The sequence below is a fragment of the Bradysia coprophila genome, unplaced genomic scaffold (genome assembly GCF_014529535.1).
Source record: "Bradysia coprophila strain Holo2 unplaced genomic scaffold, BU_Bcop_v1 contig_561, whole genome shotgun sequence".
Classification (NCBI taxonomy): Eukaryota; Metazoa; Arthropoda; class Insecta; order Diptera; family Sciaridae; genus Bradysia; species Bradysia coprophila.
This window is the reverse complement of record NW_023503807.1, coordinates 14423-84021: the sequence shown is the minus strand read 5'-3', so window position 1 is coordinate 84021 and position 69599 is coordinate 14423. Positions and strand designations below refer to the sequence as shown.

Sequence of the window (69599 nt, the reverse complement as noted above, 5' to 3'; positions counted from 1 at the left end):
CTATATTGCCTCCGGCAATTTATTTGTATATGATAACAAGGCAAAGAGTGGATAATGTAAGTGATTTTAAAGGCTTTTGACACGAATAGGTGTTTCGTACGGGTCGGCGTTAGCTATGTTTTTTTTTACAAAGCTAATTAACTTTAAAAATCTGTCGTCTCTCTATTTCGTATGCATGCACCACATCATACATTTTTTGTCGATGAATTGTCGGTGGTCTGAACTTTTGTGTGTGTGAATTTAAATTAATTTCAAAAGAAAAAATAATTCACTTTAAGCTATTAAAACTCATAAAACAGTTGTTGGTTTCGTGGGTGAACCGAACGCGGTTCAACACAGTGTATGTTTCTCAGTACATTAACTTTGAATAAAAAAAAACGCGTCGTGTCACATGGGATTTGTCAGGATACTTTCATTTAAATATTCATGTTTATATCAAAAATTACATTGTGAATGATATGCTTAAGCGGACTACAATGTTATACACAGTATACTATAATATCTAGCAGATTTATGAGATGGTTTGTATTTTCATTTTAAATAAATTTTTTGCCGTGCACACAGCGAAATTTTATATTTTAGGCCTGCAAATAATGCCCGAAAGAAATGTGTTTTCTTCCATCTGGCTTCGATAAGATGAACAATTACTAACTTTTTGGCTACTGTTTATACATCTTCAAGAATTCAGTAGGAAAACATTTTGCAGCGAACGTTTTTCTAGAGTCGCACATTTTCAATACTTTACTCAATTCTTAATTAAATCAATATCTTCATGATAAGTAGAACCACAGCCCTGCTACTAGCATGAACACTGAATTGACAAATGTCAAATTTGTAAGCTTTAGTGATACGAGCTACCGCTTAGGATTGTTTGTAGTCTAGGATTTAACTCATACAACGAAAACAAGTCATCTGTCTGTACAACAGAAACGCAGTGCCTACTATGATTTCATCAGCCCATGAATATTTTCTAGAACGCTTTTCAAAGAAAATAGCGAACACTGGATGTGTTTCGTAGATGTGGAATCGTCTAATACAATAACACGTACAATGTACAATAAACCGATTCATACAACTTTAAATAAATCAACTGAACTTATAGTCCAAATTGACAAACATGCATAAAAATCGAAATAAATTTATTTTATTTGTGAGGTCTTCCGTATTCTTAGTTGAGTCAAATTCAAATGTATGTCTTGAAGATTTTATTTAATTTAACAACTACCGGCGAAAGGAACTTTAAAACTATAAACTGGAAAAGTATTACCATCAAAGTTGGATTACTATAACGATATGAATAGGTATGCAAATAAAAGTTTAACAGGTAAGTCATTCACTTTGCTTTCAAAAGAAATTGTGCTTTCAGGTACAGATCGTCGTTTCAATTTAAACGTTTCCAACTGTATACGTACACGCTAGAAAGAAGTTAAAACTTATTGCGGGATAATTGTTAACGATTTCGTTGAAGTGACTGAAATGTTCAAACATTTTATTTTTATTATAATAACACACTAGGCCCCACCTAATGGAATGGTCAGGTCCCTTGACTGATAAAGTTATCAAAAGACATTCTTTTATTTTTTCTGCCTAGAACAATAATTTCCCATTTCCCTCTAGAGCATTTTCGTTTATCTCGGTATATATGTTCTCGGAAGATAAAAAAGTGTATGTCAAAATTACTGCTTCGCCATGCAAAAACAAATGCGTCTGATTCAAAAAATTGTTTATTAAAAATAAGTTACCATTTCTTACAAGGAGGGTGCGTCACAAGTGGCAGATGTTGAGGAAACCACTGTAAAGAAAATTAAAGAAGACAAAAAATCCTGGAAGTAACACATTTATAAAGTGGAGCCATCTGCCACTTGTGACACACCTTCCTCATAACGAAAGAACGTAAAAATATATAAAGTGAGCAAACTAATCGCCAAAAATAGTCGGCATTTATACCAACATCTTGTAAAAAATAAATCATGGCCCTACGTTAGTGAAGAACCGTGACACTAAAAAATTTAAAAAAAACATAGCTAACGCCGACCCGTACGAAACACCTATTCGTATCAAAAGCCTTTAATGTGAAACTCTTCATTTCTCTTACTTCATTTTCTTCTCTGCTGAAAAACTATTCTTCCTTTTAAATCACTTACATTATCCACTATTTGCCTTGTTATCATATACAATTAAATTGCCGGAGGCAATATAGACAGCCCCGTACGAAGTCAAATTTCACAAATTCCTATTTAAACAGCTATATATCGCTATATTTACCTATATTTCACTGTAAATAAACATTTCGCAGAGGAATATGCTATTATATAGCTCTATATGCCTGTATATAGCTCAATATAGCTGTATATAGGTATATATAGATGTCCATTTTTGGAATCCCTGAAACACCTCACACTTAACACATTATTTCCATGTTAACAGAAACTCTCTAAGCATCATTTTTCGCACTTTATATCGTTTTACTAAAATCCAATATGGCCGCCGGCAGCCATTTTGTTAGGAGACCGGAAATAGTACCGACGCTTTACATTCGTTAATACCTTTCAAACAAAAAAAAAATTCATGAAATTCGGTCAAAATTTACTCGAGATATTGTCAAAATACACCACGTTCACTGTACTTCCGAGTAGCCAGATAAGAGCTCACTCCAAGAGACCTAGCTCACGCTCCGGAGAACATAATTTCATAAAAAAATTTTTCCCTGATTGGTCAATACCTATCTAATAAAGCTAAAACAGACGAAATATGTTCAAATGTGGCCGACCTACAAGCAAAAACTGCTTGCCGCCCTTTGCCTGTTCCACACCAAGGGGTCTAACTCACGAGTCGGTCATCCGATTTCCATAAACTTTTTTTTTGTCGATCGGTATTGTAAATACCTTTTATTTGACGTATCACTTACAAGTTTAACGTTTAAATGTCCGGAGATATCTTCGAAAAACCGTAAAGCACTTATTGGGCCACAGCTCGGGAGGGGTCGATCCAAAATCACTCATCTTCGAACTTAGCCTGTCTTTTGACATTAGCAAACGGGTAAAAAAGAAATTTCCAAATTCGGATGCGTTTTACTCAAGTTATCGTGCAGACAGACAGACGGACAGACGGACAGACGGACATTTTTTTTTCGCGGATTTGGCATCTCTAGACAACCACAATAGGTTTCCCCTTACTCAGGGAGTCCAATTCGACGTGTTACAAACGTATGCGTAAACCTATAAGACCCCAGTACTTCGTACGGGTCTAAAAATCCATAGGACTGAGGAATATATTATATACACACAACTTTTTTGACTTTTCTCCCTCCGCTCCTACTACTATCAAAGTATTTTATTCGCAATCTGGGCGAAGAAATGGATTTCACCAACCTTTGTTACTTTACTTTGTCCTTCTGTTACAAAGAAACTTTTAAATTTACCGGTGAAATTAGGAATGTTCGATAATTCATTCAATTGATAAAATATCGATTATTTCCCTGGAATCGATTATCGATATTTTCAAAAAATCAATATCAATCGAATGTTTTATCGATTAATATCGACTGAAAATCGATACAAAACGACTGATAATCGATACATAACGACTGATAATCGGCAAATATAGACTGCTAATTCGATTTTCAGTGGATATTTGTTGATTATCAGTCGATACTTATCGATTATCGATAAAACATTCGATTGATATAGTATCGATTATTTGGAAGTTCTATCATCGATTGATGATATTTTTCAGTGAACATGCCTAGGTGAAATTTTCAGTGTATGTCAACGACGTAATTCTAAGAATTTGTATAAAAGCTTATAATTTCGGAGCTATGAGCGTGTTAAGCTATTGAGCTATGGTACCTATAACTCAGAAAATATGGCAGATTGAAATTTCGTTTCTAAGACAAATTTCTAGAGTTTCAGACTTTAGTCGACATGTGTTTCATGGTTTTCCCCAAAAATCACCCATTTTGGAGCTATGAGCGTTTTAAGTGCGAGCTATGTCAGCCATAACTCGCAAAATATGGCAGATAGAAAAAAGAACTGATATAGGTGTAGGTGACGCTTTTAGATTCGACACGCAAAACAATACGCGTCACAAATGGTAGCTGACATGAATGTTAGCCGAAAAATTTTAGTTAGAAAATACTAACAAAAAAATTTGCGTCAAAAAGTGGCAGATGTTGACGAAGGAAACTTTTTAAAATTGTGAAATATATTGCTTTGAAGAATGGAATTCAAACGGAAAGCCGAATCATCTGCAACTTTTTGAGGCAATTTTTTTTTTGTTATAATTTTCTTTCTAAAATTTTGCGGGTAAAATTTTTGTTGATTAAACTTTCGAGTGCTTTCCTCATCAGCTGCCATTTGTCGAATCTGTAAGATGCACCTACACCGATTTCAGTTCTTTTGTAAGTGGATAACAGGACTTGCGTCACACCTCCACTGTAAGTGGGTTTGGGCGATTGTACCTACTGAAGTTGGCTTAAACTGAATAAGTTGCAAATGCAGTCGGAGAAATATAGATTTCGGGGTTTTAAGAGGCATCATGGTTTTTCTGTATTCTCTCATTTAGCATGCTATTTCAAATGGCAATAGACCATGTGCGATTTTGAGAAAAAAGTTTCATATTTCAATAAAAAGAAGATTTACTATGAAAACCACTGAAAAAAATATTTAATTTTTTTATAGAAATTCCACTGCCATCCCACTTATTAGAATCTTAGTAAGAATCCAATTAGAATGAATTAGTATGGTTCGGATATCCTTTCAGTTTCATTCAAATTACAGCTTTTAAAATGAGATATAAAATCAAGCAGACATTTTTCAGATATTCTGTTTACACTTTTGTTCTACATAATAATAATCTAGATCAATTAAAAATAAATTTTTTATACTGCACACGGAGAGAATTAGAGAAATGATGATATATCTAAAAAAAAACCGAAATCTATATTTCCCCGACTGTATTTGAAAATAATTTCTGGAATACCAAAGTTATCATCCCATCTAGAAAATAGGCAAGGATGTTTTTGGGAATAACTCATCATTGTCCATCTTGAACCCCAAAAATGGGATGTATTCCTCGTTGATTAAAACCTACATGAATAATTCCAATCTAATTAGTCTGACATTCCTCGTCGATTCAGATGTACTCGAGTTATCGTGCAATCAAGCGTTAAAGACATTTTCGTATTGCCCTACACTTCTTATATTTCTTAAAACCGATCAAAGTGACCTCGGTATGTATTTTCTGACGTAAGACCCTTACCTGTAAATCAGCACGGTGGAGATAAACAAATTTATTTTATGAAGTTCATGAACATGGGATTTCTCAACGAAAAATCGTTTTTAGGGCCAAAACAAAACTTTTTTACACACTTTTGTTTTTCCTAGAGTCGAAAGTGGAGAATTACATCACTAGGGAAAACAAGAGAATCTGTTTAGGAGTTCACATAATGTAAAATCTATTACAAAATTCGGGATAAAAATGAAAAATCACGTTTTCAGCGTCGCCTGAGATCAACAAACTTCCAACGAAAACGGGCCCGTGTCGTTCATACTATTTTTCTTTATGTACTTCGTACTGCGGGACGAAAGAAAAAAATGTAAACCCCTTTGGGGGTTCGCTTTCGCCCCTTTGGCTTACTTTTTTCTGTCACTTTCGACCCTTGGGCTTACATTTTTCAACTTTCGTCCCCAGTAGGTAGCATATAATAGTACATTGAATGACAAGCGGCGAAAGTAAAAAAATGCAGCCCTGTGCGAAAGTTGCGGCCCGCGCCGAAGGCAAGAGCTGCATCGCCCCTCAAAATGCGGAATGCATTTTTTACTTTCGCACCTCATAACTTTCGATGCTGGTATAAAAGAAAATACATATTTTTTGGTCCCAAAATCGAGGTCAATTTTGAAAAAAGTTTAGTTTTATCCCTAAAAGCGGTTTTCCGTTGAGAAATCCCATGTTCACAAAATAAAGTTGTTCAGCCGTGTCAGAGGAATAACTTTCGGAATTTTACTGAGAATAGCCGTCACTCTCTTGTAGTTTTGATTTGTTTTCATACTTTAAATTTTGTGTATAGTTAGTGTGTTACAGCGCGTTTCATTTTATTGTTATTAGTTATTTCCAACAAAGGCTGCGGCGCGTAGCGGAGACAAATCGAACATACCTATGTGTGATATTCAAATTTTTTCAACATGTAGTGTCATCTGTTGACCGTGAAAACAGCGAATAAATTATATGTATAAATATTGTGCACATACGCGTATGTAAGTATCCTTATTTAGAACGAGTGCAAGAAAAGTTAAATACAAAACACGGCAAGTTGATGATTTTCTTAATATAGTGAAACTGAAACAAATTCAGAGGCTTTTATACAATTCAGTGAGCGAATTCGATACTTACGCCTGTTTTCAATGTCGTATGAACCACACGAAAAAAAAAAAGAAATATTCAATACCAATTTAATGTAAAAAATTGGTATCGAATATATAAATATTTGTGGCGAATATATTAGATAAACATTTGTAGCAAATAATTAACTATATTCGTTACAAATATATAAATATTTGTCCGAAATATATTTAATTATTTGCCACAAATATTTTTTTAATAATTCGTCATAAATAATTAAATATATTTGTAACAAATATTTACATATTTGCTACAAATATTTATATATTTGTAACGAATATATTTTGAAATAATTTGTCACAAATAATTAAATATAATTGTGACAAGCAAATTACCTGAAATTTTGTGACAAATATAAATATATTTGTCACAACTATAAATATATTTCTAGCAAACAATTCTTTCCAAATCTTTTTTTTCCGTGCAGTTTTCTTTCATAAAATAAGTGCGAAAAAAAAATCGCACCCAAGGAGGTGCGGGAATTCAGTAAAAACCCAACTTTTAGCAAAATGGAAGCGGGTAATCAATGTTGGGAATGGGTCTTTTATCATTTAAAGAAACATTGACATCTTGCAACGCTCAAACATTATAGTTATTAGTGAAGTTGCCCGAAGTTTCCCTGTCGTCGTCAAAATGGGATTCGTATGATAACAAGCTTCAAATTGAAGATAAACATTCAAACAATATAATGATTTCATTCTATCGAAAGGAAATCTAACGTTTCGATGTTTTGACCACTTACATTTTTATGTCAGTCAATACCAAAGAAGAAAAAACATTTTTCGAAATCTACGTATTCTCGTATAATTTGACCAAAAAAAGATTAAACTAGAAGAGAAATCTGCTTCAGATTTTAAGAGTCAATTCGCCAAAACTTCGAACAGCTTATATGGAATCGGGATTCAAGCCGACGGCGATCCAAACGAGCTGTGGCTCAATAGAATCGTCGGTCAATTCTGATAATATCGTGGAACAACTTTTTTCCCGAAAATTTTTTCGGTGTGTTTTGTGTATTTTTGAACAACGTGCTTCGTACCAGTTAATTTCGACACGTGCAGTTGTATACCTCGCCTTCGGCTCATATATACAGACTCTGCAATAGTCGAAATTAACTGTTACAAAGCAACGTTGCTTATAAACACACGTGTGAGTATGCGAGTTTCACAAAATTGTGTTCGAGTCAATGAATTACGTCGCAGCATCCAACGTATTGTAGTATTTAATGGAAATTTTGATTTTTATGTTTTGTATGCTGGTTTTCATCACACACGATGTCTTGTCAATTTCGGCTTCGTCTCGGGTTGACAATCGACATCTAGTGCGACACACGGAAAATCCCAATATACGTGTGAGATCTATAATTGGACTTAGCACCCCCATTTTTTCGATTTATATTTATATTGCGAAGATTGTAGTTAAAATAGCTGTGTAATTTTTATGATAGCTGTGAGACACATTTCAAATCTATCACGAGAAATAATTTTTAGTTAGTTATGAATAATTTAGCGAAGGATAGGACATCACGTTAGGGAAATTTGTCACCCTTCGATGTGTAACAGCTAATTTTGCAAAGAAATTCGATTCTAATGTGAACTTTCCACTGGTAAGATAGGTGTCCTTACTTGATCCATTTGCATAGCACAAACATGTGTAGCGAATGTGTCTTGTTTTACCACTCATTGCCGCCGGTATACGTTGTAGTATATACTTCGCATTCTGTATCCGTTATAAGCAAACTCTCCTTGAAATTGCCACATTAGGTTGGGGGTAGATGCGACGCCACGTTAGGGAAATTGTCAACCTTCGATGTGTAATAGCTAATTTTGCAAAGATTCTAATGTGAATTTTCCACTGGTAAGATAGGTGTCCTTACTTGATCCATTTGCATAGCACATTAGCGCAAACATGTGTAGCGAATGTGTCTTGTTTTACCACTCATTGCCGCCGGTATACGTTGTAGTATATAGTTCGCATTAGTTTTGAATTTCTTTCGGGTTAGCGATCATTTGATAGGTGATCAATTGACCTAACTCCTTGTAAGGCAATGAGAAACCGTTTATACGATCATTGTGTATCCGTTATAAGCAAATTCTCCTTGAAATTGCCACATTTCGGACCTAACTCCTCGCCGATTCCTACGGGAAGAAAAGAGGGCACAGGCAGGCCTTGGGGGGCAGTTCCCAAGTGCGCTCAACTGTGGACAACCTTTTCCAACATCAGTACATGAAATATTTATCTCATAAAAAATATCGTCATAATTGTCAATATTATATAAAATCAGGGTGAAGGTGACGCACCTCTTTGTGTTATAACTTACAAAGTAACTGATATCTCTTGTGGTGACGCATTCTGCGTGTGAAATAAATAATTTGAGCGATGTAAAGCTTTAAGCTTAACCATTTCTTTTGTTCTAAAATAACACTTTTAACTAACAATACGTGAAGTAATACGGGAAGGAAAGGACAATTGAGGACATATTTTATGTATAATTAAAAAATATTTATTCTTTTTTTATTGAATTTTTTTTTAACAAAATTTAGCTTACAAATAACTTTGAATCATTTAAATATTATGGACGGATGACTTAACTTAACTTAACGAACTTTATTATTAAAAAAAATTCAAATTTCAAATATAATATAATTGAGGACGCCAGCTTTTTTTAATAACAGATGAACAGATTTTTTCCAGCTTAATGCCGTTAGCTTCCTACCTTCCTTCCTTTCTTTTGAAGAATTGTTCACACATAGTTCATCGTCGAACTTGACCTTCCAAATGTCAAATCGATAATTTTGGGAACCTAAATTTTTCACTATTTTCTCCAGTTACTGGAGAATAACACATTAAATTATGAATTATCAACAGAGTAAAATCCTGTTTTTCTGGAATAATTTCGAGAACCTTATCCCTAGATGGCCCATCTTCGAACTTAACCTCAGGAATCCCATTCCTCGTCGAATAAAAAAAATCATCAAAATCGGTCAAGAATTACTCAAGTTATCGTGATGACAAAAAAAATGGTAACAAACAATTACGTTTTTGATAACATTTCATACATTGTGTGGTAACAAACATTTTAGGGTATTTTCTGGCGTAAGACCCTTGACTTTGAGTCAAGGGAATAACATTCTAAATTAAATTGGCTGTCGGAACAGACATGTTGTTCTAGATTATTATTTTGATCACTCTTGGAAGCTTCCCGGATCCTGGAAAACTAACACGGAGTTTAACGCGAGTCGTGATATTTTGCTTATCAGTCAAAAAACCCTTAAAGGGTAAATGTGACGCAAGTCCTATATCTTACTTACAAAATAACTGATATCGCTGAGGGTGACGCATTGTGCGTCGTACGCAAAAGTTTTATCAACAAAAAATTGACTCAAAAAGTTTGTGAAAAAAATTTTACAAAAATAAATTTGCGTCAAAAGTGGCAGATGACTCGGTTTTCTTCCGTGTAAATTCTTTCAGTACATTTTTTAACCATTTTTCTAACAATAGTTTCCTCAACATCTGCACACAATCCACAATTTCAGAACTCGAACAGCTGTGAATAAGACAAAATAAGACAAAACGGTTAACAACTAATTCCTTTCAAAAGACATGAAAACTGAAAAATGACTTTCACAGATAGTGTCGTATATGATTACATTTTTATTCTATAGATTCATAGTGTCCAAGAAAAACAGCTCGCAGGCAGTGCAAATAAAGGCCAGACTATTTGCAAGCATTGCCAATAACTACAAAACATAGTTTTAAATGCAACTTCTCTTTTCATTCTTGTTCGTAAAACACTTCGCTGTACTATTATGTGGATTCATGATGATACATAAAATGTAGTAAACTTTACAATATTCCTTTTCATACGTTTATTATTGCTTGCATTAACTTTTAAGTTCTATTTTCTATTTACTTTCCAACGCATACAACATCTAGCTACGGAACACACTGTGTTTGCCTTTATATTAAATGCTCATTTATCCAAAGATTAAGATAGAAGTGGCTTATTTCGGGATTTACCTTGTCCCATATATATTTATTATGCAATTCCGGGACGGAATTGAACTATTTCTTGCCTCTTTTCCATTACGTAATATAGAAGATTATTGCACGTAGTTTTAGAGTGCGAAAAAAACTTTATATTTTTTTTCGCACTCTAAAATAATGAGAGTAGAAACCCTAATGTATTTAGACTGAACTTATGCTAATAACACAATAACTAATTTTTCTTCAGCCAGCAATCGTGATTATTAACATGATTATTAACGATAGAACACATTTTATCTACACTATGTGGGACGTTCATTGAAATACACAACAAAACCACTCTCACAAAACGAACGCTGTCAAGAATCGTTGTCGTGTTGTTGCAATATTTTTGTGTGTTATTGAAGTGATCGAAGTGTTTGTTTGGTGCTTAGTTTCGGAATAAATTGATAATTTTTGGTGTTTTTCGTGATTTTCGAAGAAAGGCGAATGTAAAAGCCATTAAATGACTCGAGTCGAAAAAGGTTTTTAAAAATTCTCGGTTGTTTTAAAAATTCGAATGCGATTGTGAACCTCGGTTCACAAACATGCATTCTCATGTTACAATACCCTCTCAGCTCACACATACACCTCGAATTTTTAAAAACCGTTTTTCGCCTCTTGTAATTTAAAATACTATGCCTGTTGAGACATAGCAGATGTTAACTGACTTTGTTGTTGTTAACATTTGCATTGCACTAAAGTCTCTCAGTGTTGAATTCAGAGGCAAAAGGCTACCAGCCAATTGCATAAATTCTGCTCCGATCACTCTACTAGTTCTACTATTATACTGGTGGGATATTCTCCCCAGCTCGAAAGCGACAGTAGGACTTCCATTGAGAAACAAACACATCATTTAGGGCATGTTGCCCGTTCAAGCTCTGTATTTGTTCTGTGTTTATTCGGCGCAACTACATCGTATTTATACCTATTTCTAGGGTATCTCGATCTGTTTTAATTCAATTGCACCCTTTGATCCTTTTCATTTTGTAGAGTGAAAACACTCTACATTCAGGATTTAACACTCTGGATTGCAACAGTGGCCAGGCAATATGGTGTTTGTATGATAATATATGTTTCCGTGTTTTGGCATAGAAACAGTTCATTCCGTCCCGAAATTGCATAAAACGTTGTATGCAACACGAATCGTATGCTGGTATATTATCGCACTAGATGTTGATTGTCAACCCGAGGCAAAGTCCATCATACGATTCTTGTTGCATAAATAACTATTTCAAATCGACGATCCAACACACACACTTGTTGAATTTTGTGTAGAGGGTTTATAGAGTATAAAATGAGAGGTATAATCAACTGTTTAAAGGTTAATTTTATGATACAGATGAAAGTTTCTAAACTTTAATCTGTTATGAGGCACATTTCATAGCAATGAGTGAGAATGTAAAACCATAACAGAAGTCTGAATCTCTATTGCGTCCCAATGTTTGTTGTAGAAGTAATAAAAAATGTTGTTACACTAAATGGTGGACCGTTAAACCACTGATATAAAGAAAACCCTATGTGCCACTCGGATACATAAATAAATAACAATGGTAAACATGGTGATGTCAACAAAGAACGATTTCATGGTGGATGCCAATTAGCAGGAATATTTTTACTTTTCTTATTGTTTGCAAAGGTACACGCCTGTGTGACTATCTTTTATTTTACATCCGCAACTAATGAGTCATTAGAGACTGTATCTCATATATATATATACTACACATCTCAATTCGACATGTAAATGTTGTCTATTTTTGGAAATGAATTTGCTACGACAATTAATCTTATACTAAAAACATCAACTTTAAGATCTTGACTATACATACAAGCTATTTTTATAAACGTTTAATATCGTTGGTGATTTGAGACAGAGAGCACGTAAAATTAAATGATTCCTAGATTAGTTTGATCCACCAGCCAGCGAATCCATGAAAATTATTCGTACATACGCGGTTAGAAAACAATCAGAATCCCACACTTACAATTTTTTTTAAACAATTCAATCGAACAGAACACCTAAATCGGTTCGCTTTTGATCACTTTTGTTCATTTTTTACTTTTTATTATTAAAAGCGAACCGATTACAGATGTCAGCTGTCAATTTATCCCTCCAGACCCTCTACAGTTTTTTTTTTCGAACTTTAGAGGTCTATTCTGTAAGGGCTAAGCGTAATACTTCTACCCTACTATTCGTAAAAGTAGTTTCCTGGGTTAGAACAGAATACTTTAATGTTGTTTTTCATAAAGAATAAATTCTGTTAGGTTAGGGATGAGCAAAACACCTCTACGTTCATCTTCGTAAAAGCATAAATTCTCTAGGGTCGAACAAATCACCTCCTGGAGGACACGAAAATAATTTTTGGGATATCAACATGACATTTGAGAGAAATAACATTTATATTTTGGGACACCACTTGCCAGGATAAAAAAAAAACAGTTCAAGGATCTAAATCATATGCAAATAGAGGTAAAATTGATTTTATTATGATCTGTATGGAATGCTGATTCCAGAATCATCGGGGGCAACTCCGGCACCTTACTCGTTCCGCCGGAGCCACCGTTATGTCACTTTGGATTCACTTAATTTTCATGCCAATTCCCAAACAGATCCAGAAACCTTTCTTCGGGAAGTTTGTAGCCAATTCAAAATCCTATAACGCTTTTAAAAAATTTAAATCGGTCAAAAACTTCAAGATATATCCCGCCTAGAGTGCACTTTTTCACAGAGGCGCCGACTTTAGATTTGTTCATGGGGGGCTCATGGGGGGCAAAGAGTACAAATTGATAAAAAATGTTAAAAAACCCTAGGAATTTAAAGAGTTTTTGAATTGCCATGGGGGGCAAGCGCCCCCCTCGCCCCCGTATACTCGGCGCCACTGCTTTTTCATAGGGTATAAGAAAAAATTGTCAATGTTTTTTGGTTATTCCGATTTTAAATAACGTGTACTGGTAAAATAAGTAAATTCTGCACATTTTATTTTCATTTTCGAAAAAGTTTTAGGTACTAAGAATACGAAAAAAATCGAAACATCTCGGCGAGCTTTGAACGCTTTGAACCACCAAGAATTGGATTTTTGCCTGAACCTGAATCCAGAGTCGAACTACTCGAAAGGAGAAAGCATCTCAATAGTAATCCTCGCTGAAGACGCAATTACTGTTGAAAAATGTGCAGTTTTGTATTGTTTTGAAGGAAGTAGATTGGGCTGTAAGGAACAAGAAAAAAAAGTTGTTAAGTGATCAATTCAGGGCCCTCAAAAGGGAAGGACCAAGGTATAATTTTGACTTCATGAATCCTCAGAAAGAATGATTTTTCGAAATTTCCAAATGTGGTATAGGATTTTTTGAGTTCTTGTGTAATCTAAAAACCAGACAAAAATGTTTTTGTTAATTACTTCCAGATCATGAATCCAACATTGACCATCTACGAACTTGACCTCAAAAAAGTCATTCTTCGTCGATTAAAATCAATAGTATTTTGCATAACAAGGGGCGAAAGTAAAAAAATTCAAACGTGTGAAGTTTGCAGCCCGCGCCGCAGGCAAGGGCGGCAATCACACGATTTGAATTTTTTTACTTTTGCCCCGAGTGATGCATACTATTTTTTATGCCAAATACTGCGGAAGATTTGTATTTTCGGTCCGAAACAAAACATAATTTTAATTAAACTGTTGAGTTATCAACAAAATTTGCTGTAGAAACACCAAAATGCCGAAAAGCGCGGGGGTCCAGGGGGCGGCAGCCCCCTGTTGTAAAAATAAAAACAATTTAACAAATGAAATTACTGTAAACATACATTCACTTGCTCACAAAACATTTGGCTATCGTCAACACAACACTACACTCAATGCGTACTTTCAACCAAGTGAACATGTGTTTTCGAGACATATGAGGACCGAAAGTAAAATGATGACAGTGACATTTACTTTCGGCCCGCAAATACGCAAGCCCACGGGGAAAAAGTAAAATGATGACAGTGACATTTACTTTCGGCCCAAGGCCTGAATTTTTTTACTTTCGGTCACCATTTGAGGACCGAAAATACAAACTTTCGCAGTATTTGGCATAAAAAAGTTTTAAATGTGGTCAGTGCAACACAAAAGCCAGTCAAAAGTGCTTTTGGGAATTACTTCCAGATCATTAGTCCAACATTGGCCATTTACGAACTTGACCTCAGGAATTTGTTCTTCGTCTTTTAAAGTCAAAATTTCCAAAATCGGTTTAGAAAATCCAGAAAAAAACTCTTTTGTGAAGATTAGGTCGATATTGCCCATCCACGAACTCGACCTCAGGAATTTTATTGCTCGTCATTTGAAACCAAATTTTTGAAAATCGATTTAGAATAACTCAAGTTATCGTGCAGGCCATCAAGTGTTACATACATTTCAGTATTTTCTGTTTTTTGCTAACATTTTTTACATTTCACAAAATCGATTAAAGTGAACTTCAAGACGTATTTTCTGATATAAGAAGTCAGGGGAATTATTTGAGAATACCAATATTTGGCTAAATGGAAAAGTTCCCTATTCTAATAACGTTTAACGTAAATTAGTCTGATTTTTTTACTCTGCATGTATATGTTGTCGGCGTATCTTGTCTGTGGCCATCCAAATCCCCAAACAAAATATTCGCTCTCTTGTTCAACTCTTCAAGCATGAAAAAGAAGTATAAAAAGCGATTTAATTAGCAAACGGCAGTAAATTTAGCTTAATGTACCGTAGCTCCTAATTATCCATTAAAAAAAATGTGAACTAAATAATATACTCGGGAAATAAAGGATTGTTGCTGAAGAGTTTCGGTTGTATTCTTTGTCGGTTTTAATGTTTACTTTTAACGTTGAGATAAAAGTTTAAATCCAATTTTTAATGTTTCACTTCAGACAACGTACTGAAAACCAAGCACTAGAGCACAGATTCTTGCATAGCAATGAACCAAGCACTAGAATATTTGGCCTCTCTTTGAACCGCCGCGCCACAAGTCTAATTTTAATCAGAGCCTTTAAAGTAGCCAAAAATTAAAATTTTCAGTTCACTTTAAAATGTAGACAAGTAGGTCATTTCAAACAGATTTACAGAATGAAAATCTGTCAGATGAAACATTTAATTATCAAATCCAATTATTTACGTCACAAGGATCGTTCACTTTAGCGTGACGTATCATAACAAGCATGAAAAATATATCATCTTTGTATATGCCCTTGAAAAACCTGTTCTAGTGCTTGGTTCAGTTCTTTGATGTTTGTAACCAATTATTTGGCCACTTATTTTGAAACGTCGGAACGCAGTGGCATTAAATAAACATTAAAAACTTAGCTTACAGTCAGAGGCGGTTTACTGGTTTATACGGTTTCTACGCACGCATGTTGAAACTGAAGGCTTGATTTTTACTAACAAAAAACCACCCCGTTTTGCGGGACGTCTACAATGAGATATGATCGCTACAAATTTCCATGTGGAATCGTCTGACACGAGAATCGAACCCGGGTCATTTTGGTGGAAGGCTAGTCGATCCCTTTATAGGTATGTGTGCACGAACTGTTCTCAGAGACAGTCTTTATCCAGTATCCCGGCTATATTCTTGGGCTATCAAAATTACTTATTTCGAAGCTCGTATCAGTCTTGAAAGTAATTTATTTGAGGAATATGGCGTCATTCACTCGATTGACATTAATAGTTATTTATGACATCGAGCCTAATCAAGTACTACGCACCGAGATTCATACAACGTTTTATGCAACAGAGGGCATCTAAAGTTCGCAGTTTTCGAACATTATGATCTCAAGTTGCATAAAGGAAAATATGGTCGTTGAGCTTTTATGTTATTTCAAGCGATGTGTTTACTCTGTTCCCATTCGTTATAATGGAGTGTTGGGAAATGATAAACCAACAAAATTGAAAATATATCAAGAAATGGATTGCAATTTTGTTGTAAGTATATGTAACTTTCGTCGAGTGTTAGTTTAGTAAAGACCAGACCCTAGAGGGACTCGTACGACATAGCATAGCGTTAGGTTTACGACTCCGTCTTGCTCTCAGCATTGACATGTTACGAGTTATTCATAGATTCATGTAAAAATACTATTTACTCATTAGTTCCATAAACTGTGCTACCAATATTTTAAGATGCACTTATCAAAGAGGGTTGTTTTTTTGAAGCATGCGCAGAAGTGTGATGTGTGAAGTAGATTGAATGATAATAATAATAATTCAATGAATAAATACACCTTTGCTGTTTGAAATAAAATTTGTAATGTAAAACGCTGTAAGGCACATTCACTTTGTACAAGTCTAAAATGACATACACAAAAAGCATCAATAACACTTCGACCTAATGTGGGTAATATTCAGAGCCGCATTCAGCCTTACTAAATAACCTCCATACAAACAACACACACTCTATGGGGAATAATGGTCGAGATGTGCGTCAAATTCGTCTCACTATGCTCGAAGGGACCAGCAGTTTCATATGTTTTTTCGTTTCACCCTGCCAAACAACCTAAGTGGTCCTGCGTGAAATAACGCTGACGCACATCTCGATACATCTCTCCGATCATTATTCCCCGTAGAGTGTGTGTTGTTTGTATGGAGGTTATTTAAGCCTTACCAGCGCCTATTCTACCTTAGCACCACTTTAGAGTACATGCCATTTTTTTTAATAATTCAGAAATCGATTCATTTATTTGAATCAAAATTTTCCGGCGCCCCTATGGCGCTTGATCCCTACGAAGATGCTGCAGTGGTATTAATCGTGTCAAGTACTTAAAAACAGTATATTACACTTCACGACAACGATTCTCTATTTAACAACATCACATTATTATAGCAGACGATACAAAAAATAACACACAGTAAAATTCTAGAAACAAGTCACTTATATCGTTATTACTCAACAAAATTCAAAATGTTTCCAAGTGTTAAAAGTACTCACATTATACACAGGATGCATTTGAGAAAATCGCTTTTATTCGCTACATCCTTTTCGTATATTATATTTACCGTAACTGGTACGAAAAAAAACCTGTTCTGCTACTAAATATTGTTAAATAAATATATATGTTTCAACTGCTGCCGCTATATTGTCGTCTCTTTACATGAAAATACCGTACAGCAAAGAATTTTTTTGTGTGGATAATTTAAATTTTAACACTTGAAGGATTCTTCTGTGTTTGTTTTCCTTTTTTTGTGTGAATGAGTGGTTTCCACTTTTCCACTAAAGCTAGAGGTGTAAAGGCAGTGGCGGAAGAAACTTTTTACGGATACTTAGAATATTAAACATTAAATTGCATAACCGTTTGAATTAGTTGGGTTGCATTATACGCTTGCCAATAATGTCTGTTTCTTTCTCGCTTAGATTTACAATACTAGGTCCTACCTTTTGGGTGGGTCAGGTCCCTTGACTGACAATTATTGCAATGTAATTTTGATCAGCTTATTTTTCATTCTTAAACTTCCTAAGCATCTTAAATCACTATCACCGATACAATAATTTAGTTTTTGATACAGTTTGTTCATTTCATTTTTCACAGTTCTAAACACAGTTTCTAAAGATTGTCGATATGTCAGAGTTTTTAATGTACCCAGTCAATTAAGTTCTTCCCAAATTGCGCAATATTTGAATTCGCGATAGAAATTTTAAATTTTGCGCCAAAAATTCATAATTTGGGAAGAACTTAATTGACTGGGTACATTTAAAACTCTGACATATCTAAAACTGTGTAAAAATGAAATGAACACACTGTATGCTATAAACTAACTTCAATCTGTGATGAGCTGTCAAAGAGTAAACATCTGTGCCAAATCAAGGACATTCAGTCGATGATTGGCTCTCAAAGAGTAGACATCTCCGCCAAAACAATAGTATACTTCAGTCGATGATTGGCTGTCAAACAGTAAACATCTCTGTCAAAACAATGGTATACTTCAGTCGGTGATTGGCTGTCAAAGAGTAAAGTATAGTTTCCACTTAAAAAGAGCACTCCGTTTAGCCTCCGTTTACATGACAGTTGTAAAATGAACAAAGGAACTGTCACACAAACGAAGTGGAAATTGAATTTATTTAAATTTTTTCCTCCGTTTACGTGACAGTTCTTTTGTTCTATTTTACAACTGTCATGTAAACGGAGGCTAAACGGAGTGCTCTTTTTCACTATACTTAAACATCTCTGCCAAAACAATGGTATACTTCAGTCGATGATTGGCTGTCAAAGAGTAAACATCTCTGCCAAAACAAGGACATACTTTAGTCGGTGATCAGCTGTCAAAGAGTAAACATCTCTGTCAAAACAAGGACATACTATAGTCGGTGATCAGCTGTCAAAGAGTAAACATCTCTGCCAAAACAAGGACATACTTTAGTCGATGATTGGCTGTCAAAGAGAAAACATCTCTGTCAAAACAATGTTATACTTCAGTCGATGATTGGCTGTCAAAGAGTAAACATCTCTGCCAAAACAATGGTATACTTCAGTCGATGATTGGCTGTCAAAGAGTAAACATCTCTGCCAAAACAAGGACATACTTTAGTCGGTGATCAGCTGTCAAAGAGTAAACATCTCTGCCAAAACAAGGACATACTTTAGTCGATGATTGGCTGTCAAAGAGTAAACATCTCTGCCAAAACAAGGACATACTTTAGTCGATGATTGGCTGTCAAAGAGTAAACATCTCTGCCAAAACAAGGACATACTTCAATCGATGATTGTCTGTCAAAGAGAAAACATCTCTGCCAAAACAATGGTATACTTCAGTCGATGACTGGCTGTCAAAGAGTAAACATCTCTGCCAAAACAAGGACATACTCTAGTCGGTGATTGGCTGTCAAAGAGAAAACAACTCTGCCAAAACAAGGACATACTTCAGTCGATGATTGTCTGTCAAAGAGTAAACATCTCTGAAAAACAATGGTTTACTTCAGTCGATGATTGGCTGTCAAAGAGTAAACATCTCTGAAAAACAATGGTTTACTTCAGTCGATGATTGGCTGTCAAAGAGTAAATATCTCTGCCAAAACAAGGACATACTTTAGTCGATGATTTTCTGTCAAAGAAAAAACATCTCTGCCAAAACAATGATTACTTCAGTCGATGATTAGCTGTCAAAAAGTAAACATCTCTGAAAACATAGACATACTTAAGTCGATGATTGGCTGTCAAAGAGAAAACATCTCTACCAAAACAATGGTATACTTCAGTCGATGATTGGCTGTCAAAGAGTAAACATCTCTGCCGAAACAAGGACATACTTTAGTCGGTGATCAGCTGTCAAAGAGTAAACCAATCAAAGCAAAGTACTGCTGTTTTTGTTATCCGGAGAGCCACTCATGTATAATAAGGATACAGAAGAGAATTGTTGCACTGTGTGGTATGTTTGGTTGTGCTGATATTGTTTGCTATGCTAGTTGATATGTGTTGTGTGCATACTTATATTGCGCTCTAGGTTTTAATGTCGGTCGCTTGAATGACAGCAATATCTACTAATGCGGCTAAATAGCACGCTTCACATGCTATTTAACGGTCCCAAGCCCGTGAAAACGCAGAGGGGTAGAGTAGGGTATTTGTAGGGTTTAGTTAGTTATGAATAATTTAGCGAAGGATAGGACATCACGTTAGGGAAATTTGTCACCCTTCGATGTGTAACAGCTAATTTTGCAAAGAAATTCGATTCTAATGTGAACTTTCCACTGGTAAGATAGGTGTCCTTACTTGATCCATTTGCATAGCACAAACATGTGTAGCGAATGTGTCTTGTTTTACCACTCATTGCCGCCGGTATACGTTGTAGTACAATAGTTCGCATTAGTTTTGAATTTCTTTCGGGTTAGCGATCATTTGACAGGTGATCAATTAACCTAAATTCTCGTAAGGCAATGAGAAATCGTTTATACGATCATTGTGTATCCGTTATAAGCAAACTCTCCTTGAAATTGCCACATTAGGTTGGGGATAGATGCGACGCTACGTTAGGGAAATTGTCAACCATCAGAGAAATGATAACAGATGGCGCTGGGCCGGTGCCACGTCACCTGTTATCATTTCTCTGTCACCCATCGATGTGTAACAGCTAATTTTGCAAAGAAATTCGATTCTAATGTGAACTTTCCACTGGTAAGATAGGTGTCCTTACTTGATCCATTTGCATAGCACATACGTGTGTAGCGAATGTGTCTTGTTTTACCACTCATTGCCGCCGGTATTGGTAAGATAGGTGTCCTTACTTGATCCATTTGCATAGCACATACATGTGTAGCGAATGTGTCTTGTTTTACCACTCATTGCCGCCGGTATACGTTGTATATAGTTCACATTAGTTTTGAATTTCTTTCGGGTTAGCGATCATTCGATAGGTGATCAATTAACCTAACTCCTTGCTAGGCAATGAGAAACTGTTTATACGATCATTGTGTATCAGTTATAAGCAAACTCTCCTTAAAATTGCCACATTAGGTGGGGTAGATAGGACGCAACGTTAGGTCAATTGTAAGCCATCAGAGAAATGATAACGGATGTCTGGGCCGGGACAACACCATCTGTTGTCATTTCTCTGTCACCCATCGATGTGTAACAGCTAATTTTACAAAGAAATTCGAATCTAATGTGAACTTTCCACTGGTAAGATAGGTGTCCTTACTTGATCCATTTGCATAGCACATACATGTGTAGCGAATGTGTCTTGTTTTACCACTCATTGCCGCCGGTATTGGTAAGATAGGTGTCCTTACTTGACCCATTTGCATAGCACATACATGTGTAGCGAATGTGTCTTGTTTTACCACTCATTGCCGCCGGTATACGTTGTATATAGTTCACATTAGTTTTGAATTTCTTTCGGGTTAGCGATCATTCGATAGGTGATCAATTAACCTAACTCCTTGTTAGGCAATGAGAAACTGTTTATACGATCATTGTGTATCAGTTATAAGCAAACTCTCCTTAAAATTGCCACATTAGGTGGGGTAGATAGGACGCAACGTTAGGTCAATTGTAAGCCATCAGAGAAATGATAACGGATGTCTGGGCCGGGACAACACCATCTGTTGTCATTTCTCTGTCACCCATCTATGTGTAACAGCTAATTTTACAAAGAAATTCGAATCTAATGGGAACTTTCCACTGGTAAGATAGGTGTCCTTACTTGATCCATTTGCATAGCACATACATGTGTAGCGAATGTGTCTTGTTTTACCACTCATTGTCGCCGGTATACGTTGTATATAGTTCACATTAGTTTTGAATTTCTTTCGGGTTGGCGATCATTCGATAGGTGATCAATTAACCTAACTCCTTGTTAGGCAATGAGAAACTGTTTATACGATCATTGTGTATCAGTTATAAGCAAACTCTCCTTAAAATTGCCACATTAGGTGGGGTAGATAGGACGCAACGTTAGGTCAATTGTAAGCCATCAGAGAAATGATAACGGATGTCTGGGCCGGGACAACACCATCTGTTGTCATTTCTCTGTCACCCATCGATGTGTAACAGCTAATTTTACAAAGAAATTCGAATCTAATGTGAACTTTCCACTGGTAAGATAGGTGTCCTTACTTGATCCATTTGCATAGCACATACATGTGTAGCGAATGTGTCTTGTTTTACCACTCATTGCCGCCGGTATTGGTAAGATAGGTGTCCTTACTTGACCCATTTGCATAGCACATACATGTGTAGCGAATGTGTCTTGTTTTACCACTCATTGCCGCCGGTATACGTTGTATATAGTTCACATTAGTTTTGAATTTCTTTCGGGTTAGCGATCATTCGATAGGTGATCAATTAACCTAACTCCTTGTTAGGCAATGAGAAACTGTTTATACGATCATTGTGTATCAGTTATAAGCAAACTCTCCTTAAAATTGCCACGTTAGGTGGGGTAGATAGGACGCAACGTTAGGTCAATTGTAAGCCATCAGAGAAATGATAACGGATGTCTGGGCCGGGACAACACCATCTGTTGTCACTTCTCTGTCACCCATCGATGTGTAACAGCTAATTTTACAAAGAAATTCGAATCTAATGTGAACTTTCCACTGGTAAGATAGGTGTCCTTACTTGATCCATTTGCATAGCACATAAGTGTGTAGCGAATGTGTCTTGTTTTACCACTCATTGCCGCCGGTATACGTTGTATATAGTTCAGATTAGTTTTGAATTTCTTTCGGGTTAGCGATCATTCGATAGGTGATCAAATAACCTAACTCCTTGTTAGGCAATGAGAAACTGTTTATACGATCATTGTGTATCAGTTATAAGCAAACTCTCCTTAAAGTTGCCACATTTCGGACCTAACTCCTCGCCGATTCCTACGGGAAGAAAAGAGGGCACAGGCAGGGCCTTGGGGGCAGTTCCCAAGTGCGCTCAACTGTGAACAATCTTTTTCAACATCAGTACATGAAATATTTATCTCATAAAAAAGCGTCATAATTGTCAATATTATATAAAATCAGGGTGAAGGTGACGCACCTCTTTGTGTTATAACTTACAAAGTAACTGATATCTCTTGTGGTGACGCATTCTGCGTGTGAAATAAATAATTTGAGAAAAAATACTTAGTCGAATGTACTTAGAAAGGACAAATTTTTGGTTTAATTAAAAATCCATTAGACAACAATATGTATGAAACAGCGATGTAAAGCTTTAAGCTTAACCATTTCTTTTGTTCTAAAATAACATTTTTAACTAACGATACGTGAAGTAAGAGTAGGTCCGGAAGGAAAGGACAACTGAGGACATATTTTATGTATAATTAAAAATTATTTATTCTTTTTTTCTTGAAATTTTATTTTACCAAAATTTAGCTTACAAATAGCTTTGAATCATTTAAATATTATGGACGGTTGACTTAACTTAACTTAACGAACTTTATTATTCCAAAAAATACAAATTACAAATATAATATAATATTTCACTTGCAGCAACGGACGGCTTTCCAACTTAATTTAGCGTTAGTGTGTTAGATGCTTATTTACATGGCGACGGACGAGCGAGAAGGCGAAAGGGATTATGGACGGATGATTACTAATTAAGGATCACTAATTATGGACAAATTGAAGACAGTTGATTGAAAGAAGCGAACTAAGCGAATTAGCACCAAGGAAAATTATTTGATGTGTGGACACAAATTTGCAGATCTTCAACTATTTTTTTTGTCTAATGCACCTTTTGAGTGACTGATATTTTCTCAATAGATTTTTGTAATTGTAACAAAAACGTAAGCAAATAAGTTAAAACTTTGTAGGATTGAGCCATCTCTGTCAAAGTATGGTCAACTTTCAAACAGTGCTGTACTTCTGGGCCGCTGCTATTTGCTCGTCGTGCATAAAGTACCTCTTGATCATGAAACATTGTTTAGCCACATCTCTGCTTGCAGTTGTTTAGACGAAATGATGCTTCCGTTGTAGTTTTGAATGTGTGGCATGAATCAATCACAACATAAATCAAAAAAAAGACCTAGCTGTATTTACAGCATTCTATTTGCTTACCCTGTATATGTAATTTTAGGTATCTGCTGCTTGTTAATTATCAATTATCAAATCGATTATTTTGTTGCATTTATATTTTCTGGCAAACCTTTTGACGAATTGTTCACACATAGTTCATCGTCGAACTTGACCTTCCAAATGTCAAATCGATAATTTTGGGAACCTAAATTTTTCACTATTTTCTCCAGTCACTGGAGAATAACACATTAAATTATCAATTATCAACAGAGTAAAATCCTGTTTTTCTGGAATAATTTCCAGAACCTTATTCCGAGATGGCCCATCTTTGAACTTAACCTCAGGAATCCCATTCCTCGTCGATTAAAAAGAAAATCATCAAAATCGGTTAAGAATTACTCAAGTTATCGTGATGACAAAAAAAATGGTAACAAACAATTACGTTTTTGATAACATTTCATACATTGTGTGGTAACCAACATTTTAGGGTATTTTCTGGCGTAAGACCCTTGACTTTCAGTCAAGGGAATAATGAAACGTACTATTCAAAAGCTGGTATTGATAATAAGACTGTGACAGTCGTTTAGATTCAATCATGAAACACAGATGGTGATCTGAGGTGCTTGTTCAACCTGCAGTATCCAGTTATCGCCCCAACCACCAATTGTCCGGTTCGGGGCTGATATTCTTATATCGGATGACGGGTTTGTATATTTTTTCGATTCGTTTGCGTATCTTGGATGCTATAATCTGCTTAACATGAGCTTTTGTCCACGTGGTAGCTTATTAGGGGAATTCCGTTCATTTTATTTATACTGAGTATATCGCGTATATTCTGAGTATATCCAGTATAACGAGTATATCTTCGTATATTCCGTATATCGAGTATAAGTAGAGCACTGCGCCGTTCAGCCACGCCGAGGCCGCCGCCGAAAAAACAGATCAGCTGGAACCGCCGCCAATACCCCTTTCAGCCGTGTTAAAAATCAGCGGCGGAAGATGGCTTGCGAAAGTTTTGATTTTAACACAGTTTGGGAGAATTTTGCAGCAATTTTTTTCTTTGGCTTACAAAATTGTGTACGCACCTGTTGACTGGTAGAGGGCAGTACAATAAAGTCATGAAGGTACTACATGTGAAATGGTAAAACGTGTGCGTGTTGTAGTTGTAGTACGAGTGAGATCAGCTTAAACAGCTAAAGCTTTGTTGAATGTTTGATTCCTTTTTTGACTGGAAGCGGTTTCGCCTAATCCATATGAAACAAATATCTCTGTAACTGACTTCTGACTTGCGTACTTCTATCAGATTTGATTCGATTGTAGCAATACAGGAGAACAAAAGTGAATATCGTCAGGTATTTTGATTTGGGACTCATTGTGGATTCCAAATGATTCCACACAAAATGTGTTTAACAAAAGAGGACCTAGATTAATTTCATTTCAGCTGGCGATCGCGTGCCTACCAAAAATTCCGAATGTGAAATATTAGTCCTTTATTGGTTAAACAAATTTTGTGTGGAATCATTTGAAATCCAAAACTAGTCCCAAATCAGTAAACCTAACGGTATTCACTTTTCTTCTACTGTATTTTAATTATGTTATTCAGCCGGTTGAGCCGGCTAGCCGCCATAAATATCATACTAGCCGGCAGCCGAAGGGTGTCGGCTACGTTTCAGCCGCCAACTGTCCATCGGCTGAACGGCGCAGTGCTCTAAGTATAAGTCGAATGTGTTTGACAACCGCCTCATTTAGAAAAATGAAATTTTTTATGCGACGGATTTCGATCAAACAAAATGACAGTGTGTACCTTGTGATCTCAGGAGTCTGGCAAGATAATTAGTTTTTCAAACGGACGAATATCGGCTGAGCGATAAGACTTTGGAAAATGTCTGTTTTTGTATGTGATTGGCACATGATTTCATAGTCTTATCGCTCAGCCGATATTAGTCCGATTGAAAAACTAATTACCTTGCCAGACTCCTGAGATCACAAGCTACACACTGGCATTTTGTTTGATCGAAATCCGTCGCGTAAAAAAATTCATTTTTCTAAATGAGGCGGTTGTCAAACACATGCGACTTATACTTGATATACGGAATATACGAAGATATACTCGTTATACTGGATATACTCAGAATATACGCGATATACTCAGTCAGGGAATTCACGAAGCTGAAATAAGCAGAAATATACGCTGTATATTCCGTATATCTTGTATATCTCACTAATGTAGGACCCTGACTCCCTATTTGGTGACATAAAGACTTACAATTCGAAATCCCTGGGTAATGAGTCATCTCGGCGTGATTCACAATGACTCAGAAAGTGATATTTTCTTTTTATACAAAATGCGTCATTTTTTGTATCATATAGACTGTTTTGACTGGGAAGTGTTTTGAAGGGTTAATTTCATTTGAACAAATAACTTGCGGGAACTATCAAACGTTTACACAAAAGAATTTCTCCTTCATTTAACACTTCCAGCAAGTTCGAACAGAAGATGACTTCTTCGTCATTAGAGTCTATTCTGAATCAAACCGATTTACAAATGTCGTGCGTTTACAACACATTTATTTAAAAATTTAGTTTGGTTTTCCATCCAGAAATGTGACATCAAGTGGAGCTGCGGTGACCCTATCATCGCACTATACACAGGCACCAGAAGAGATTTGAAATAAAGAGGTTACTCAACGCAGTAGTCAGAATTTTTCTTGGCTGTTTAGATTTTTATGTTGGTATATTACAACTGCACGATCGGTCTATTTTAACGACATAACGAATATTATGTCAAACAAATAACACAAATTCTGAATGCGATTTATTTTTTTATTTTTTGAATATATTTTTATTGACTAAAATTTAGATACACATAAATAGAATATTTTTTTCTTTTTATCTTTATATATACATTTATCTATAGTCAATATATAGTTAAATATATGTATCAATGTAAATAAGTAACTCATACAAAATATTGTTGCGAAATTCTGAATTTTAATAATTGTCCTTGCTTCCGTTCTCCATCTTTTTGTCATTTTAAAATAAAAATTGATTCTTTTAAAACTATTATTTACATACACATTGAGTATTGAGTATTCTTCAATAAATTTAATCAAAAATTCACAATAATTAATTTTTGATTTTTGTATTTTTTTTTATTCATTCGAAAACAAATTTTTAATTGAATGAAAACAGTCCATAATACATCTAAGGTATAATAAATTCAGAAAGTGTTTCTTGTCTATACAACTCTAAAACCCTAATCTACTTTCTGTAGACGGAGTATTTTGATCATTTACGCTATCAGCCGATGTTGAGTGCGCGTCCGATAGCTGAAACAATAGAATTGAGACTTTAGTAATGGATATTTTAAGTTTTTTCTAGACCTGTCACCATTGCCACAGTGGCTAACTATTAAAAACCAGTATTAATAGTTCACCTACATAATTTTTTAACAGTTATCAAAAACTACTGTAAGTAGTCAGAACGCCTCATTTACGCCCCTGTCATTTAACTTTAAGTTGTTGCAAAGATGATTAAAAAAAAGAATTTAAAACGACAAAAATAATGTAGCAATAATCTAAAAAACGGCAAGAGTGAAATACTAAATTACATAGACGAACCATGTTAAGTTAAGAGACACCTAAAGTGCGACAAATCAATCAGTTGGACGGAAGTGAGAACAGGCCTCCCACGCTTTAAAAATCCTCATATTTTAGGAGTTTTAATAGGTTTTTAGACTAAGCTTTTAGGAGATTTTTAGGACCTTTCGTTCGTCAAGAAGAATATACTTTTTAACGACAATTCATGTATCAATAATCTTATATTATTCTACTGATCAATCTTCCTTTGACCCCAATCCAAAACATTACTTCTGAAGTGTTTTAGCGCTGCTAAATCGATTTCTACTCCGACGGTGTAAGCAATGTTATAATACTAGCTGAACATCTTAGCAACACCTTTTCAATTACCAAATAAATTCACTTCAAGTCACTTCGCATTGATCAATAGACTAAGATTGACTCGTTCGGTATGTGTTTTTATGTAAAAAGGTGTTTCGGTGAGTTTTGAAATTCAGTTTCTCTATGTTGCACACATTTCAATATATGTCTTTAATTTTTGATAGCTGCGTGAAGTCGCTTTCACTAAGCAATTTGCATTAGTTCTCAGTAAAGGCAACAGTTCTCAGAGAAGCTGCGGAAATTCAATAAAAACCCAATTTTTAGCAAAAAAAAAAGAAGCGATTCAGCAAGTTTGGGAATGGGTCTTTTATCATTTAAAGAAACACTGACACCTTGCAACGAGCGCCTCATATAACTTCACTTACAACGACAATGTTGCTCGTTGCAAGGTGTCAGTGTTTCCTTTTTGCTAAAAGTTGGCATTTTATCGAATTACCGCAGCTTTCGGCTACAAACAAATCTATTTTATTGAACCTCCATATTTGTAGTGAGCCTAAATGTAGACTATAAGTATTGATGCCTCTTGAGTGACATTCTAATCTATGGTGAAACGTTCATTTTTAAAAGAAACGACTATTACCGTTTACTACTATTACTATGAAAGGGATTTTGTAAATATGTCTAAATGATGTGTACCTCTTCTGTTCCAGGTATGTAGCTTCTACCCCATCGAAGTCGAACAGGTTTCCGTTTTTCTGGTTGGACATCAAGCTCGTTAAACGAATCGTCGCCAAAAATCGGAACATCTGGGTCACTTCGTCGACCCCACCTTAACCTCGGTGACGGAGCCCTTAAGTCTCGGCTCATATCTACGTCATTTGAAAAATAGTCCTGTGCCAAAAAAAAAAATGAAATTGTTAATTCTGATAAATGTACCTGGAAAAAGTTCGAACGGAGCGTAAAATACCAGTTTCTCAAATATCATTACGTAACATTTAAGCACGTACTCGAATTATATTAGAAAAAAGAACTGGATTAATATCACATATATCGAGTACGTGCTTAAATGTTACGTAATAATTAGGATATTCGCTATTTCTTTAATAAACTGGTATCGATAGACAATTCTTACGGTACCACCGTATTTTGTGCTCTGTACGAACTTCAGCCATATTGAATGTCGATTATCAACTTACATTTCCATATGGTAATGAAGGATCTCGCTTGCCAAATCTTAAGCGTAGTGATGGCGATCGTATAGGCTTCTGATTAATTTCATCGGAAAATCTCTTTTCCTATAAAAATAGGTCAAACTAAATTTTAATTGAAAATAAATTTTTGCAAATGTATTTACAAAAATTGACATAGATGGATCACTTCTTCGACCGAACCTCAACCGTAATGAAGGAGATCTTTGAGCTTTTCGTTCCACTTGATGGTTCGGGAAAGATATGGGACCCGTGTATTCCCTTTGAAGCAAATTTTCATATAGATCATTTAACGAATCTGTCGGATTAGTAGTTAATATTAGAGATAAATATAAAATTTATTTAGTTCTACTGAATTTTTTACTGTCAGAATCTGCAGCAGCTAAGGATAATGTTAGACAGCCATGTATAAGAAATATTAACAACAAATATGATGATTTGGCGCCATTCATGGTTTAATTTTTGTGAATCAAATATTTGCTGAAAAAATAAATAAAAAAATTAATTAAAATGAGTTACTGAGAAACTACAAAACGATATTTTTGATGAATTTTTTGCATGGATGGATACAATACAATTTTTGAGGTTGTGATGGAAAAAATTCCAATAGTAAATTAAGAACCAGCTACACAACTAGGGCTAAACTAAATGAGCTATGACCGTCCAAAATCAAAAAGGTATATTATCATTTTAACACCACACTCAAAGTGTCCCGATGTTTATGAAAATTTCGTATTGGCAACTTTGAACTCAAGGAACACATATTTTTTGATCAGTCTAGATTACTATTGTAGTGGTCAAATACTACATAAAACAGTGCAACGGTTATAGTAAGTGAGTTTTATCAAAATGGTTCCTGCGCAACCTCCCGATGATGGCAAGAATTCAGAAAAACCAGGTATCTCCAGGAAAGATCAAATTGGTGATAATGTAATTTTTTAATCGTTTATACTCACGCTAGGAATTTCTAAATCGACTCGTGACCAAGCTAGTTTGAATAATTATTTATTTATAGATCAATAAACAGGTTTTTGCAGCCCAATAATTGGGTTCCAATCACATATCAATCTAATAATTTCTATGCAATTATTTCATTCACAACGTGGCATATTTTGTTCTTTCCTTTCAGTATTATGATATGGACTGGACAGGACATACACATTTTATTTGCTTGCGGCCAGAAAACGTCTCATTACCGTCTCGTACAAATTCGTTTTTTCGCATTTTCTAGCCGCAAGCAAAGAATAGTACATTACTGTCTCACTGGGATATTTGTTGTTGAAACGTGCAAGATGTAATCCTCATCTTCAACTCGATAAACAAACACGTCTCACCAACAGTTTCACCAATTTAATATCCCAGTGAAACAGTAATGTACCAATAAACAGTAGCAGTAAAATAAATGGTTTTCGGTTTAAAAAAGAAATCATATTGTTTTCGTGAAAGAGAAACCTTTCTTGAAACATTTATTCAACAAAATTGGTCTCATATTTCTAAAATGTAATTGTTTTCGTCATTTTTATTTATTAATGTTTTTTTTTTAATTTATACAATTCGACGGAGTATTAAAGGTATTCGGCGGAGTTGTTTAAGTTGCAAAACATAAAGCCTTAGAATGTTTTTACCCAACAGAACTCCGCATAGTGATACAATGCAATTATAGATTGTTGTTGTTGTTTATTTAAAGTTTGACTCCTTCACTTGATCCCAATTTACTGTCAGTAGTACCGTAACATAGCACTACTCCTAGCATTAATGATAAATTGAAAAGCGTCAAATTTTAAGGGCAACCACTTAAGATTGTTCGTATTGTATTCTTTAACTCATACAGTGATCTAGGTTAATGCTAGAAGCAGTGATGTGACCGCGGTTCACCGTGCGAGTACGTTTGATGTGTATACATTTGTAAGATTGTTGTTTGGGACTCACATACCTATATAATGTACACATAACAGGACACATCAGTAACTTGCTTGGAGAGAGAAAAAGGGTCTAAATTTCTATTTGAACGACCGCGCGTTCGAAGTAGTATTTTTGTCAAAGTGGCAGTTTTTTTTAAACATTTTAACATTTCTTGGTTGTCAAAATTTCTTAATTTAATTTCATGAGACCTGAAGATGACGGTTGTACTATGACCAAAAAATGGACTCAAATTGCGTGCAACTCATACGGAGAGACCTAACGACGACAGTACTCAATTCACTAATTCAAACAAATCGAGAAAGCCTCGAAAAGAATTCTCTTTATTTTCTTTCACAGAAAAGCGGAAATTGAAATGAAATTTGAACTCATGTAATACATGTGTACATCAACTACCTTGTGACATACCTAAAGTATTTTGTAAGATCTATTTATGAAGAGCAATATATTTAAATTTGAACATTTTTTTTGGAGTTGTGATAACACGAGCGTTCGATGACCAGCATTACAATATGCTAAATGAACATATTATATTTTCTTATGATGTCTTCCACACCGGAAAAGTTATGTTGAAAACTAAGTAAATTTTTAGTGAGAAAATAAAATCAAAATTATAAGCTGGAGAAAGGTCTTTTACACAATAAAACCATTTTATATTTCGGCTCGATTGTCATGCCACATTGTTGATTTTCACAGGTTCAAGTTGAAATTCTGGTATATATAATACATACGTGACTATCTCAATTTCAGAAATAAAATATTCATTTCACTTTAATGACAGATTTTACTGAACAACCGCACACAAATTGAATATAATTTTCCCCATTCAACCTTTCAATCCAGCATATATGTAATACACCATGGTTACACATGGTATGTGAAAATTTGTCGTTGTCGAAATAATTGTTTAATTTTATACAAGCACAGATCCGTGCGCCACTTTATTTCATAATTTCGACGGTGGCGATGAAAAATTAAACCAATAACAGCAGCAAGCAACCATAGTTATTTATATATCTGCGAAAATGCCTTTTAGCACTTGGATCAACTGTCCACAGCAAGTACTTTCACGCAAATTTTGCACCTTGTCATGAAAATCTTAAACGGTTGGGTCAGCAACCAGCAACAATGTCATCATGGTAAAAGGTAGAAAGGGAATAGGCCATTAACTTAATATCTCGAAAACCGTACTTGTCATGTTTTATAAGAACTACTTTTGCTGCCCACAGATGTAGAATAGAATGGATCTATTTAAAAATTGTAATTTGAATTCAAGAAGCACATAGTGTTCCATGACCGTAATAGTTTCCTGATAATTTTCTAAAAAAGCATTATTTACGTGCAAGCGGTTTTTCAAACATTTATCACATTCAAGCACTTTTCGATGAGTACAATGAGAGTAGTCACTAGAAAAGGTCTAAAGTTTTTTTCACATCTTATAAATAATAAGTTGGTACGCCTGTGGCGAGATAGAAGGAACATTGGAATGACAGTTGGCAAGGAATATTGAAAGGACAGTTGGCTTCTATGGGAGAGTTTGTGATAGAATTTGTATGTAACTCTCTCACATTCTCTCCCATAGAAGCCAACTGTCGATCCGATGTTCCTTCTAAAGCCAACTGTCATTCCAATGTTCCTTCTATCTCGCCACAGGCAGTTGGTACTTATCATTTCTTTGAATTTAAAAAGTGAACAAAAAAATTGGTCAACTTCGATATAAAGCGAAATGTCGGACATAACATGCATCATGACCTAGCTCAAAATTAGTCGTTATTTAACTTACAATTTCGTAAAGAATTAACAACAAACGAGTTTTTGAAAATTGTGTGGAAAATTTAATCACAAGCACACGTGTTAAACCTCTGAGATAAAATAGCGACCGAGCGATTCACTTATATACATCATTTTTATGACCTTGTAAACGTCAGGCACGATCCCAGCTGTCACAGACATCGCGAATGAATTGAACGAGCGATTTGGACCCAGTTTACGTCAATTGACTGAGGTTAATGACAACTTAACGAAAACTAAAGTGGGGTTACGTTAAAAAGTACCGTATAATGAAAATGATATATTGGAATTTCCAATTTTCCTCACACGTAAAACAAATAACTATTACCCTTCAAAAATTTTGACATGGACTTAAAATTTTGACATTATGGTAAGTAGGGGAGGAAATGAGATGTTTGTATCTTAGTTTCTGATTACAAAATTTTATATTTCTCATACGCCTGTATATAAAATAATTTCTTTCAAGCTATCGATTTTTTTAGGTTTGATTAATTTATTTTATATTCCATATGTAGTAGATACCATACGTAGCAAAAGATAAAGATAGATATTATATTATTAGAATAAAGTGAAGCGGAAAAGGTAAATGAATGAATAATTGGTTAGTCAACCTGCAATATTTTTTTATACCGATGTTGTATACCTGTGTGGATATAATAATGAAAATAATGTTTGTAACAGTGCCTTCTCCAAGCTTCGACTACAAAATATGATTAACAAAAATCAATAGTTTATTAGATATATAACAGTCAATGTTAAAATAATGCCACATTTTTAAATTTCTTCCCTTTATTTTAAGATTGAACCGTGAAATATTTTACCCAGACGTTTACCCCCATTTACTACCGTGTTAGGAACAAGGTTTTATCTCCTGTAATGTCATAATCACCATAAAAAACATAAATTTAAAAAATCAAACTGAAACATAAACACGCAATGACGCCGTCACTCATTCATATTCAACACAAATAAAACACACTTCTAGTATACTGTCAAGTATTTGTCAATTTTCAGTGAATAAATGAAAAATTATCGAAGTTCTCCGTGAATAAATGTGAAATTATCGAAGTTAGCCGTGCGCAAATGACCATTTATCGAAATTTTCAGTTATTAAACGTACGTTCTGTGAATGACGTGTTTAAAGCTAGCCCATTTTGATTCTAAAAGTGACAAATTGTGAATATTATGACATTAGAGGAGATAATAGTATGTTTCATACACCGTTTTGTATACTATTTTTCATCCTGGAGTACCAAAGTCACATTCCGAACAAAACATAACAATAAAACTGAACAACACATTATATCAGTGCAAAAGCAAGTATAAATGCCGAAAGCAATCCGTATAAATTCCTAAAGTAGTCCGCTCCGTATGCATGCATTCTCACAAATGTCGAAAAATAAGCAATCCGGATGAATGCCGAAAGACATCCGTATGAATGCCGAAAGCAGTCTGTATGAATGCCGAAAGCAATCCATTGTCACAAAACAATAAAAAAAAATATATTCGCGTGCATACAACGACTTTTCACATCTGGGAATTTGGTACTAAATTTGGTGAGTGAATGTGACGTTTTTGGTACTCCAGGATGAAATAGTATGTTACATACCAAGGATCAAAAAGGTGTGTTTTAGATCCGCTTCGCGTCGCTCCATCCCTGGACGTTTTCACCATCGTGTTCTAAAACGCACCTTTTTGATCCGTGGTATGTATACTATTTTTCTTCCTGGAGTACCAAAGTCACATTCCGAACAACAGAACATACAAAAATTTTATGTCGTTAACGGTGCCTCTCAAAACTGCAAATTTTACCAAACATGAGGGAAAAACTTTGAGCTACTGTCGGCCTCTAAGTAGTTGGTCTCCAGAAATAATTTTTTGGTCATTGGTAGAGGAAATGTTGCTCTACTGCTAAAACTATTTATTAGCTTCATCCCTCAAGTAGCCTCACGTCTCTATGACTGTTTGAAAATCACATTTTTTCAACTTTAGCGGGTCTCTGCCGGCTTCACTTGCACTTAGGGTACCAAATTTTTCTACAATTGTTATTAAAATTTCAGGCACTATCGATTGAAACCGTAACCAGTTATCCACCACTCTCTCTGTAGACAGGATGGGCAATGCACCAATGTCACCGACGGTACGGATGAAAATCAAAAATTTTTGTGGAACCTTGTTCAGGACTCCGAGCTGACTAATAATATCCAAAAACATCGAAAAGTTCAATTTTTCAGTACTTCTCAGAGAGAGGTATTTGCGGCCAAGAAAGTACTTTCTCGGACGCTCTCTCCGGCTGAAATTGGATTTTCATATATATTTTTCTGGCCGCGATCAAGTGTGCATGCTTTGTTGTTGAAATGGCTGTAGAGTGATTTCTATGTTAATAGCGTTGTGGTTTCGCCACATTTCAGTTTTCAAGCACAAAAATCGTCGTTTGTGATGAAAGCTGAATTTCTGTCCTACTTGGCTCCGCCTCGACACGCAAACTATGATCGAAAAGTTCAATTTTTCGTTACTTCTCAGAGTGAAAATGGATTTTCATATAAGGTAAATGATGGAGAGTGGACTTAGTGGAAAAGTGATCTTGAGTTGTCCCATTTAACTTTGTACGAAGAAAAAATGATCGGTCAACTCGCCATCCAATAAAGCGCGAGTTGTCCCATGACGTTTGTATATGGGACAATTCACGATTTATTAAAATTATATGAAATCGGAAAACTCACGGTTCACTAAAATCTCCGTCCAAAACAGATACGTAAATAACTAAAACAAGTTCAAGAAGAGGATAAAGTAATTTCAAATTTCAACTAAATATTCATTGGCAAACACATAAATTCCCTTAAAAGAAAAAGGTAACAAAGCCACACCTTTGTTTTAAATTAAGTTTATGTTGAGTTACAACGTTGTTCGCACATATAAATGTGATTTTGCGAAATCTTACTTACACTCGATTGCACCGAGGGGTGACGCACTTCCATTTAATCCATTTAATCCATTTAATCCATTTAATCCATTTAATCCATTTAATCCATTTAATCCAAAAAAAATTTTTAGTTTTACCGAAATAATTAGGCTACCGACCTGAAAAATTTGTAAAGTAATTGCGAAAAATAGATTTGCACGATCCCCAGCTCGTTTAAGTACTCGTGAGGTATAGGAAAATTTTTTTTGTGAAAAATGGTATTAAATTTATTTAATCCATTTAATCCATTTAATCCACTTTACACCAAAAACTCCTAAAAGTGGATTTTTTCGTTTTTTAACATTGTAGTATGAGTTGTAGTACGTGGTTCGATCAAAATCAACAATTTTTAAGACTTTTACAGTATTTGGTAAAATGAACTTTTTTCCTATTTAATCCATTTAATCCAATTTTTATTCCATTTAATCCATTTAATCCATTTAATCCATTTAATCCATTTAATCCATTTAATCCATTTAATCCATTTAATCTAGAAGTGAGTTACCCCTCGGATTGCACATTGTTTAGATTTTACAAAAATAAAAAAAAATCCATTCGGAAAACATTCTTGTAAGTAAAATATGATTAAAATTAGCAGCGGTTGCCCACTCTTCAATGATGTATTTCAAGTAACAACCAAACTTCAAATAAATTCGTCTTTTTAATTTGGTATAAGCTTCAGGCCTCCCAAGCAAAATAAAGCTACCTTATTAAAGAATTTAGGAGGTTTTTAAGCAAAAATAAGGAGAAAATAAGGAATTCTGAAGTTTTATATTGAGGAGAAAATTATTAGTTTTGTGGAGCCAAATTTTTCAAACAAACAATAAAAGTGTCGAAAGAGATGAAAAATGTTAACTTGAATGAAATACACGAAAATTGAAAAATTTCAAAATAGTACTGCACCACAGTACGATCGATTCAGGCACTACTTATTTCGTAATGAAGTAAAGTATAACCGATGGGCAAATCCATTTAATTTGGCAATTGTGTAGGAACGGATATTTCGAGAGTATTTCCGCACTGCCTACGTAGCTCACCGTTTCCCACATCATAATACCATGGTATTGCCCGACGCATGCTATAAGACTTTTTCAAAATCAAGTACACAGATATGTAAAATACACCCTGTCGGTAACGCACATATTTGGCACGAAATGAAGGTTTTGCCTGTTTTCTTAAAGGATTCTCGAAGTCAAGGTTTTCGAAAGTTTACTTGTTTTTCTCACGAATGTTGGCAGGGGTTTTACAAAGTGACAATAGCTACACGTCGAAATAAAATAGTACTTTGCGGAGGATATAGTTTAGATGAATTTGGATTATAATGATAGGCTCTGCGAGCAGACCTTCTACCATATGCATTGATTGCTCGTTTGGTAACTTTGGAAAAGACAATATCCGTAATACCGTAATTCCAATTTGTACTCAATAAACTGCAGGACGAGCTCAATTGGCCAATTATCACAACATTTTTCACATTTGGGTTTAAAATTTTGGCGCATAACGAATTTTTACGAGTAAAATAAAATTAGGAAAAATAAGGAAATGTTAAAAAATAAGGATGAATTAGGAGGAGTGGGAGGCCTGAAGCTAAATTAGAACAAAAATCCTTAAAGTATCCATCTAATATTTCGTATAAAAGAATTCCATTGTAAATATTGAAACAATGTGTTTTACGACGACTGGTCGGGAATAAATTCTTTTGTGTTGGAACATAGAGTTACGTTAGTTACGTTATAAGACCCGTACGATTTATAATATTATGATAAATACCGACAGTAATTAACCATTTTCCGCCTGGTTTATACATTAAGCGAAATAAAAATAAATAAAAATTGTATAGAAGTGTCATTGTTTAACTGTGAACGGAAAAATTGGCAGTATGCCATTTTCTGTCAAATTTTTGTTTTCGCTCGATGTATAAACCAGTCTTTACACTAAGACACCAGGTTGATTTACGTAAGATCGATTAGGCTAATATAAACGGTAAAAATATTAATCTTTGATATGCTATGCATGCCCATTTAGCTATGTCTTGTCATCTTTGAAAGTGTATTGCTACAAATGTAAGAGTAATCACACTAGACTTGTTACGAGTCAAAAAATATGTAGATATTATAGCCTTTGGTTAATTCACGTTTTTTGTATACAAAGAATTGGTTAACAGAAAAACTTCGGTATAACATTTCAATCCTTTAATCGCATCTCATTCGTTATATATAAATGATGGTATACCTAACATACACATGTAAATGTAAAATTGAGCCACTTGTTTTGAACGTTGTGATACACACATTTTCCATAAATAAATATCACTTTTCCTCAGGAATGTTGCTTTCCAAAGTTTTCATCAAAGTTTCTGGTGGATATAGAACACGAGCGTATAATTTTCAACTTTGTAAAATTGTGTTATATGCCTTATGTGCATAATCAATGTTGAATTAGAGGAGAGCGTAAGATTATAAAGAGCTTTCGAGTAATCGGTGTAAATGTAAAATGTGTCGTCAGAATGAAAACAGTACGCCTTGCCTTATATTGTCTATGCATAAATACGAGTTTTGGAGGCGGATAACTTTTATTGAATTTTAGTTTGGTTTGGCAAAGTTCTTGCAACTATTTTGTTAGGCAATAAGTTTTCTTAGGTTAAGTATATATTCAACAGTTTTAAACAATTGGAACCGGTAAAACAAATACAGAATTCATTGAATCATTTATTTAGGGCAAAAAATTCCCCACAAATTACATTTTCGAAGTTAGAGAACCCAATAAGAATTAGAAACTGTGTTTTGTCTATTGGCGATTTGCAACGAAGGGTCCGGAGCGTAGCGGTGTGCACCAAGCTTTGGAATGTTGAAATGTTTCAGTACTAACTCTTTAGGAAATGGGGCGTATATAATTTTAAACCGAGTGTCACAATACACACAAAACAGTTCAAAAAATATTTCTCTAAATGACTATAAATGACTCCAAAAAATCACTGTGCTGAAAAGATCAAGCAATCTACTCGTAATTGAATATTGTTCGTTTTCGCAATTCCGGTCCATAATCATCACCTTTCCATGCATTCATTTAATGTCGTTTTGCAGGTATTTATTTCACTGTATTCCCGGACACAGTGCAATATGAACTTTTTTTTCGTATGCTAAAGAACCTATTACCTTCAACGAAGGCTAAATTTTTATAAATAAAAATCTTGCATTGACCAGAAATCGAACCCACGACACCAAAAGGCTTTTGAACACAAAGCAGCGACTATAGCCATTCGGCTATAGAGTCACACAATTGTGCCGAACGTATTGTTGAAGCGTATATACTAAGAATTGACTACTCGATTTCATTCAACGCGTCTCTTTACATCACATTGCAATGTGTAGGTATTATAATGCTGCCTTCTTGATCGTTCAAATGAATTTCTGTATACATAAGAATTTTGGTACAAAATGTAGGACATGTTTTGCATTGGAAAGGTGATTATGGCCCGAAATTGCGAAAAACGTTGTATCTACCACGGTAGGTATGCCGGTATTTTTTCACACACGACGTCTTGTCGACCTCAGCTTCGCCTCGGGTCGACAATCGACATCTAGGGGGAAAAAATACCTTCATACCTACCTAGATAAATAACTATTAGTTAACACACTGTATGTATTTTGTTCGTTTGAGGGCATTGATACTTGATGCTTGACAATTTAATGGCAAACTGTGATCACCACAGTATTTTTAATTTTCAACTATACATTTTAAGCAAACAATCCTTCTACATTCTCTAAAATGTACCTTTTTTTAGAGATGTGCGGGTCTGCTTTTTTCGGAAACCCGCCAAACCCGAACCCGCCCGCAACCAGAAACCCGAAAAAAATTTATTATCTCAAATTGGCTTATAAATGAATTAGAAATTACACGGAAATAGTAGCGTCAACATATTTTTCGTTGCAACACAAAATAATCATGACATTGTGTGTGCGTGATGCAGAAAAACATTGAACTGACTAACGCGATATTACATCCCATATACTGGAAAATAGTTTCTTTTAAATTTTTCGATAGTCATTTACTTCTTTCGGGTCCAAGGCTGTAAACTTTGGGAAGGTCACGCAGACCGCCATTTTATTAGATACGCGGGAACTAGTGAATGCAATTGGCGTCTCTTTTTTAAAAACCGGTAAACGGTATTACAGAAATTTGTGAGAAAACTTACCGGTAAATTTCTATTTTCTTTTTGTTGCTTGGAGTGCGAAAAAGCGTTTATATAGAGAAAATATAGATTTTATTGCTTCTTGCTACACATTACACTTGAACGGCCTTTTGTGCTTGAAAATACCCTCTCAAAAAACTCAAATTATCCAACGTCTTGTCGTCCATTCGGCATCGAATTTTTGGTCGTAAATAAACACATGAAGAAAAGGCACGTTCAGATTCGATACTAGTCGGCTTAACTGCGATGAGGTATTCGTATACTTTGGTCAAGGGTCTACCACGACCGCCACCACCTTCCAATAATCTCATTTCCTGTCTAACCAATTTTAAAAGACAACTTTCTGATTGAATTGGTAAAGATTCAACTTTGGTCCGCATAGCTTTCGTAATCGCCATGTCCAGGTCTTGATGTAATGCTGATCTCCATCTTTGGTTATTTTTGGTGTGTTTATGCACATCGAAGTCGGATGTTTCAAGAGGTTGCTAAGAAAAAAATTACAAAAATTAAATTCAAATCAAATTTTGATGCAATTTATCGTCGCATTGTGCCTTTTCGGGCACTCCTGTTCCTGCCTCTTTAAAACGATCCTGTTGATCCGAATCCAACCGTAATCGTACAATTACAGACTCAACTGTTTTTTTAGATGGAATGTCAAAAATGTCTAAGACCTCGGAGGACATGTTACCATCTGCTTCACTGTCGCTGGTGTTTAAATTTGAAAAACTTCCTGTGTGCAAGTATTTCAAAACACCAGACAAATGCGTTCGTCGTTCCAAGACACGTTTTTCTAACGCATCGAAAAGCGCAATTGATAGACCAGTATTCTGTCGCTGAAGTTGGTTCATTGCAAATGATAGAATGGCGTCGGCAGTTAAAAGATTTGCATCACGTCTGCATAACGCTTCCACAGCTGCCTTTACTGGCTTCAGGGCATCTACTATTTCCGATAAAACGTCCAATTCTTCGTCGTCAATATTCAATCCTTCACCGACATCAACTAAAGCCTTTTTGATCGGTTTTTGGAGGATACAAAATCTGTCGCACATATCAACCAAACTGCTCCATCGTGTCTTGCAATCAAGCTTAAGAGCGCTCAACCCTTGGTAATTTTCTAGCCTACGTTTGTGCGCAAAAATATTGGTTTTTTGATGATTTCTCTGAACCAAAATCTTTTTTTGAAAAAGTAAAACATTAAAGCATGCAAAAATGTGGTACTTTTAAGGGAAAAATTGGTTTGTGGTAGATAGCTTAACCCATTTGGAGAAACCTTTGAAAAACACATAAATTTGCACATTTGCAAAGGTTTTCGTTTTTCACCGGAGAATTCTTGAATTTTTGACAATCTGTCGGACCTTGTTGACTGCTCCCTTCAAGTTTCCAGGAAGTTCATATTTTACACCTTCATCCTCGTCCAAAGCGAAATTACCATCGACTTCATCAGAATTCTCTGCGAATGAAAATAGGTCATTTTCATTAATGTCGTCTTCGTCATCATCAGAAATGAATTCTTCGTTGTCCTCATCGTTATCACTATCGTCTTCTTTTGATTGGTTGTCTTTAACGGTTAACGGCTTGGTCCTTTGGTAGAGAACGTCCAATACTGCCAATTGGACGCCATGAGCAAAACATAATTGTTGGTCACACGTACATATTCGACCAATTTTTTTCATTGTCTTACAGCCATCAGTCATTTGACTGATCGTCGACTGTCAATCGAAATTTCGAATGTCTTCAACCTCTCATCAATTTTATGAACAATTGTCTTGGCATCCATCGTACCTTTAATTCGAATTAGACCCAAGTTCCAAATTCTATCTTTCCCGTGGTGCAATATAATGTTCAGGTACCGGCAACGTTTTATTGATGACCATTCATCATGTGTGATGTTGAATCGGTACCCTTTCTCAAGCAGTTGAACGATTTCCTGCTTTTGCTGGTCACGAACCTTTGCAGCGAATTACATGACGATCTTACGAATGGTATTGGCTGATTTCGGAAAGTAATAGCCATCTGCTTCGAACGCACGACGTAGATCTACCGAAGTTGTGAATGCGCTTAATGTTAAGCCATCAAGTGATGTCATTCGGGAAAGAACCACTTCAAGGCTATCTTTGTCTTTATTTGTTGGGCGAAAAAACTGTGTGATTCTCCTTTTAGGGCCTGAGGCTTCAGTTTCTGTTGAGGTCGAAAGATCAAAATGAAGTGACTCATTCAAGGGGAAACAAATTTACACATTGAACGAAAACGAGACGGTACGACATGGAGTTTACTGTACACTGTGTACAGCTGAAAGAAAACCAACCTGCAGCATTGACTTTTCGTTTCAGAATATTCACTTCTAGTTCATGTTTCGTTTTTGCGTGTTGTATTAATCCAGATGTGCTTCCACCGAGAGCTTTTAGAACCGATTTACATATTTTGCAAACCGCTGTGCCTTTCCAGACGACTGCACATTTTCCACGTTCAACGTCAGTTTTTTTGTCTTTATCGTGCGCTTCCCTGGTATTTTTATCGACGTCAACGTTCCATCAAAAATTATTATCAGAATGCAATTTTTTATTGCAAAAATGACTCGCAATTTTTGTGTTATCTGAACTTTAAAATGTTCTTCTTACTTTATTCAATAATATTATTTGGCTGCGACTACATACGATCAGTAAATTCAGCAAATGTTGAGGGCGTTTTTCAAATAAATATATTTTACGAAAACCGGTAGACAAAATAATATTTACTGGTAATCGGTAATCGTCATTACCGGTTTCCTACCGGTTTTTCATTACTGGTTGCATTCACTAGCGGGAACACACCATGTCTGATGATTTTACATACAAAAAAAAATCATCACGGCGATGACAATCATCACAGTAGGTGAATTTTTGTATGAAATCCGCCATGTTATCATCAAGTGTGGTGTGTAACCCGCGTATCTGTATCTGCGTGACCTCCCCAAAGTCTTGTTTCGGGTCAGCCAGAAGATTTTACTTGAAACCCGACCAGATCCGACCCGACTGAATTACAGACCCGCCAGACCAGAACCAATTCGGGTCTGGTTTGAAAGTCGGATGCGAAAAATTAGGGCGGCCCGCATATCTCTACTTTTTATTTTATTATAGCTACTGAAGTCTAATTCTTCAAAATAAAGATCTTCGAATTTTCAACGTTTTCTATTTTTTATTGATATAAAATTTACATCTGAGAAAAAAATTGTTCTACTGTTGTGCTCAAAACGTTACTGTTTTTTTCTTCTGACAAAAAAGACAAATGCCTGTATTGTGATTCAGAGCCCGGTTGGCTTATTCGATCTGTAATCAATATTTTTTACCACGTTTGTAGGTATAAAGAACTTGTAATCGTAAAATATCTTGATCAACCAATTACTAGTAAATTAGGCCAACGGTCTTAGAGATATTGATTGCTCCTCATTATGTTAGCTACTCAAAAAAAAAAGCTTCCAATAGCAGGTCGAATAAAGTTTGCTTAAAAAATTAATATAAAGTGTACTTCAGACTGAAACCGATAAATTTTAAATACTCCAACATAACCGGTAAGAAGTGTATATGGCTGTAAGAGTTAATTCATTCTACGTGTTGCTATACTTAATAGCATACCACACTTTCGGTTCATTAATTAATTTATTTGGAAAACCGCACATAAATACGATAAATTTAATGCTATTATGCCACTGAAGTGAATTAACCCCCATACTCGTACCCAGTGGCTCATTATATCAACAATCTATCGAATTCATTTTATATTATACACAGCACAACATTTTTATAGGATATTTTATGCTCATATGTGCCCGTAAGATATATTATGCTGTACTTTAAGTTAAGTAATTTCACTTGAATGCACTTTACAACATTATTATTCCCTCAAGTATCACCTACAAACATGAAAGCATGTTGAATATCAATGGATTTTCCTTGTTTCATAGATCAGAGATGGTTAAAGAAAAAATAGACAGTGAAATCAAAATGTTCTGATAAACATGAAGTATGACAAATTATCTCCAGAGTGTGCTACCAGTGTGAACTTGTTATTGCACTGTTCATATGCCGCTTACTTTCTAGGTAAAAAAATATCAACAATCAATATTTTGTGTCTACTATTTATCTTGAAACTGAATATTATTTTATCTATAAACAACGGCATCACCTAACTAGCGACTTCGACAAAGGAAAGTGGTCGACACTGTAATGAATTTTGTATCATAGAAATTTGTTTGTTTAACGTACATAATCTACTTTAATCATTTTGTGATGACTTTGTAGGTAATACTATAAAACGTTATAGAGTTATAGTGTTCTGAGTCTTCGTTTATCAAATCTGAGCCTAACTACATTTACGTAAGAAATGTAACAGAAATGTAAAAGAAATAAAATAAATTCGCAGGCGAGAATTTTACCTATTCAGATTTGATATTACTAGAAAACAACAGTAGTCGAATATTTTTAGGGTGGGCCCGGCCTACCTTAGCCTATTAGTAGATACGGTCCTGACAACATTACAATATATACCTAACAAGCAAAATCCAATTGAACCAATGATATGGCCAATGAACGCTTCATGTAATTTTCAAACAGTGCGCACCTGTGACATTTTCGTTAATGGCTTTTTTTGATTATTTAGTGATTAATATGCCATTGATACGACCTAAATTCGCTAAATGATATTGGTACACACATTTTTTCACTGCAAATATGGGTAAATACAGTGGCTAACTCTTAAAACCCAGCCACTACTGAGAATTTTAAATACATCCAATCCACATTACATTACATATTTTTGGCAGTTGTCAAAAGTAACATAGCTGCACTTATTAGCGGCTCTTTTTCAAATACCGAGTTAAATTCTACTTTACACACATTTAATTGTTGCTTTTTACTTTTTCATTTCTTTTATTGTTTTTATTAATTTTTAAAAACACAAAAAGTAAAATTTCTGCGAGATTAATCATTACCAACAATATAAATTTTAGTTTGAAGCAAGCTTAAATGAAATTAAAATATCAATTTAAGCAAAATAAAATCTCTTTCTACTTGTGCTGTTGGCAGCTAAATAAATTGTTTGCCACCCACTAAGCCATCTTCAGATTTTGTAACGAGTAGTGAAATTATAAAATTTGTACAATATCTGGACTAATGAGGGTGTCAACATTTTTATCAGTTAAAGTCGGTCATGCTGAGTGAAACGTTTATAAAACAAAACAAAAAACATCTCGTGTTATTTGTACAAGAGAATCTAATAGTGCAGTTGATAAAAATCGGGTAGAGACGTACCAGTGATTGGATATTGTTTGCGATGTAAAAAAATTAGGTTTTGGAAGGGTAGCCGAAAAATCCCCTCCATTCTTTCAGCCATTCGAAGTTCAAATGCAGAGGCGACGTGAAGCGACGAATGATGGATGTGATTGGTACTGCAGTAGTGTTGAATGTCAAGATTTGATGAAAGCAATTAGTGATGAGTGCAAGGCAAAGCGTCCGGTTAGAGAACGATTGCGAAGAAAGTGCAAAGTAAAGTTTCCAGATAGGTTTCCGGCTCGGTTTCCGGAGTCTAATTGTGTTTTGACAAATGATAAGTGTTTGTTTGTAGGGTTATTTGTGAGAGTTGCTGTTTCATATCGAAGAAGAGCCATGGGCTTAGTATTCATATGAGGAAGCATAGAAGTGGTTTTAGTAACACTACTAAAACATGATGCTTCTGGGAGTACGAATGATAGTGATGGGTGCAGGAATGCATTTTCAGTTGTAGAGTGTGACTCAGACGTTTTGAACGATTTATCAGTCGATATTTATTGATTATCAGTCGATACTTACTGATTATCAGTCGATATTTATCGATTATTGATAACACATTCGATTGATATTGTATCGATTATTTGGAAATTTTATCATCGATTGATGATATTTTTCAGTGAACATGCCTAAGCAAAAACACCCGGATGATGATGGTGGGGCTTTTGAGTAGACCAAATTTGAGAGCAGTTTGCCTCCTAGACACTCGAAAGATCTTGTATCTTATACTTGTGGTGATTTAGCAAATCGTTTTTTAAAAGCTATTGCTGCGTTTATGGATGTTGTTAAGGGTGGTAAAGTGCAGAGTGAAGTTGCGAAGGTCCTTTTTGGTGCTTCTTTGACTGCTCTTTTGAAGGGAGAAAGTGATGTGAGGCCAATAGCAGTTGGGGTTGTTTGGAGGCGCTTAGCAGGGAAAATTGCGTGTAGCAATGTTAGGGAAAAGTTAGTTGAAAAGTTGAAGAATTTTCAGTGGGGTTTTGGTAATAAGGGTGAAGCTGAAGCTTTGGTTCATGCTGTGAGTAAGTTTTGTATGACTGATCATGCTGAACCAATGGTGCTTGTTAAGTTTGACTTTAGGAATGCGTTTAATATGCTTAAGACAATATTTATTCAAAGCGAAAAAAAGACTGTTTAATAAGCTGTTTAGGAAATTCGTGCTAGGTGAAGTGAAGGACATTTGTCCAGAGTTGTTGCATTTGTTACAGCAGGCGTAGTCTGGAATAATATAAAAAATCACAAAAAAATGTTGACGAATTAGTGAACCAACAATGTATTGAGTCTAAACACGTAGAATTGAAATCGAAATAACATTTTTTCAGACATCGATTCTTCTACGGCAGTCATCGCACCATGACTTCCGCTGTGTTTTTTTGGTTTTAGAATATATTTTTGATGTTTTACTTCAATTTGTTTTTCCCTTATACCGACGTCTGCTTTGGGGGATGAACCCCGAAAATCAGTAAGCGGACATGGTGTGACATAGGATGGACCCACCTCAAAAAAATCGGAAAAAAGCGTCCTTTTTGGACGACGCCTAAGTGTGAAGTATTTTTTGTAAATGCTTCTGCTGAGGATGAGGCTGGCATGTATGCTGATATTTCAGCTTTGTTGCCAGGGATCAAGCAGGTTGATGAGTCTTCACTTGAGATTTTAGGCTTGCCGATCTTCGAATTAAGTTTAGAAAGGATGTTTTCGTCAAAGATAGAATCAATTACGTTGATGTGTATTTTTAGGAAATCTTTGAGTAGTTGTAGATTTAATTACTTGTTGCGTTCTTGTAAGGCTTTTTTATTGTCGGATAAGCTGAAAGCTGTAGACGAAATTTTCCGTTCTACACTTGAAGGGTATAAGAAAATAGAAGATTTGGCAGTACCGGCTTATTCTTCATCAGATTTGTCAAATGAATTATTTCGGAATTTCAATTTACAAATAATTGATGACAACATTTTACATTTGATTGAGGCAATTTCTCAACATTATATTCCAGACAATGATATCCTTAGAAAAGAACAAAAGAATTGGGATCTCCCGAGGATCGAGGGTAGATTTTCGGAAAGGTTTGATTCTAGTGAGGCGACTGCTCGTGCAGGCTTACTATTAGATAACAATTCTGCAAGAATTGCTGTTGGTCTTCGTTTGGGTAGTCAATTGTGCGAAGAACATAAATGTATTTGTGGAAATACGGTTATGAAGGATGGCTTACACGGTTTAACTTGCAATAAAAGCGGAGGATGGATTTCTGGACATTATGAAGTTAATAACGTCTTTTCTCATGCATTTTCCTCTGCAGGTTGTCCGAATCTAATACAACCTCCGGGCATTTGTAGAGACGACGGTATGACTCTAATTCCATGGAGTCACGGTAAACCGATTTTGTGGGATGTAACCATTAGAGACACACTAGCTCCTTCTTACATAAGTCAATCATCCAAAAAATCTGGATCATTTGCAGATAATGCTGAAAGATTCAAGCATAATCATTACATACGTTTAAAAGAAAATTACTTATTCACACCTATTGCTTTTGAATCACTAGGTTGCATGAGTCCTGAAACAAGTACATTTATAGAGAAATTGGGTTCATTAATGCGAAAAACTTCTGGCGAACCACGATCAATGGTACCTGTTACAAATGGTTTCTATTGCAATTCAACGGAGAAACGCTCTTTCCATTTTGGGGACTTTAGGACGTAGTAGAATTGATGATTTTTATTAATTGTAACTTTGTTTTTTGAAAAGATCGTTTTTTACTAGCTACAGCCTTTTTTTCGTTTAAAAAAATAAAGAAATCGACGAATGAGCGTACAGTAGGTACTCATATGAAAGGTAAAAGATCACAGTTTTTTTTCTACTATAAAATTTCCAGAATTTTCCGATTTCCCCGCAGTTTTTCCAAATTTTCTTAAAAATGACGTTTTAAATTTGAGGTTAAAGTTAAATATTTTTTTTATTTGTTCACAACATGTTTTTTTCTTCACTTTTATCGTTTAGCATTCAATTACCAATCTTTTTACAAACAAAAAGTATTTGGATGTTCCGCAATTGTATAAGTTTCATTCAATATCATCGTCTCAATTTAAAAAATCAATCAGACGTTATTCTTATATGTATGTTTGAATCTTTACAGCCGTTATAAGAATGCAATAAACCAATGTGATCGCGTTTGATTTTAATTAAATGAGAACGGTAGAATATTGTAATAAAATGTATCATTGAACAATCACTGAAAGTTGTTTTGCTACGCTTATGAAATTGAAAGCACAAAGTTTAATAGTTTTGGTCAATAATGGGCTCATTACTTGCCCCACGGAATTGTAGTACTAATATATTTATATATAATGAAAAAGGTGAGTTTACGTTGCATTTTGGGAGTTTCTTTTTTCGAACAGTACGTCGATTCCTATCCTCAAGGTCCTGAAGGAAAAATTTGCGACTTTTCCATATTCTCAAATTTGAACGGTTTAGTGGATATTTCCGTATAGATACATGAATTGTTTTTGTAATGTTCGATGACGGAACCACTAGAAGATTTTGATGTCGCCGCCTTCGTATGACCAATAGAAATATATCGTAAATTTTTCTTTCTGCTCCCAAATTGATTTAGGCGTACAGATTATTTTGAATTGAATTCAATAAAACAAATTCCAAGATTTAAATAATCCTATTATACTATTCAGTCTCTGAGTCGGAAAAGTTTTCTTCTTGCCAGTTTCGTCGGCTAATCAAGGTCAATGCTAGTCATTGAATTTCTCCTTCATGGAAAACACAATATTTTTCTGCAGAAGGTATTTTCTTGTTAAAAAAAGAAATCAAATATTTTTTTTTCTTCAGAATTCGTTTTGTCATAATACACATACGATCATTTTTATAGAATATTCAATAGGGTTGGTTACGTGCAATAATGTAATGTTAATGCCATACCTTCCGAAAAGTGAGTTACACACACAAAAAAAGCTTAAATCTTTTGCATAACCGGAAAATATCTTCACCTTTCCTTTTACATGTTAAATTTTGCGTGTAAATAAAATTGTGCTGAATTTCTATTGAATATTTCCATTTAAGAAAAAACGTTACGTTATTCCCTATCAACATCCATCTCTTTAATCGTTATTGTGTTCATAACAACAATACCAATATCATCTTTATTATCAAAGAATTTGTTGTTCAAGTTTTGAAGTTGAACGTCCAATAACGTCATACACCTTTTCTCTCATTATGTACATTGAATGATCAAAGTTGCTTTATACAAGCATGACAATGACGTCGTCAGGTAATATGCCATTATACACCGACAGAAATACGAACATGTTTGTTAAAGCCATTCAGGTACCAAGCAACACATTTTTGATAACGATCTGTCGCTTGGGTGAATGCAACGCACTTCTAGCAAAAGTGATCATAGTCGACAATAGTGTTTTACTGTCCCGGTTTGGTACCCAACAAGTACCACTGATGCTTAACGGTGTTGATGTATGCAACAGACATTGTCATAAGATTTTGATTGTAATATTTGTGTCCCTTACTTTGGCTTCATGTCAAGAAAGTGTTATTGCTATAAATACGGTGATGACATAGTCAAATAAATAAAATCGGACTTAAAAGTGTTGGTAGTTACAGTTAGGCAGTAAATTTAATCTTCATGTTTTTAGAGTTCCGCCCAAGTATTTTGTTTGAAAATTTTATTCATAAATATTTGACAAAAGTAATGTGTATTTCGTCAACGATTTTTTGTCCGTGTAACATTTCAACAAAACGAAAAAACAAACATTTTTCACGATTTATAACCGTCGTAGATGTAGATACTAAATCTATTTTAAAGTGTTTTATTTCATTGAACAATTTGACTCAAAATTAAAACATAAAATTGAAATACTTGTGCGTTTCATTGGGAAATGTGGAGCAATTAAAACAGATCAGTGAAATTGGAAATCGATATAAATTTTATGTTCAATATAAAACAGTTGTTGTCAGTCGGATTTATTAGATTTTAAGGATGAATGTAATGACTTCAATTTACTCACCAATTTATTTTATAAACGAATCTATTAAACAGAATTTTTGCTCCAATTGACTGAATGAATGATTCACACAAAAGAAATATCGACTTCCGATACATATATATAAGGTCTGAATGTCAACGGACTATTAGAATATCTATAAGTAAGTGTTACATAGAAAACGAATGAAGGAAAAATTTGAACACGGGTCCTCTCGATTATGAGTCGAGAGCTCTAGCGTCAAAGCCACGGGTTCAGATAAAATGATATTTACTTCGAACGCCTTTATGTTATCTAGAGTGCTAGATTGAATGTGTAGTGTAGTGTATGTGTGGTGTGTGAACAATGAACATAGATATTACATTAGGCTTCGTGTATGAAACATTGCGAGGGTGTTGTCACCCGAGAAAATGTTTTCTATTTTTATTCCCGAGGTTAAAACAACGTTTTTCACAACAGAAAATGACTAATTCATCGCTTGCATTGTATTGTGAGAAACGTTTTGTTCACCTATGCGACAAATAAGCAGTTGAGATTCAAGCAAAAATCAATGTCGCTCTTGTTGGAAATTGATGGTTAGCCAAAAGACATTCTTTTAAACACTCAATAGCTGATATGGTGATGTTTCAACATTCAACATCATCATCGGTTACTATATTACCACAATAATTATAAATTCACCGATCCTTAATTATTGAATAAAAACATAGCTAACGCCGACCCGTACGAAACACCTATTCGTATCAAAAGCCTTTAATGTGAAACTCTTCATTTCTCTTACTTCATTTTCTCCTCTGCTGAAAAACTATTCTCCCTTTAAAATCACTTACATTATCCACTCTTTGTCTTGTTATCATATACAACTAAATTGCCGGAGGCAATATAGACAGCCCCGTACGAAGACAAATTTCATAAATTCCTATTTAAACAGCTATATACCGCTATATTTAACTATATTTCACTATAAATAAACATTTCACAGAGTAATATATGCTATTATATAGCTCTATATGCCTGTATATAGCTCAATATAGCTGTATATAGGTATATATAGATGTCCATATATGGAATCCCTGAAACCCCTCACACTTAACACATTATTTCCATGTTAACAGAAACTCTCTAAGTACCATTTTTCCCAAGATATATCACTTTTATTAAAATCCAATATGGCCGCCGGCAGCCATTTTGTTAGCAGACCGGAAATAGTACCGACGCTTTACATTCGTTAATACCTTTCAAACAAAAAAAAAATTCATGAAATTCGGTCAAAATTTACTCGAGATATTGTCAAAATACACCACGTTCACTGTACTTCCGAGTAGCCAGATAAGAGCTCACTCCAAGAGACCTAGCTCACGCTCCGGAGAACATAATTTCATAAATTTTTTTCCCTGATTGGTACGGTCAATACCTATCTAATAAAGCTAAAACAGACGAAATATGTTCAAATGTGGCCGACCTACAAGCAAAAACTGCTTGCCGCCCTGTGCCTGTTCCACACCAAGGGGTCTAACTCACGAGTCGGTCATCCGATTTCCATAAACTTTTTTTTTGTCGATCGGTATTGTAAATACCTTTTATTTGACGTATCACTTACAAGTTTAACGTTTAAATGTCCGGAGATATCTTCGAAAAACCGTAAAGCACTTATTGGGCCACAGCTCGGGAGGGGTCGATCCAAAATCACTCATCTTCGAACTTAGCCTGTCTTTTGACATTACCAAACGGGAAAAAAAAGAATTTTCAAAATCGGATGCGTTTTACTCAAGTTATCGTGCAGACAGACGGACAGACGGACGGACAGACGGACATTTTTTTTTTCGCGGATTTGGCATCTCTAGACAACCACAATAGGTTTCCCCTTACTCAGGGAGTCCAATTCGACGTGTTACAAACGTATGCGTAAACCCATAAGACCCCAGTACTTCGTACGGGTCTAAAAATGTCAATCGGAAAACCTGTCCTCGATTTAAAATTTATCCGTAAAGTTATTATGAAAATTTTGACCAAATCAATTTGAATCCCCCCGTCGATTACAAACAATCTGTTGCCATTTTCCGGGATGTGTATGTTAATTTTATAAACGCGCAATTTTGTGAACGTGAGAATTAAAAATCCATCATCCCATTAAGCGGTTTAATGAAGTCTGAAAGTAAATTGAGTCATTTTATGCCAATCATCAAGAAATAATTTATTCTCAATCAAAAGAGGCTGATAAAAAATATGTAAATTGAAAATTCAGTTGATGGTGAGCTATTTTTATTTGAGGCCATATTGCATATTGGAGGAAAGGTGTTTGAAAGACTCAAGTTTATTTTCAGTAGTAATTTTTAATGACCGAATATTTTATATAAGCGACATTACACATAAAACTGAAATAGTTTGGTTTCCTGTGTTGTCTATCTCTATCTGCTTTGGTTAACTCTTTTTAGACCCGTACGAAGTACTAGGGTCTTATAGGTTTACGCATACGTTTGTAACACGTCGAATTGGACTCCCTGAGTAAGGGGAAACCTATTGTGGTTGTCCATAGATGCCAAATCAGCGAAAAAAAAGTCCGTCCGTCGTCCGTCCGTCTGTGGATTCTCTAACTTGAGTAAAACGCATCCGAATAAAAATCTTGCATTGACCAGAAATCGAACACCCGACACCAAAAGGTTTTTGAACTCAAAGCAGCGACTATAGCCATTCGGCTATAGAGTCACACGATTATACCGAACGTATTGTTGAAGCGTATATACTAAGCATTGACTACTCGATTTCATTCAACGCGTCTCTTTACATCACATTGCAATGTGTATTATAATGCAGACTTCTTGATCGTTCAAATGAATTTCTGTATATACAAGAATTTTGGTACAAAATGTAGGACATGTTTTGCATTAGAAAGGTGATTATGGCCCGAAATTGCGAAAAACGTTGTATCTACCACGGTAGGTATGCTCGGCTTCGCCTCGGGTCGACAATCGACATCTAGTGCGAAAAAATACCTTCATACCTACCTTGGTAGATAAATAACTATTACAATACCGATCGACAAAAAAAAAGTTTATGAAATTATGTTCTCCGGAGCGTGAGCTAGGTCTATTGGAGTGAGCTCTTATCTGGCTACTCGGCCGTACAGTGAACGTGGAGTATTTTGTCAATATCTCGATAAATTGAACAATTTTTCTAGTCAAATCAGCGCTCCTGCCTGGTTAACTTTAATCTGTCGTGTTAAATCTCATACAACTGAATGAATGAAATAATGAAACACATAACAAAACTTAAGTGAGGTTAAGTGTGAGAGTACCGTATCTTGAAGATGATCTATATTCTGATAGATTGCTCGGTCGGTTGCACAACATGTCCAACGAAAGCTATTGGTGATGGTTTCAGTGTTACTTAGATCCACCCACATAATCCAATACAATGCAAGAGACTATCGCTGTATCTTAACAGATTTAATGTTTACAATTATGGTGATCAAGATATAAAGCCGATGATCAGTACCTTCTATTTTTCATGAAATAAGTATGCCTCATTACGCTTGATAGAGTCACACCATACATCAGTGTATTATTGATTCAATTCAGTAGTAGAACACAAAAAAACGTTTAAACAATGTAGCTTGATTGATTACAAACTGCTTATTAAATTTTGAATAGTAAACAGGAAAAATCAATAAAAAAATATTATCATCTAGCCAGCTGAAGAAAATATTAGATAGAAGTATTTGTTTCGACGCGCAAATGGGAAACATTTAGTATGAATTAAATATGAATTGTGATGTTTGTTTGTATCGCATGAATTTGAGGTTTATGCGAGAAAGATAGGGTAGAATGCTAAAGATTAGCTTCGAAATCAATCGTCACGTAGTAGGATTCTTTGCTAGTCTTCTTGTTAGCTTCGACTAATTGTAGTCTTATCTAACTTTTCCTTGACTGTGATAGTTAATTACTTGGCTTTGCTAGATTTTTCCATAGAGATATACTCGAGAGTTGGCACGATCGCGCTTTTCTATGAAAATACTAGTTCTAAGAGGAAACCAGCAATATGCGACGAGGACAAATTAATCAAAATTGATCAAACTGTTTATGGAAGAAACGTTTTAAATTTTCCCATTTTCAACGAAATTTGCACATGTACATTCAAATCAACGAAATTTAAACGAAATGATAGAAGTAAGCAAAATAAGAGAAACAAGGAATTTATAATATGACGGTATATTTAAATCAGTCAAAAAACCCTTGAAGGGTAAATGTGACGCAAGTCCTTTATCTTACTTACAAAATAAGGGTGACGCATTGTGCGTCGTACGCAAACGTTTTATCAACAAAAAATTAACCCAAAAAATTTCCGAAAAGAAACACATCCAAAAACAACATACACCTTTCATCACATTACCATCCATATCTTGCATCAAAATATACAAAACACACATACATACAAATTGGCTTTTATATCTTATATGGCATTTGTATAGTGACTTTGGAGAGCTCTAGCTCCCACGATATGAATTTTTTCCAACTTTTGAACATTCCATTCTTATTTTTGGGCCATTATTAGCTTATAACCAAAATTTCAGGAAAATCTATAGAAACGTTTAGGAGTTGCTGGATCCTTTCCATTGGAACTTACTAAGTAACTAACTAACGTAGGCGATTTGCATTATCTGAAAATTCGAGATTTTGTTTATTTTCATACAAGCATCAATATTTCGAAGTTCAATATATCGGCCAATTTTGAAGCTGCAGTAACGAGTGATAGCTTGTTGAACTCGTATGGATTCCTAGATTCCAGATTTTTGACAATTTGACATTAAAGTCAGGGTTACTAAATATTTCAAGAATAGGGTTGTCCATGTGCAGGCCACAAGGGTAGAAAATAAAGAAACAAAACGCCATCTTCCCAACTCTTGAGTATAACTCTATGGATTTTTCGGTCAATCATTGATGGCCATTTAACAACAGCATATCAAATCTTGTTGATAACACTAATTAAATAGAGGTTAGCGCGCACGATGTGTTAATGAACTCGCTTCGCTCAAATCAACAACCTCCCATCTAGTGCGCAAAGCACCCCTACTAGTTAGCAAAATAGCTATTTTCTACTATTGTAAAATTCATAGATTGCGCCACAATTAAAGTGAGATTAAAACAGACTTTATAATTAAGTATACCAACGAATTATCGCAAAACCATTTGTTTAGTTACCGTACCATTTAATTCAGTTCAGGTTGGTTTTTTCACCCTAGTGCGTGAGTTATACATCCAGCAGCGTCTATATTTAACTGAAGCCATAATCACGTTTCAATTATTATCCCCTTGTAGCCATTGGGGAAAAACACTTAAATCATATTTGAAGCGTTTACAAGCATTGAAAATGTTTCAGTGGAAATTTGCTCGCTATAAACGAAATATTTACAGCGAAACGATTAAAGTTTTAGAACTGCTATTTCAGAAGTGGTTGGGACATTTATGCGAGAGTAACACACATATCAAAAAACTTCGTTAAAAACAGATTTCCGAATTTATTTTTGGGGAACATGATATAAGATTGAAAGCACACATGATAAACTCTGCATAAAAGTGGCTCGAAAATTTATTTAATTGATACACAAGTATGATTACGTTAGATTACTGGCTCTGATGAAAAATTTATTTTATTTATAAAATATATTCACTCGCACCGAGGACTTTAAGTACACTGAGAAACCTTTTTTCATGTTTTGTGTTTACTTTTTCATACCACAAAACCCAAAAAAACGACCCGAAAACTGTCAATGTATCTCTTAGGAAGTCATATAAAATGATTCGAATATGCTTTAGAAAGGTAATTTGGACTTTCGCCGTTGGAATTGCGGTCTTACATTTTCCAGACATTAATAAAATTTTAATAAAATAATGAAATTAAAGTACCTCTGTTTTGAGCTAAAATTTTCACAAAACTGCTCACTTTCCTGACAACACCAAAAATATCACAACACAAGAGCGTACTACATGAAAAACTGCCACTGATTCGGTTGGAATTGCGGTCACAAATTTTTAAAATAAATCTTTAAATTTCAAAAATGTTAAAAACAAACTGGAATAGATTTAAGCATTATCAAAATATAATAAAATGGCGTCACACAAAATCTAATCATTTCCGAAAAATGATGTCATTTTGAATAAAATGCTACTTTCAGTAAAGTGAAGCCAAATTTTTGATCTAAATAAGTGACAGAAAATCTAATTTTAGTCAACATTTTGTGTGTTCAAATTTAAATTATTACGCTTTTCCGAATTTCCTAGTTGTTTTGAGTTGTGATCGTTTAATTTCTAGTGTGTGTTACAATTCTAAGGAGCTACAACCAGTATATGTGATCAACAAGGACAGCTATAGCAAGGCAAAATGCATCAGGAGGTGATGGTAGCAAGCTTAAATCTCCATATTAAATTCAATAAATAGACAGAAATGAGACCTATGCTCGTTATTCGATCGTGAACGAACACAGTTAATTTAATTTAAATCAAGTCGCGTTAGTAAATACGTTTTTAATGAACGACAAAAATGATTAGGGGTGAGAGAATTTCTGATCGTTGGCGGAAGGCCATTAAACAATGTCGGACCAGAATAAAGCAGGCAACGTTTGCCATAGCTCGACGAAACATTAGGCTTCTTCAGCAAGTAAGAATACCTTATTTCGTAGCAATTGATGTTGTCCGTGAATTGCAGTGAGTGATGCTTCAGATCATTGATACAACAAAAAACGAATTTGCAGACTGCGTATTCGTACATTCGCTGTACCGTTAATACATTCGGGAATTGCGCGCTAAAAAGACGCTCGGTCGGGTATCTCAATGGCAATCGGTGGGTGGCTTTTAGTGCCCTCTTGTGCAAGGCGTTAAGCCGCAATATCAACGACTTTTTGGCAGAACCTCACACGCCAACACAATACGTCAAATGACAATGAACAGTGAAAAGTATATCAGGCGGAGGATATTTTTAGGCAAGAAACGAAGACGCTTAAGGACTCCAATACGCCTGGACACAATCGAGCACAAATTGAAAATATGATCGTCCCAACTCACAAATTGATCAAAAGTTAAGCCGAGACGCTTGACCGAGGAAAACACATTAATCTCAACACCGTTAAAGGTCAAAACCCGCTGACCGTAAACCTTCACATGAGGCTTGCGAAAGTGAACCAGCATCGTCTTATTCAGGTTGAGAGTAAGCTTGCTCAAACGGAAATATTCCGCAACAACCCGCAAGTCTTTGGATAGATCAGAAACACTTTGAGCAACGACTGCAGAAGAGACGAACATATTCGTATCGTCGGCAAACTCGAAGGAACGGATCAGCAGCTTAAAAAAATCGTTAATGAACACAACAAAAAGCAAGGGTGACAGAACGCCACCTTGCGGGACACCGATCGTCACATCAACCAACGGATGGAGCAAATATCAATTGTTAAGAAGAATCATGTTGTAGCGGAGGAGGAACAATTATGCCTCTTAAGGCAATTACACAAACATTATAAATTTATAGTTTTACATCAAACCCAAACAATGTAAAAGTATCTATTGCCCCGTGTCCCATGTCATTTTGTTTCAACTACACAGGCAACAGATATAAGCTATCATCCTGTATCTTGTCACGAGTTACACTCATCAAAAAGGGATTTATATTTCCCTTTAATGCTTTGCAAATAAATTGACAAACAACGCAATGTGTAAGTTGTTTTTGGTTTGCTAGAATTCATTCAGAAACATAGAAAATCAGAAAAAAAATATGAATGGGCCCTGCAGAAAAGACCAAATGCCAATTTGTTACTAAAAAAGTAATAATTCCTCCATTCATCATTATTCTTCGTGTTGTTTGGGACAATATTGTGCGATTAAGCAAAATTTTTCTTCATCGTAAACTACTTGAATGAATTGGGTTGGATAACCAACCACAGAGTGTGTGTGTCTGATGATGGATAAATAAATACTTCCACGAACAATGAGAACGAGGACGACGTTAATACGTTTTGCTGATAAATTCGTAAAAACAAAATGACGAAACATATTTTTATTTGATTAAGATTGAATCGAATTTGTATTATTTACCTGACACATCTTATATTAATTCGTTATAATATCATCATAACTTATCATTCATAAGAATATCAGAATGATTGCGATTTACAAACGCAGCTACCTCGTTTGGAAAATTTCATGCTATTGTGTTAGCTTCGAGTAATAGTTGTTTATCTGTCTAGAACGATAATCTCGACCTTATCTCTCTAGGGAGTTTTAACTTATCCCGATATATCTGTTCTCGACAGATAAAATATGGTATGCACCTGTTGCCAAGATTGTTATTTTGACGTGTAGGCATTATTGCCCACGCCTACAATATTTGAAAAATGGTACAATATTGTCTGATCAGCCTGCAGTCTAAGCTTTACAACGATACCAAACTTGCCATACCAACCTCACAACAAGTATCTGTTACGACATTTTGTTTGTAGCAAGGTCACTCTACGACAAACTTTTCAATTTATTATCTATCTTCAAGTGCCCGTTCCTTTAGGATGAATGGAATTGTTATCTATTTTTCATAAATAAGTGGTTTAAGTTATTTGAACCATTTCTTACAATGATTACGTGTATCTGGAGTCGGTTGAGGCTGATTTCGCTAGCCGTTAGAGGAAATTTACCACAAAAGTATGTGGAAATCAGCTTCAACCGACTCCAGATACACGTAATTAATGTAAGAAGTGCTTCAAATAACAGGCAATATTGTTTTGTTGCAGACAGGGTCAACCTGTGTATTACAGAATAGTCCAAGTATCGCTGAGGATGGTGAAAATACCATTTTTCAAATATTGTACAATTCAGACACATTTTTTGAAAATCCTTTCTCGGCGTTTAATAGAGCATGGAATCATCTACCAATATCGCCATTCAAAAAGTTTCAAACTCTCTTTATCTTGGACATATCATGATTTAAAAATGTCGAAATTTCGACTTTAGCTGGCTGTAGCTACGTGGTCACATTGTCGAGGGAAGCCATTTCAACACAAATTAGCTTAGAATTAGTCACTATATACGTTGCGATAACAATCTGTATTCAAATTGACTCGTCGGTTCCGCACGGCCATGAGTGCCGGTTCTCCGAAACGGCTGGATAGATCCGCGAACTGAATGTGGTTCCCTATAGTACTCGAGTCCCTCAATAAGAATATGAAAAAAAAAAATCAGAGGTGGTGTCGCGACTTTATTTAAATTTTGTTCAACCCCACCGTGCCTACTCATCAAAATAACAATCTTGGTAACAGGTACATAATATATATTATGCTACAAGAACTGTAAAGTGTGTTTTATGTTCGAGGAATGGTAAATGGTTCGAGACGAAGTCGAATAAAATGAAATCAAGTGAACTGCGTTATATACTGGCTTATGTACTGTGCTCTCTTTATTTGTGAATTGCAAAGCCTTCTTTTTCTTGAGATTTTAGGTGAAGTAAAATGCGTTTTAAGCGAGAAATATATAAACAAATATAATTTTTATTGCATTGGGGTGAATGTATCGACAATAAACAGTGTTTTTCGGAGTAATATACCGAACATTAATTCTACCATATAATGCGCTATGCCTGACGTTTATTAATTACCTAGAGTTCATAAGCCTACATTAATATGTCGATAAGTTGGTCATTTCCGCAATACAATGAATGTTGTACGCGCAATACTCTCTTCTATACTATACAAACGCAGATAATATTCTCCAGTATCATAATATACTATTATAAGAGTGGTGAACTCGAAGGAATCAAATTCTATGAATTACGTTGCCTGTGTGCAATGTCGTATGAACGTATTGATACTAGTGCGATAAAGGATTTCCATATAGTGCGATAAAAGCCACGTGTTACTGACGTCAAACTACGATTATCTTCGATATTTATTCGATTTTCTTCGTTGCATAAAACGTTGTATGAAACACGAATCATATGCTGGTATTTTATCGCACACGATGTCTTGTCAACCTCGGTTTCGCCTCGGGTTGATAATCAACATCTAGTGCGATAAAATACCTTCATACGATCCTTGTTTCATAAATTACTATTGTAGGAACAATTTCAAAACAAAAAAAAAATCCAAAATCAGAAATTTTGACGAGTCTAATTTTCCGTGAGTGGAACAAATCGAGTGCAATACCGTTTACAAATGCGAAGTAGGAAATTACAATTTTAAATTGAATGATAAGTAAAAAGAGAAAAAAAAAATAAATTTGGTTAATTTTGTAAATTAACTACTCGCTTACTACCATTACGAATTAAATAAAATTACTGCCTAACTGACAGCTCACTACTATCTGCTACTAAAGGAAAACCAGACAGTTCTTGACACCTCTCGTCTAGGCAATATCAACTGCATTTATCATTCACTTCATCAAGTACAAAATTAAATACTCTAGCAAACATGTAATACTCCCAAAACTTGGAGGACTCGAAAGGTAAAATTTAGTCGAAAGTCGTAAGGCAAGTGAAGGTTCTGCGACAACTTCCTTTGCAACAATACCTTATCCATCGATATTAGCATAATGTTTGGTAAACCCCGTCGGTATAAATATGGTATGTACGAGAAGTGTGGGATAAATCTCGCACACAAGCTGGTAATAATTTAACTATTAAGTTAAAATCATACTAATCATGCTAGTAAATGGTGTTTTTGAAAAAAAAAAACTTAGCACATTGTTATCAAAGGTATAATTTTCAGCCGTCGGTATCGATAAAAAGTTCAGTTCATGACTGTTTTCAACTGAAAACAAATTTTGCAGGATATTCGTATACGCTCTGAGATTTCAGCCACGAAATGAGGATTCTTTATCAGAAGATTCAAGAAAAGAATATTAACCGAAAGTTGTTACGTATTTTATACATAAATGAGTTTTATCGATAGACTCTCTGAATCACATTTAAGTGGTTCAGGTACATGTAATTCGATAACTTATATCGGAGTAAAGTAGTTCTTTCTTTATTTCTCGCAGTAAAACTAACTACTTAGTGCCAATAAATTATGACTAATGACTAGGGCAAAAGTTCAAAAAACTTGTGAACTCAGTGATTAATTAAAGTATTTTATCGAACGCAGCAACAAATCTTTTTATATTAACGATATAACTTACAATATTATGAGTTAAATCAATTTCTATTCGTAAACTCAACTATCTCTAGACGATCCAATTGTTTCACAGTTTTAAACCACGTGAATTTTCAACGACCAACTTGAATAATTTAACACATTCACAATTTTCACAAGAAAAATTCTTTTATTAAATAAACACTCTTCTTTCTTTTCTACCATTCAACTTCACCTCTCCGCTGTTGAAAACCTTGTGTCTCTGGTTAGTTTATTATCGCAAGTATTTATAAACAGACCAGGCATATTCTTTTTCATGTGGAGAAATAAAGAAATAGAACGACGAACAGAATGTACAGGTTGTAAAGCGGCGCGCACAACATTACCGTTTATTTTCATATATATATATATATATATATATACGTATGGGGCCATTGAAAGTAAATAGGCAGCATGGGGAAAATCTAAGATAATTATAGTCCATTTCATATTTTGACTGTGAGGGTAAAAAACCGTTTGTAAATTGGAAGGGAAATTCGAGAAAACAAGTTGCATTAGAATGTATTTACATTGAATATTAAAATCAACTTAAAGTTTGACTGTTGAAGAAAAAAACGTTTACATGCCAGCGCGCGGTAAAGTGCACTTTATATCACCGTTTGTGACTGTGAAAAGTGCTTACCGGACGCTAGCATGTAATAAATATTATGCACCTGTCTAGGTCGTATTTGGGCATAGGTGCATATCATTTTTTATTATATGTCGATGCAAAAATAAACTCAAACTCCCTCTCCGTACTGATGCATAATTTTAATCTCACCACACAGGGACATATAAAATATAATACGCACTTGCGGGAAAATTTAGTTATTCACGGGGCCCCCGTGGACTACCCCACGGGGTAGTTTGTATGCAGAGCCGAGGGCAGAGTGAATAAGCAAATTTTCCCGCAGGTAACGTGACATACTATAAATGCGAACCATATAAAGGAAGCAATCATTTAAATTAACATGCAGAATGTTCCACTCCGCGAAAAAACACTTCGCTTTGCATTCGTTTATCTAATCCATGCCACTTTTCTATTATTTGAAAGTGGAAATCAGGGCTTACACTAGCAAGCGAAAAGCCAAGCGATGAAAATACATGAATTAGTAGCGCGTGAATATTCGCATCGCTTATCAATATACTGCTTAAAAATGATGTTCAGAGCATCCACAAATCTCAACGCTTTTGCGAACATTTTGTCATTAATAATTTTTTGGTTAAGACTAACGCACTCCAAGAAATTCGTTGTTATGGCTCTATGGATGACATTTTGACAGGTCAAATAAACTGGAACAGACTTATAAAGTACAGCGAAGTCATAGAGGGTTCATAGAGTTGTCATTTTCGACTAAGGGCGTTTTCTCAATTTGTTTAATTTTCTATTAAATATTTTTGTCAAAGTAGACTTCGACATAAACACACCGCAAACATTTTTTATAAAGTGCCGTGGAGCCACAATAAAATGATAAATTACTTCATTTCCAGTGAATATACAGATCTGTAAACCAATAATTATTAGGTGTCAAATAACGTTTTAATTATCTGGATCCTTAACATACTGGTATAATTATTATGTAGCAGTAGTGGTAAAAAGAGCATAACACTTTTTTACATAACACGAACGAGCGAGGCGAGTGTGTGTTATGTACAGATGTGTAATGCGAGTGAACCACCACTTATATGTAGTATATATGATTTTATCGCATAAGCGAAAACATAACAAAATACTGATCACATTGTAATGACACTTCTGTAAATAAAACTGGTGGCCGAATGGTTTACGTTGCGGACCTGTGGTTTCTTGTAATTTTATGATCTTGGGTTCAATTCACAGTGTGTTCACATTTTTTTCATACTTAATTTCCGAATAAATTGAAGCAGAAAACACTATGCAACATTTATTTCAATTTAGAATTATCTGTAACGATTCGACAACCACTCACGACGAACATTAGTAAATACACAAACAAATACGCATGTTGCCATATTACCTCAGTTTCACTTTTTCTAAACATTTTGACAAAAAAAACAACAACAAAGCCTGGCACGTTTAAATTTGCAAATTTAATTTGATTTTCGGCAATTCAAATTTCATTGCATACTAGATATGTACAGAACCAATACATTTACAAAGTTTCTCCTTGTTTATATACTTTCAAATGCACGCGATTCCTATGTGTGAATAACTACACAATAACGTCGACGTTTATTCGAAGAATCGTTAGCTCAGTGGTTTGGTCATAGCTTTCAACGCAGAATATCTGGGTTCGATTCTCAAGGAGTCAGTGATTTTTTTTTATAAGTAAGAAGTCATAGTCTAGAGTAAAACAAAGGTCCCTAGAGCGACGCTCTGTACATAAGATCGCCTGAATTAATGTACGACATACGGTTTATATACAGAGGCATTTAATGTACGAAATAAACCCGCGTATGCGATAAAATATTTTTCTCTTTATTGTTGACACCGCACACCATTACACCGCAAAAATTTTGCATATCCAATGGATATTATCCATACACAAATAAATGAACACTGACATTAGGAAAGCAAACTGAACAAACACAGCAATAATGCAAAGCAAACATAAACCAAATCCATTGAAACCGATTCATATAATCAACATGCCGGCTAGTCATACATATTAATTATGAATGTAAAGTTGACGCGTTCTTCTATATTTCTGTTTTATTTCTGCAAAAATTGGGACAACAATTTAAAAGTACTTTTGATAGCAAAAATTCTGACGCTTCAAACTTATTTCATTGATTTGACACTTTCTTCTTGGTTAAGTTTGGCTTATTAAACGCAGAATTCAAAAAGCTATCTGAATATACTAATTTTTACTGTTTATTTTAATTTTGTTCAACAAGGAAGTGTGACCCTGACACAAAATAGAATTTTTCGTTCAACGATGTTGAGTACACTTTATAAAACTAGAATGTGAAACTCTATAACTTTGTCTTTTAAACGAACTTTCTATATGCCATATTTTCCGAGTTATGGCTGACATAGCTCGCACTTAAAACGCTCATAGCTACCAAATAAGCCACTTTTTAGGGAAACCATGAAACACGTATCGACTAGAATGTGAAACTCTATAAAATTGTCCTTTAAACGAACTTTCTATCTGCCATATTTTCTGAGTTATGGGTCCTATAGTTCAATGGCTTAAAACGCTCATACCTCTGAAATTATAAGCTTTCATGAAAATTCAATTTCTTCAAATCAGTTTCTTAGAATTACGTCCTTGACATACCCTAAAAATTTCACCCGAATCCATCGGTAAATTCAAAAGTTTAGTTGTAACAAAGTGACAAAGGTATAGATTCATCCCACGGCCTTTTCATGACGAAAATCCGTGAGGGCGTTTTAATGTTGCGGCTTATAAAGCGCAACATCATCATAACAAGAGCAAAATCTCTTGAGTGTGTTTTTACGTTGCGGTATTTGCAACGGACTAAAAGCAACATCAGAGCTTACCCACAGCGCGAAGCTATTATACTAACACACAGGAAACCAAAAGAATTACTCCTTTAAAAAAATCTTTATTCAAATCACCAAAACGCAAACTCCTTTCCAAATTTATTAGGGAACCGAGACTGAGACAATAAAACAAAGTTGCTGTAAATTTATTTCAACTGAAGATCCTGTGCAGTTCAAAACGATGCGTCCATCCCACTCACTTCACTTTTTCCGACGAGCTGGGTATTTATATTTTTTGGTGGTAACATTACAAGTTGGAGAATATCACATCATATAGTATTATCAGTTCAAGAATCAGACCAATCCTTCCTATTCCCAGCTCAAGAACTCAGGCATTTTGAGGACTTTTGTAATTTTTTTTTCTTGCTTTGCTCTCTAATGGGATTATGGAGAGTTGAGCACAACGGCAGTCACAGAGAACGGACGTGTTTATGCGTTGCTCTCTAAAAGTGTTTCTTTTGTGTGGCTGTGTGTGAATTCATTTTCGATTTTGTCTAATTTCTGTGCCAACTTTTACGGCTTTGGTGTTTTTATTTTGCTGTAATGGTTAAATGGTGAAATTATTTTAAAGGTTTTATTAACGAAGTCAAAGTGTTGTTCTCGTAGGTCATTTTCTCTTTGATCAATAAAGTTGTTCTCGCCTCATTGTGCGATATCAACAATTGTGTTATTTCCTTTGTTATTTAACATGTGCTTCGTGGCGTCGGTGTACGGATTAACAATCGACTCTACCAGAAGCTAATGCTAAATTACGTGCTCGATTAATGTACGAAAATGACACATTGCCGTATGGCATCTGGCAGTCAATTTTAGTGCAGGTAAGGTACAAACGCTTCGGGTTCTCATTTGACACCCCAAAACCACATAGCAAATTTTTACAAATTTGCTGTGGTACAATCCCAAGATACAGAAACTATCTTGTACTCCAAAATGACCGCGAGGTTTAACAGATCTATTGATTGATACGTTGTATGGATGTCAAGGGATATGACGAAATACGAATCATTCAAACGCTACAACCTGCAACGCCAGAACGAGTTCAGTCACATGGTGGCATGGCGATTTATACGAAGAGGCAACTCATGGCCTATGGTGATTAGACACTTGCTATTACTTAAAACTAATAGCCGTAACCGTAACAAAGTCGGAAATATCAAAAAACCCAACATTCGCTTTCTCCATAAAAGAAACCATATCGACATAATGTCAATAGTAGAAAGAGCTACAACATGACAATGTTGATAGCGCCCGCCATCTTTGGGAAAATGTACAGGTCAATTAGTGATGGTTGTGGTATTCGCATACCACCCACGGCTTGGAGAATTCACAACGTATGGGACGTTAACACACGGTCGATTTGTGAACAATCTAAGTCGGGAGAGATATGATGTAAAATCACAGTCCATATGATCAAGAGACTTGTACAATAGCACAACAGGCCCATCTGAGGCTTAGGTGCTGGGCTTACACCCTCCCATCTAATCTAATCTAATCTAATCTAATGGGATTATGGAACCAACCATAGGTTGGTTCCTAGAATCAGATCGGTCCTTCTTATTCCTAGCTCAAGAACTCAGGCGTTTCGAGGATTTTTGCATTTTTTTTTTCTTATATGACTCTATAATGGAACTGTAAAGGCAACCGCAGGTTGGTTCCTAGAATCAGACCGCTCCCACTTATTCCCAGTTCAAGAACTAAGGCACTTCGAGGAGTTTTGCATATTTTTTTTCTAATATGGGTTTCTTAAGGAATTTCGGAAGTAACCATAGGTTGGTTCCTAGGATCAGATCGCTCCCTTTTATTCCCAGCTCAAGAACTCAGTCATTTTGAACATTTTTGCATATTTTTTTTTTCAAATATCAATTTCTAATGGAACTGTGGAAGCAACCATAGGTTGGTTCTTAGGATCAGACCGCTATGTCTTATTCCCAGCTCAAGAACTTAGACATTTCGATGATTTTTGATTTGTTTTCGTATATGGGTTGGATTTTTGCATTTTTTGGTTGGTTCCGAGTATCAGATCGCTCCCTCTTATTACCAGCTTAGGAAGTCAGGCATTTTGAGGACAATTTTTCTTACATGGGACTGTGGAAGCAACCGCAAGTTGGTTCCTACGATTACATCACTCCCTCTTATTCCAGGCTCAAGACATTTCTCAGACATTTCGAGGACTTTTGCAGTTTGTAGTAACCATAGGACTAGATTGCTTCCCGCTGTTCCCTGTTTATTCTCATGCTAACAAGAGCGAAAACTTTTGAGATTCAAACAAAATCTTTTTCAAATAAAATTTATTGCACAGACCAATGTCAATTACTCTTCGAACTATACCATTTGAAAAACAGTTCAGTCATACAAAACTTAAATAAAAATTTGAACAAAGCAAAGGCATTGAGATTTAAGACTTTATGTGAAAGGCACGAAAGCAGTTTTTGTTTTTGTTGAAGCATAAATGCACTTTGCATTTCTCACAGAGAACAGACGATTTTAGATTGCAAGTTTCTAACTTGCATCTCAACCGGTCATCGGAACACACTGGATAGTGATTGTGTTCATCGAATCGAACACAGATTTCTGTGCGAGCTTCCTTCTGTTGATTGCGGGCCTTTTTCGATTGCGATGCGTCGACTGCAGTACGAGCCGTTCGCTTGCTAACATTTTGTTGATATACAAGCTGATTCGCCAATTTCATTCGGAATGCCAACAGATCCATGACTTGCCGTTTCGGGATCTCTTCCTTTTCGCAATCGTTTTTGTATTCAATCCAGGAGTTGACAATTGCGAAGTCAATGAAATGGGTAATCATTCGGAGAGTCCACTTCTTCGATCTGATGGAAATTCTGTAATAGCTGATCATTTGATTCATAAGGTCCACACCGCCCATATTCAAATTATAGTCCTTGACGATTTGTGGCCGGTCAATTGTTATTTTCTGTTTTGTGGCTTTATCGAACCGGTTTGCTTTGTCTGGCGTCCCAATTCCGACGTAGTTAGAAGCTAGAGCGACGCATTTGTTGTCGAACCATTTTACGCAAGTCACTCTACGGTCTGAACTCACAACTTCCTCTGAACAACCACGAATTTTCTTTTTCATATCCGAGTCTGACGAAAATGGTGGTTTTGCGAATCGATCCAGTCTAATTGTTCCCGCTGCGTAGATTTTCTTCTGAGCCAATACTTCGAACAATTGAAAGGAAGAAAAATAATTGTCGAAAAATAGTTTGTGCCCACTTCTTTCTATACGGTTCGCCAGATGAAGGACCATTGTTGCACCAGAGCCAAAGGCCTCCAGCATTTCCGGATTGAATTCAGTGGTTGATCCCTGATAGCATACGAAATCATAGGCCAGTCCACTTTTCCCACATAGCACCAGGTTTTTAATCCCCCATTTGATTTTCGGTTTGTTCTTGACGTACTGTTTCACTCCTTTCGACACTCTACCTCGCATAGGAATCATTTGCTCATCAATGGACAGGCATTCTTCGACTGGTAATTCCAAACATCGCGCTCGGACGGCATTCATGAGTGGTCGCACTCTAACGAATTTGTCAGTACAATCTGCAGGGATGGTTTCGACGTCGATCAAATGTAGAGCAGTTCGCAAAAGGTAGAATCGATAGAGTGGAATGGTGTCCTTGAACATTTTGATCTGAAGCTCTTGACTGTAGAACATTTCGATTCGAGGCAATTACAAATTACCCATCTGAATTTGCAGTCCAATAAATGTTTTGATTTCTGTCTTATCCGTAGGTTGCCATTTCTTCGTTTTTTGTTGCTCAGCATATAGATTTGTGTATGTCACCATGTCGTCAAACACAGTTTCAGGAACATATTTTATGAAGTATTCCACAGGTGATAGGTAATCGTCAACCAAATCATCCAGTTCCACAAGCTCGAATTCAAACAATTGCTTCTGAATGACACCTCTGTGCCATTTTATGTCTTCTTTCGCGGTCCATGTCCATTCGTCAATATTTGCAACGGGAAGATTATCATTCGTCAACAGATCATCGTCTGACAGTTGCTCAATGTCTTCATCATCAGATTCGCCCTCGACGAACCGTTCGTCATCAATTGTCAATGTTTGACTGCCCACCCGAATGCGTTTTTCAAGTTCCACTTCAAAGTCGTCGTCGTCGTCTCCATCATTACATTCAATTTCAGAATCATTGAACGAGTCATATATCCCTTCAACGTAACGCGCAGGTTTCTTGATGGTTCTAGTAAAGGAAAAAAATCTCTAATAGTCGACTTCTTCCTTTTTCCGAATGACTCAAAACTTTTGGCGATTTCGTGTGAATCTGAAACTATACAAACCTTTTGCTTTTACGTGACGGCATGACAAATTTACACTTGGAGTTTTGATGGAACTGATATTTTAGTAAATTTAGAAGGCACAAGCTTTCCGAAAATAAATTTTGGAACTGAGGTTTTAGTATGTTTTATCAAAACACAAGCCAGAATTTGGAATTGATTACATTGAATTTTGAACACGCTTTGACCGACACGAACGATTTTTAAATGACAATATCTGAGCTTGTGACTTTCAATAAATAAAAAGCAATGCACACTTGATTGACACTTTTTCTGAACATTATAATGTGTACACAGCTCGATCGAACATTACACGCTAAGATTATTAGTTATTTGGGGAGATGCCACTTCAACAAAAAAAAATGATAACATAGATCTGAATATTGGATCTATTACATATCATGTAAGTCCAGCAAATTAGCAATATAAGGATGTTAGTTCTTTCAGGTAATTTATTTATATTGCAGCTCCATGGTTGCATCTTTTTTCTAAATATAAATTTCGGAACTGATGTTTTAGTATTTTTATACAGT

The 69599-nt window shown here is 35.3% G+C and overlaps 2 protein-coding genes and 1 long non-coding RNA gene across 4 annotated transcripts; 1 reads left to right on the top strand and 2 right to left on the bottom strand.

The window, feature by feature from the left end:
• Positions 1-26663: 26663 nt before the first annotated feature.
• On the bottom strand, positions 26664-61484 carry LOC119083153 (short neuropeptide F). Of its 2 annotated transcripts, none has more exons than XM_037192799.1 (6): positions 61273-61484; positions 29328-29443; positions 29110-29261; positions 28952-29050; positions 28452-28646; positions 26664-27185 (listed from the first exon to the last, which is right to left on the bottom strand). In XM_037192799.1, the coding sequence occupies exons 2-6, from the start codon at positions 29413-29415 to the stop codon at positions 27105-27107; spliced, it is 615 nt and encodes a 204-aa protein (XP_037048694.1). In that variant the 5' UTR covers positions 29416-29443; positions 61273-61484; the 3' UTR covers positions 26664-27104. The 2 variants fall into 2 exon arrangements, with proteins under 2 accessions (XP_037048694.1, XP_037048695.1); XM_037192800.1 differs by having other exon boundaries at positions 61313-61484.
• LOC119083160 lies at positions 30364-44680 on the top strand. The gene is made up of 3 exons (XR_005088810.1): positions 30364-30375; positions 39823-39833; positions 44549-44680. It is a non-coding gene; the product is annotated as an uncharacterized LOC119083160 (long non-coding RNA).
• Positions 61485-67150: 5666 nt separating the features above from the next.
• LOC119083136 (piggyBac transposable element-derived protein 2-like) lies at positions 67151-68940 on the bottom strand (the record flags this gene model as incomplete). The annotated part of the gene is made up of 2 exons (XM_037192775.1): positions 67151-68310; positions 68452-68940. Coding segments are annotated over 2 exons (1649 nt in total), but the record flags the coding sequence as incomplete, so codon positions are not given.
• Between the last annotated feature and the right edge of the window lie 659 nt (positions 68941-69599).

What these genes read in the sequence shown, in the direction of transcription:
- LOC119083153 (XM_037192799.1), bottom strand. Translation starts at nt 29,415, where the DNA reads ATGAATGGCGCCAAATCATCATATTTGTTGTTAATATTTCTTATACAT. An exon ending in AGCTGCTGCAGATTCTGACA is followed by an intron (nt 29,262 to 29,327) that starts GTAAAAAATTCA and finishes CTAATCCGACAG; the next exon opens with ATTCGTTAAATGATCTATAT. An exon ending in ATCCATCTATGTCAATTTTT is followed by an intron (nt 29,051 to 29,109) that starts GTAAATACATTT and finishes CTATTTTTATAG; the next exon opens with GAAAAGAGATTTTCCGATGA.